Source organism: Coptis chinensis, chromosome 3 (genome assembly GCF_015680905.1).
Source record: "Coptis chinensis isolate HL-2020 chromosome 3, ASM1568090v1, whole genome shotgun sequence".
Lineage (NCBI taxonomy): Eukaryota > Viridiplantae > Streptophyta > Magnoliopsida > Ranunculales > Ranunculaceae > Coptis > Coptis chinensis.
The window spans coordinates 38052976-38125064 of record NC_141458.1 but is presented as its reverse complement, the minus strand read 5'-3'; the positions used below and the strand labels follow the sequence as shown (position 1 = coordinate 38125064).

The 72089-nt window shown below is 36.9% G+C and overlaps 6 protein-coding genes across 7 annotated transcripts; 3 read left to right on the top strand and 3 right to left on the bottom strand.

Annotated features, from left to right (window-relative positions):
* Positions 1-26435: 26435 nt before the first annotated feature.
* LOC147509506 (uncharacterized) lies at positions 26436-26744 on the bottom strand. The gene has a single exon (XM_086597840.1). The coding sequence runs from the start codon at positions 26742-26744 to the stop codon at positions 26436-26438; it is 309 nt and encodes a 102-aa protein (XP_086453966.1).
* Positions 26745-27218: 474 nt separating this feature from the next.
* LOC147509505 (uncharacterized) lies at positions 27219-28364 on the bottom strand. The gene is made up of 2 exons (XM_086597839.1): positions 27639-28364; positions 27219-27524 (listed from the first exon to the last, which is right to left on the bottom strand). The coding sequence occupies exons 1-2, from the start codon at positions 28362-28364 to the stop codon at positions 27219-27221; spliced, it is 1032 nt and encodes a 343-aa protein (XP_086453965.1).
* A 4392-nt stretch (positions 28365-32756) lies between these two features.
* Positions 32757-40764, top strand: LOC147509504 (RNA-binding KH domain-containing protein PEPPER-like). The gene is made up of 6 exons (XM_086601772.1): positions 32757-33213; positions 35567-35816; positions 37817-37965; positions 38052-38324; positions 40039-40233; positions 40361-40764. Exons 1-6 carry the CDS (start codon positions 32890-32892, stop codon positions 40535-40537), a joined length of 1368 nt encoding a protein of 455 aa, XP_086457898.1. The 5' UTR covers positions 32757-32889; the 3' UTR covers positions 40538-40764.
* A 994-nt stretch (positions 40765-41758) lies between these two features.
* Positions 41759-44330, bottom strand: LOC147509503 (3-ketoacyl-CoA synthase 10-like). Its single transcript, XM_086601771.1, has 3 exons — positions 43639-44330; positions 42580-43164; positions 41759-42462 (listed from the first exon to the last, which is right to left on the bottom strand). Exons 1-3 carry the CDS (start codon positions 44029-44031, stop codon positions 41923-41925), a joined length of 1518 nt encoding a protein of 505 aa, XP_086457897.1. The 5' UTR covers positions 44032-44330; the 3' UTR covers positions 41759-41922.
* A 9944-nt stretch (positions 44331-54274) lies between these two features.
* LOC147509502 (CemA-like proton extrusion protein-like protein) lies at positions 54275-61463 on the top strand. Of its 2 annotated transcripts, XM_086601769.1 has the most exons (7): positions 54275-55270; positions 57106-57191; positions 57573-57746; positions 58337-58451; positions 59247-59344; positions 59791-59926; positions 60950-61463. In XM_086601769.1, the coding sequence occupies exons 1-7, from the start codon at positions 54650-54652 to the stop codon at positions 61016-61018; spliced, it is 1299 nt and encodes a 432-aa protein (XP_086457895.1). In that variant the 5' UTR covers positions 54275-54649; the 3' UTR covers positions 61019-61463. The 2 variants fall into 2 exon arrangements, with proteins under 2 accessions (XP_086457895.1, XP_086457896.1); XM_086601770.1 differs by lacking the exon at positions 57573-57746 and having other exon boundaries at positions 54324-55270.
* A 4240-nt stretch (positions 61464-65703) lies between these two features.
* Positions 65704-66387, top strand: LOC147509501 (uncharacterized). The gene is made up of 2 exons (XM_086599232.1): positions 65704-66057; positions 66141-66387. Exons 1-2 carry the CDS (start codon positions 65712-65714, stop codon positions 66215-66217), a joined length of 423 nt encoding a protein of 140 aa, XP_086455358.1. The 5' UTR covers positions 65704-65711; the 3' UTR covers positions 66218-66387.
* Positions 66388-72089: the final 5702 nt, after the last annotated feature.

Genomic DNA, 72089 nt, shown 5'->3' with positions numbered 1-72089 from the left:
ACAAATAACAATACTAGAGCAAAGTGCTATAAATGTAAGCTGGATTCAATACTAATATCCTGTGCTACCCTCAAACATGTTATCTTAGTCCTACCATTTAAGTGCTAGAAACTTGACAAGAATTCAAAAGCCAAGACTTAGGTTCCAAAACAGTTTTTTTAAAAAAAATTATCAACTAGATTTCCCAAATTAAACCAGAATCAATAAACAAAATCGAAAGCCACATGCAAAAATCACCTCAAATACCAAAATGTAAAAAATCACCAAATTCAAAACTGACATAAATTTACTGATCCAGTGACTAATTCACACCAAGGGACCTCACAAAATAAGTTCAAGAGTTTCAAAATGCAATTCAAATCCCACCAACACAATAACAAAAAATCTAACTGTAGTATTAACATAAATATCCACCATTATCATCAAAGTTTGATTTTATTTTAATTTTTTTAATTTTTTTTCTGAACAAAAACCTATTTATATTTCACATTACCTATTGCCTATATGAATAGAAGACCCTTTGTTTTTCAGTTGTTTGTGCACCACCATCAATATCGTCCACTTTGTGAACACCGAGAAAAATCAGTTAGCTTTAGAATGAGAATTTCAATTAACCTTTGAAATGAGAGAAAAAGGAATAATGGCAGTGATGGTGGATTATACAAAAGTTGAAGCTTACATTAGCTTTGGCGGTGGTGGTAGGTTATGCAAAAGTTGAAATTTTGACGTGGGAGGAGGATACCCTGAATCCTAATCTGAAAATTAAGTGAGGGTGGGAATTAAACACGAGAATGAACCAACCAAAAGTCGAAGCTTTGGCGATTGTGGAGGATTCACCAAAATTAATGCTCTCAAATTTCAATCAAAAGAGACAAAGATGCGAGAGAGAAGCTTACCTTTTTTTACTGCTTGGAGGAATTAGAGGAAGAAGATTCGATGGCAGTAAAGATGGGTTTTCCAATTTTTAGGGTTTTCCCATTTTTAGTTTGAGTGGATAATGAAAAAACGGGGCCCTTGAAATAAATTTGTTTAAAAAGAATATCCCGCCCTCATGAAAAGTTCTTCAACGACCCATTGATCACCGCCGCAAGAAATGGAACAAATAAAACCTAAGTTCATATAAAACTTCTAACAACAATAGAGGCCGCGAATTGATTAGGATGTACGATGATGGCGTTAATGGGCATCCTAAAAATAAATTTCCTCAAAAAAATTATTTATTAGCTAACCAAAATATTTAACTACATGTAATTGCCGCGCAAGTGGCGTTGCAATAAGTAACTGGAAGTTAGACAAGTACTGATAGAACGGCAAACTATTAGCAACGTGTATTGGCGTCGCAATAGATAACTTTTACCAACGATTTTTGGGCGCGGCAAAAGAGTGCGCTGCAAAAGAACCCTTCTGTTGTAGTGGAGGCAAATTTTCCACATTCAAGGGGTCTAGTTGGCAGCCCTCTTCACCAACAGAGCCACTAGTCGGATCACTACTTGTATTAAGCACTTTAGTGGCAGCATCTTCAGTTGGCTGGACAACTGGAGCATCACTCAGGTCGGTTGGTAGATCATATCGTCTACTAGCATCTACAACAGTACTTTCTATAGTTACTGTTGCAGCCCCACTTTCAACAGACCTTTTGAGGGTTTTATACTTACGTTCTAGTTCCATGTAATCATCCACTATAACGTAGACATCACCACTCTCTACCAGATTGACCAGGTCATTATATTCATTCTGAGCTCGTTCAACAACGGCCTGTGATTGTTTGCTCTCAGCAATCCAATGCGCAACCTCTCCCAAGATAGATCGTTTCTCCTCCCAACTCAAGTGAGCAAACTTTTCTATAGCTCCGGTGTTCGTACACCCACGAATAGAAACCTCTGCAAAACAAAACAAAGTTATTAGAACGTTCAAAGTATCAACTACCCTACATACACTACGACCTATAACATAACGACCTACCATCCCATTTTATAGTACGATTCGTAAACTCCCAGTGAGAAGGACAGTAATTTCCCACAACCATTAAGGGCCTACCCCCCCAATCCTTCTTACTTACACCTACAATCACAGCAGAATTACCCTTCACCACCTACAAACTAAAATTTATAACAGACGACCTCTTCATAGAAAAATGCTCAAGTACATCCAATAAACAAATGTTATAACCCTTCTAATTCAACAAATCCAACACATGAAAAACTCTCCAACTATTCCCCATGGACTGACAAGAGGCTTTCCCATAAAAGTTCAAAACCTCCATAGTAAGACATGAGAACAATAACCTCATCCCAGCCTTCAATTTACCATAACAAACCACAACACCCCCATCTCGAGGAACGTAATCCAAGACAAACACATTCCTCTCTCCACTCAGGTCGTATATAGTCAGATTAGAGTCCACCCAACCAAACTCCTCCCTCAAAACAACAGTACAATCTACCGACCTAGGTACTGCCTCTTCAGCCATCATCTCTAATGAGGAAGACGATGACGCCTTATCTCCACTACGCACCCTAACACCACCATCTCCATTACTCACAATTGTCTCTCTCCACTGATCCAATGCAACTTCCCCACCCAAACTACCACTAGTAATCGACATGACAAAAGCAAAAAGGAAACAAAAGATCTAATTTTTTAGATCAAAAGAGATGCACTAATAAGAGCCCAAAACTGTAGTTTTAACTCTTTAACAATATTTCTTTTAGACTAATTATGTGATTAATAAGTAAGAGTTAGTACTGTTATCGTACTTTTGTGTATTTCAGGCATTGGAGTCGAATATGTGAAGAAAGACATTCCTTTTGCGAGATAAAAGAGCAAAGGTTGGTTGATAAGAAGTTCTATGATTAAAGGCCTAGATTCAAAGAGAAAAAACCTTTTTAAATCCCGATCAATGCTGAAAAGTCAAAGTCAATGCGGGCAGAAATAGCGCACAAAAGACAACAGAACTTCTGCAGGCCGTATCTTTGGACTCAAACCTTTGAATTGGACCTACCATATGTCAAAACGACCGGCTCGAACGAGATTTCTAATGGTCCAAGCCTTGACCCAATAAGATGACCAAAAGTGGACAAAAAGGCTGTTGAAATTATTTCCAACTAAAAACCCCTTTGTGGACTGAAGTAATGAGGTTTTAGGCTCGATTTTCCAGCCCAAAACATGGCTCCTAAGCCTATGCACGAAATTGTGGATCTAGCCTCTTCTACATAAAGAGGACTAAGACTTAGCTCTTAAGTTACTTAGTTACTTAGTTAGATAATTGATAAAATTAGTTTTACATTCCAATAATTAGTTTTTAGAACAAGGAATGAGTTTTTAGAATAAGATTTAGTTTATAATAAAGAATTAGCTTTACATTTCAACTTAGTTTTATAATTCAATACTTAGTTAGCTTTAGTTTGTCTTAATTTCATAATTAGTTAGTCATAAACTCAAGTTCTAAATTAGTTTTAATTTATTTTGAATCATTAGACTATTGTTCATTAGATTAATAAAGTAATTGTTATTCATTAAATAATGTCTTGTTCTTATTATTCTCGTTTTAGAAATGATAGTTTAATGACTCAAAGCTAAAACCTCCATTAGAGAGGTTTGAGGAAGCCTTGATGAAAACTTGATTGTATTAGCATAGAAATGATTGCAAGAATCTATTCCATTCTAGAAAGTAATTAGTTCACCATGAGAATGAGTTTGATTGCTTCACATGCTGATTGTTAGTTGGTAGAGATTACCATGAACAATTAGGGATTAGAAAGACCCAATTGTTATGTGAAAACATTACAATTCGGATTACAACAAATTCTATGCTAGTTTATTAAGTTGAATCAAGGTGGAATCAAATTCCCCTAATTCATTCTCATAGTGTCATCTTAGCATTGAATTGCCATAGTTGATTTATAACATCTTGATTAGTTAATTCACCATCATAGTTAATTTTCATCATTACTCTCATTGACTTTGATAGAATCGATAAACGTAGTTAACATTAATTCTAAAGAACTAGGAGTAGAATGAATTCTCTACTCCAAATATTTCCTTGATAATGAGAGTAGAAAACTTTGATATTAGCATCATAATAACAATTCTAGTTTTACTTATATTTGAGTTTAATTACTTATTCGTAGGTAAAACTATCGTATTTTTCTTTATCAAATGGTGCCGCTGCCATTTTAGTTCTGTTTAGAATTGTTTTCATTTGTATTGTTACTCCTCCCAAAGTCCCATTACACCCACCCACACTTGTTTGGTTCTAACTGTGATTGTTTGGTTTAGAAATTAATTTTTTTCGCAGAAAAAGCCAAAGCACAACACGTGCCCTATACAGGCAAATTCAGAGCGCACCCCGCGCTGAAGTGCTTGGACATCGAGTCAGGCAAGAGTGCACCCTGTGCCCTTCCAAGGCAAATTCAGAGTGCACCCTGCGCTGAAGTGCCTAGACATCGAGTCAGACAAGAGTGCACCCCGCGCCCTTTCCAAGGCAATTTCTGAGTGCACCGCGCGCCCTCTTTTAAACAGCCCGATTTTCACAGGTTAGTACAAACTTCCATTTCTTCAAGTTATTAAGTGTTTCTAACTTGTTAAATACACTGAGCTCGCGTATACAAGACGTTATTCATAAGCGAAGCAAGGAGGCATTCAAGTACTTCTTTCTTCCACTCCTCTCATCTCCTGTTAGAGGATTTATACTAGCATATCAGGATTGTTTTGACTGTTGTTGTGTTTATTTAATATTGGACTTAGCCTTGCATGAGATTAAGGTCAGGTAGAGAAAAAACGACTAACGTAATTTATCGTGAACGTTAACACACACACCTATCTAGTATACCACGCACTACACCTGAAATAATGGCTAAAGAAAGAGAGACTCCTCTCTCTGACTTTTACAAAGCTCTGAACGATATCTCAAAATCTTGCATCGTTCTTGTAGACCAAGTGGGGAATTTCCGAATCCCCCCGAATATATTTAATTTGTTACCAGTTTTTCATAGGTTAGACCATGAAAAACCTTATCAGTATATGCATAGGATTGAACAAGTTTTTACCACATTCCATCATCTTACAGTAAGTGCGGAACAAATTAATCTGAGGTTGTTTCCTTTCACCCTAGCGATATAAGGCGACATCTTGGTTAACTGTCCAAGCACCTAATTCTGTGGACTCATGGCCCAAACTTGTTCAATTGTTTATGGAACATTTTTACCCACCACTGAAGACAGATGAAATGCTTTCTAAGATTCATTTTTTCTGCCAGAATCCTCATGAATCCTTTTCAGAGGCCTGGAATCGTTTCATTGATTTTCTTATAGAGTGTCCACATCATAACCTTGCGAAAGACACGTTAGTTCATGCCTTTTTCAAGGGACTTTTACACCATCACAAAGAGGTCTTTGGTATAATGAATGGGGGTAGTTTCCTCAGTAAAGGAGCCTCAGAGGCTTATAGGTTTTTAGAAGATCAAACAAAGCGTAATAATAACTGGGGGATAGTGACGATATCCCCCGCTTCGCTAGTTCTTCTTCAACAGTTAAGGCTACTAGTATGTTTGAGGTTAAATCCGATCCTGAGCTTAAAACTCTAATGGAATCCCTCACTAAAAAGGTAGAAGCTATTTCTGTTCAACAAAAGCCTACCCCTGTCATGAATGTCAACTCTATTCCATGTAATTTCTATTTGAGTCCTGAGCATCCCGACTCCTATTGTCCTCTCGCCTATGAACAACAACCATCACAACCAGATAATGTTTGCTCTATTAATAGCTATTCTATTCCTAGCACTCTTTGGAGACAAAATCCCAACTTCAGTTGGAGAAATAATCAACAAGTTACATCTCCGGAGTATAATAATCAAAATGTTAGGCCAGCAAACAATTACAACCAAGCTCCACCACGACAAGGACAAGAACAAGGACAAGGGAATTATAATAATTATAACAATAATAATTATAATGCTAATAGAGGTATCATTCCGGTAAATAATAACTATCACAACCCACCCATTAATAATCAACGTGATATAGTTCCTATTACACAACCTGTAACAAACACTCCTCCACAACCGGATCGTTTTGACGCCTTTATGCAAACCCAACAACATATTTTACAGTCCATCCAATTTTCCTTACAGCAGTTAACACAAGAGAAAGTACAACCAAAAGGTGTGTTTTCAGGTCAAGCAATACCTAACCCTAAAACACCAAACACAGCCTTTGAGGTAAATGATAATACTAGTAATGAAAATGGAAACGTAGGTGAGCTAAATGCCATCACCACTCTCTGTTCTGACAGAGTGGTTGATAACGCCGTAACTATGTCTATAGTTACTCCACCAGTAATCCCTACGCCTGATATTTTATTAAATACCGAAGTAGTAACTGAAGATCCTACCCCAGTAGAGGTACCAGTTAAACCACAACCTAAGAAACAAAAAGCTAAGGTTAAACATCATGTTGATCCATATGTTAAATATAGAGAGAAACCACCGTTTCCCCAAAGATTAGCCATGTTAACCAAGGATACGAATTTTGATGAGATTAGAAAAGTTTTTAAAAATCTAACAATAAACTTATCTTTTCTTGAAGCGATTAAAAAGTTACCACAACATGCTAAGTTTCTAAAAGAGTTGTGCACTACTAGGCGTAAAACAAATATTCCTAAAGACGCCTTTTTCACTGAACAGTTTTCCACGTTATCTGAACATAATGGAATTGTCAAGTACAAGGACCCTGGGTGTCCTACTGTACAATGCACCTTAGAGGATACTCACACGGCAACTGCTCTATTAGATTTGGGGGCGAGTGTTAACTTACTCCCTTATTATCTCTACAAACAAATAGGTTTACAAGAGATGCAACCTACTAAAATGACGTTGCAATTAGCTGATCGGTCTATTAAGTATCCTAAGGGTGTTATTGAAAATGTGCTTGTTAAGGTTCAAGATTTCTACTATCCGGCTGATTTCATTATCCTTAACACAGAAGTCACTAACGACTCTGTTCCTATCATTTTAGGGTGTCCCTTCTTGGCTACTACCAACGCGCTCTTAAACTGTCGCGATGGTTCGATGTCCATATCTTTTGGTCATCTATCTGTTGAGGTAAATATTTTTAAAATGACGAAACAGTTTCCAGATATGACTTTGGATGGAGAGGTTAGCATGATCGAGAGCTTAGTTCAAGATTATTTCGACAACACGTTTCCTGATAATCAGATGCACTAATTTCTTTTCTTCGGAAGTTCCAACATTGATGCCATGACAGAAGAATAATTTTTTACCCACTATCCCAGTGATTCTTCTAACCCACCTATTGAAGAATGTCTTGCATATCTAAAACCCTCTGATGATATAGACCTGAGAGCTCTAGCTGAGCACCATTCACCCACCTCATATTACTCTGTCACGCATTCACCTTCCATCAAAGTTCCCTGCCCTCCACCTTTTCAAAGGAACCTTGAGTTTGCACTTGACCCTCTTGTTTCTCCTGTACTTCATAATTTTCTAAGTTCTCCTAGTACAAAATTACTACCTACAAAGCCACCAGATACTTTCATTTTCAGTTGTGTGATTATACCAACCCACTCCACCAATGCATGTTGTGATAAACCCACTCTCTAATTTCTTCCATTTCTTATTTCTACAATTCATCCATATCCACCATATCTTCCACAACCATCTATTTTCTCACAATCATTCACTTGCCCACCTTTTCGTTGGAAAATCAAGAAGACTTTGCATGCTAGGTTAGATTCTACATTCATCACTATTCTCTCTCATTCCGTTATGCCACATCATGGGAAATCATGGTGCTTGATGGTGTTTGGATGTGTTTTATCTAAAAATTATTTATGGCAAGATCCACAACTATTTTGGTTGTTGATATATGGAAAACTGCAAGGTATGTATATATATCTAGTTATTTGTTAAAGTCTCGAGTATCTGACTATAAACGACTCATTTTATTCTTCGGTGTACTCCATTTCACTCTTATATTTTGGTAAGTGCACCATTCAGGTAACCGGGCCCTCCCTATGGAGTGTGTGACTATAAGTACCGGATCCTAAGTCCATGTTTAACATAATTCACGTTTTCCACTCTTGCATGTTTTCTCAGTTTTTGAGTCCTGTTTTTCTATGGTGTGAATTATGTCTCTATTGCTTTATTGTTTTTCCTTATATTAATCTGTATTCATAAAAAATAAAAAAAAAATATTAAAACCATAAAAATAGTAATCTAGGAAGTCTCGGGAATCTGACTTTAAAAGACCCACGTTTAAAACAAATTTTCTAAACTCTATTCTATAAAATTTGTTTGGGGGTGGGGTGTTGGTCTTTCCATCCTTGATTGCTTAACTTTCTATTTTTGTTGCTTATACCATTTAATCGTATTTTGATTCGGGTTGACATTATCTATGAATTTAGATTTCATTTGTTCGCATATCTTACGTCATTTACGCACTTCGAGGTATTTTCCACCTTTTTATATGTCAACCATGGTTAGAATAGAGTGTTTTATGAATAATTGGATTGAAAATTCTCTGCTGATCATTTTCATAGCTCATTCACAAAAATCGGACTATTAACGAGTCGAGAATTTCAGGTTTAACTTTGAGCGCATAGGGACAAAATGGGTATTTACGAAATTGTTTGGGCTTGGGCCCAAGTCCACAATAAAACCCAAAAATGCATCGCATTCTTCATCTTCTTCACGCCATCAGCTTCCATTAACGAACCAAAACCCTAAATAAAAAAAAAAAAAAAAAAAAAAACACCACCACCGATTTTTCCTACTCCAATCAAGCCACCCACTACATATTCAACTCTTACACCAATTCATCTCCTACACCTCCATTAAACCGCCCAAAACATAAACATAAACCAAAATTTTCTCTAAAAATCACACCAATCAAACCCAACCAACCACTCAAACTAAATTTCGATTTCTTTGTTAAATACCTCTCATCCACCTTACCCTAACCCATTTTCGAAATCAAAAACAAAAAAATGGCCCAAAAACGCAAAATCCTCCCAGAACAAGTTTTCAAATCGGACCATTTTGTGCCGTTTTACAATGACGAGATGAAACATAAGGATTGACAAAGGTTGTGGTATACGGAGAATGATTTTTAGCATGAGAATTTGGTTTTGAATTTTTACAAGAAGCGGGAAATCGAGGGTAGGAAGATTTTTGTGAAGGTGAATGGTGCGAAGAGAGAAGTGTGTGCTTCGATGTTGACTCATGTTCTAAACATTGGTCCAAAACGCCACCTTGTAGCCACCGCGGCGAGGAATCCCAATTATGGGGGTGGAGGCGTTGATGAAAGAGACGTGTTGGAAGGGCGATCTGAATGCAAAATTGCATTGTGTCCGATAGTCATCTCTGAGAACCAACCAGCTAGCTATAGCTCAGTGGGTTGGTAAGAATATCATTGGGAAAGAGAAGTTTAGTGACATCAGTCTAAACTGTCTTCACATACTCTGGGTATTACAGCAAAAGAGGTATGATTTTTGTATCATTGACTTCTTGTTAACTATGATTAGAGGAGTTGGAGTAAGTACCGCACCCTTTCCTGTTTTGATCACTAAGATTATGTTGTCTTTTGGTGAGAAACCGAAAACTGAGTGGATTATGTTGAAGTTGCATGCAAATGCAATTGCTTATATGGAATGTATCCAGAATACGTGGAGATTGCATGGAGATAGGGTTGTGGAAAATGTTGATTCGATGATGAGGAGGAAGACACGGCATGTTTTGATGCCAATGCCTTGGAGAGGTGTAATTCTGATATAGAACGCATGGCGTTAATTCACCGTGGCCAGCGTTCTATTAACACCATTTGTGAGGACATCCGGACTAGGCAGACTACCATGCATCATAATTATGAGGAGTTCAAGACTACCATGGAGACCCTAGTCCAGCGTGATAAGGAGCGCTAGGAATCCATGAACACATATCTAGAGAGTCAGCGGAAGTTCCAAGTGGAAGTGCTACGACGCTTGCCACCCTATCAGAGTTCTACTTCTGACGAGTCTGAAAGGCATGAGCGTCGTCGACGCAGGACTAATGACTCGGAACCATCCTCGTCTCGTGGCTCGTAGTCTAGTTGTGGTGTTTAGGAAATTTCCCTATTTTCGTAGAATTTTATTTCGAGTTGTTTAGTTTATTAGTTAGATTTAGATTATGTAATCGTTTTCGAATATTTGATCATTCGTTGAATTTTTAATTTAATTTGGTTTTTGTCCAAGCATGCGATGAATTTTCCATGAATCCCACCTTCCCGAATTGTTTGGAGGTGGTATTATTATTTTTAGCATTGTTTGTATCTTATCCACCATTTTAGAAGTTAAATTTTGCAAACCGTGGAAATATGAGTTGTTGGGAATGTTGCCAATATTGGTGTGGCTAAGATTATATATTGTTGTGGTGATGGAATTTCAATGAATAGATTTAGGAAGTTGCTATTTTAAATTCAACCAAAAAGCTATTGGTTTATATTTGGAATATGCACCTAACTTGTTTCCATTTTGGTTTTATAAATTTATGTTTCCATCATCCTGCCTTAACAATTTTGGCAACTTGTGGATGTTGGTTTTAGAAACTAAATCTCTATAAATACTTGATTCACTCTACACTTACAACCCACACCTCTCAGCTTTCACTCTCACTTTTTCTCTTAGTTTTTCACTACAAAGCACTCAAGCTATACAGAGCGTGATAAAAGGGAAAATGATAGTTTTACCTATGAATGCAATTACGACAAGGTAAGTAAAACTAAAGTTTAAACTATTCTATATATAAAAGTTTTCTACTCTTAATGCTATTGCAATAAAGTTGGAATAGAAAGTTTGTTCCACTCCTAGTTATTTATAATTCAATGTTAACTACGATTATCAGTCTATCAAAGTCGATCAGAGTAACGATGTATATAATTATGCTAATAACGATGAGAAATAACGTAATCGAAATGTTCTAAATAATACGATGGCAATTAAAATACTAAGGTTCGAATCTAGATAAAAATTAGGGGAATTTGATTCCACCTTAACTCGACTTAATTTACTAACGAAGAATTGTTGTAATCCGAATTGCAATGCTTCCACATAACAATTGAGTGTTTCTAATCCCTTATTGTTTATGGTAATCTCTACCAACTAACAACTAGCATGTGAAGCAATCAAACCCATTCTCATGGTGAACTAATTACTTTTAGAATGGAATAGAATATTATGAACTATTCTACGCTAACAAGAATCAAGTTTTCATCAAGGCTTTTTCAAATCCCTCTAATGGAGGTTTTAGCCTTGAATCATTATACTATCATTGATAAATAAATAATAACAAGACATGATAAAAAGATTATAAATTTAATATATTAATCTAGTCAAGGATTCAAAACTGAATTCACAACTAAGTAATGATTAATAACCAACTAACTTTATTGATCTAATGAATAATAATCTAATGATTCGAAATGGATTACCACTGAAATTAAAACTAATCTAGAACTAAATTTATGAATACTAATTATCAATTTAAAACAACTAAATCTATGAATGCAAGATTGAATTTTAAATTAAAGATTGAAATATAAACTAAGTATTTTATTCTAAGATTCAAACTTGTTATAACAACTAATAGAATTGACAACTAATTAGATTAATCTATATAAACTAATTTAATGAATTAAATCTAAGTATTTGGATCATTCACTAATTCAAACTAACTAGAAACTAATTGAATGTAAAAAAAAACTAGATCTAAAACAAGTTCTTGGATAAAAATGGCTAACTAAAAACTAGATGCTTAAGAGCTAAGTCTTGTGCCTTCAAATAATACCGGAGCAGTCTTTTGAAGATTTGTTCAAAAGTAACACCTATGGAGGATGGTTCCGTGATAGAATCGTGCAGTCAAAATGGACACATCTACTGGTAAGTCCTGATGACTCGTATTCCCCTCAACTTACTGAATATTTCTATAATAATTCAAGGTTCTTTTGTCAACCAGATGGAGAACAAATGTTCTCTGTCATAGTTAATGATACGACTATGGATTTCAGCAAGTTCTTCGTTGCTTTTGTTGTGGGACTGCCTATGCCTGTTCCTACAAACTCATGGGGATATCTGACTAATAATACATACCTCTATAACTATGAGTATTTTCATGAGACTTATGGGGGAGGGGTTTTTCGTGTAATGGACCGAGGGTAGTATAACATAGCCCTTGGTAGCCTGTCCCTGAACGTAGGCCTTACCATATTCTTCATTATGATGAATATTTTAGGGGATTGACAATTTACTTTTGTGTATAGTACTGCTGGTGACGTTTCCTATATGACATTCCCAAGGTCTTAGTGGCTAGTCTAGCTATAGGCCATAGTATGAGGCATAAGTACCTTCTTATGCCTATTTTGGTTTGTCGTATCATGTGCTGTTTTTTCCTTAATTTCTGTACCCGCTACAAGGATTGGGTTGGGCTTGAAATTATAAGACCCACCAATTGCATTGTTCATTCGTTTCGGGTTATGACTTGGCCAGGATGGAGGGTACAACCTCAATGGGTTGCTCCTTACACCCGATCAGACCAAGTAACACTTAACAGGTTAGCACGGGTTGATAATACATGGAGAGAGGCTTGGCAAGTTATCATGGCGTGGCAGGACGCAAAAGAACCTCACTTCTATGTGGACGAGGATGATGACACCTAAATGCTGGATAGGAGGTAAGTTTTTATTTTTGTTTGTGTCTGCTTATGTCCCAAGCAATTTACTTCTTGTTAACCCCATAACGGGTGGAACTCATATAGAGTTTTGCCTGTTTTTATTTATCTATATTAGTATGTTTTAACTTTGTTTTGCAGATGTTCCAAAATTTCACACGTTTCCATGGTATTTCTCTACCCTTCTTATGTCTATACTTTGAGGACAAAGCATGCTTTTTTGTTTGGGGGTGGCATAGAAACACGCATAAATTAATGCACCTATTAGGATATAGATATGTACAATATGCACTTATTTTCTAGTAAAAAAATTAAAAAAATATATAAATAAAAAGTTTATGTTATGCACTTAGGAATATTGTTGTTGTTTCTTTCTTTATGTTCTTAATAATCTAGAAGTTTCACGTCAGCTTTTGCATCATAATAGTCTTTAGAAACTTAGGTTAATATGTTGGTAATAATCTTTGCATCCTTCTATAAATATATTGCATGAGTATCGATATTTGTATTGGCAGTAAGTTTCTGAAATCTAGGTTATAGTACTTATTCTACAAATCCTGTGAGAATATAGCCTAAAGCCTTATATGAGTGAAATATTTGAGAAATGACACAAGGAAGAAGTAAATTCCGAATAGAGAAATCACACGTCCACTTGCTACTACGCCATATCCTAAGGGAGAATTTAGGCCATCTTTAGATCGATATAGCCAGAAATTCAAACCTATATGAAATTATTTCCGCTAGTCGCCCCTCTGAACCTTTCTTTAGTCTTTCATAAACCGCAAATCCTTTACCCTTTTACAAAACAAAATAAAAATAAAAATCAGCCTACCCATTCTTTGAATGAGTCTGAGAATAGAGATGAAGAATCGAAAAGAGAAAGACCTGAGAAATCAAGAATTTATTAGTTGCTTCAGATAAGAAAAGAAAATTTCCATTTAAAAAAAAAAAAAAAAAAATAAAACTCCAAAAACAGAATCAAAGGATGCAAAAGCCAAAGAGAAGGAAAAAAATGGCAAAGGATGGAAACAAAGTGTAGAAGCAAAGTAAGAACAAGGTTTTCTCTAGTTACTTAATATGAAGACTCTATTATCTCAGACTGATTCTTTTTGAATATCCATTTCCTTCATTCTTAAACCATCACCTAATCCCCGCAACACCTAATAAAGACATCTAGCTCAATTAGGAATAGGTTAGTGTGATAGTAAGTGGCAAATATGTTTGATCGACCTCGGCTTCCTTGTGTGTCATTGAGATTGTAAGGTAAAGTGTGCCCACTGCACACTGGAGTAGCGAAACTTGAGCGAAAAAATCAGAGTGTTTTTGTCTTGACATTTATGTGAGGACCTCCTTAAGGACGCTATTTCAAAGTTTCAGAAACGGGCTTGTTAGTGCATTACATAACATTACTCATTGTATATATGTTTATTCGTAGATGATTGATTATTATGCATATATTAGCTTAGGTTTCGAATTGATTATTATGTATTCATTGCTAGTGAGATGTATATATATTTGAGACTAAGTAAGGAAACAATAGTTTTATTTCTTAGTCGTTGTAGTATAGATAAAATTTGTGAGTACCTTCACTGGAAAACTCTCACGAGGTTATAATTCATCCACTAGGGAATTTATAGTGGTTTAAGGCCTTATTGCATATGGTCAATGCAATTGCACTCGGTGAAACGAGATTAGTTAGAACTTCATTTTTGGTCACTTATTCTAATTTCTCATATTTGCTTGAGGACAAGCAAAATGCTGTTTGGGGGTGGTTTGATAAGAGCCCAAAACTGTAGTTTTAACCCTTTAACAATATTGCTTTTAAACCAATTATGTGATTAATAAGTAAGAGTTAGTACTGTTATCGTGTTTTTGTGTATTTCAGGCATTGGAGTTGAATATGTGAAGAAAGGCATTCTTTTTGCGAGATAAAGGAACAAAGGCTAGTTGCTAAGAAGTTCTATAATTAAAGTCTAGATTCAAGGAGAAAAAGCCTTTTTAAAACCCGGTCAAAGCTGAAAAGTCAAAGTCAACGTGCGTGGTAAATAATAACACAAAAAGTCAATGAACTTCAGGTTGTATCTTTGGACTCAGACCTTGGAATTGGACCTACCATATGTCAAAACGACCGTATCGGAACGCGATTTCTAATAGTTCAAGCCTTGACCCAATTAGAGGAGCAAAAGTGGACAAAAAGGCTGTTAAAGTCATTTCAAGTTGAAAACCCCTTTGTGGACTGAAGTAATGAGGTTTTGGGCTCGATTTTTTGGCCCAAAACATGGCTCCTAAGCCCATGCACGAAACTGTGGATCTAGCCTATTCTATATAAAGAGGACTAAGACTTAGCTCTTAAGTTACTTAGTTACTTAGTTAGATAATTGATAAAATTAGTTTTACATTCCAATAATTAGTTTTTAGAACAAGGAATGAGTTTTTAGAATCAGAATTAGTTTATAATAAAGAATTAGCTTTACATTTCAACTTAGTTTTATAATTCAATACTTAGTTAGCTTTTGTTTGTCTTAATTTCATAATTAGTTAGTCATAAACTCAAGTTCTAAATTAGTTTTAATTCATTTTGAATAATTAGACTATTGTTCATTAGATTAATAAAGTAATTGTTATTCATTAAATAATGTTTTGTTCTTATTGTTCTCATTTTAGAAATGATAGTTTAATGACTCAAGGCTAAAACCTCCATTAGAGGGGTTTGAGGAAGCCTTGATGAAAACTTAATTGTATTAGCGTAGAAATGATTGTAAGAATCTATTCCATTCTAGAAAGTAATTAGTTCACCATGAGAATGAGTTTGATTGCTTCACATGCTGATTGTTAGTTGGTAGAGATTACCATGAACAATTAGGGATTAGAAAGACCCAATTGTTATGTGAAAACATTGCAATTCGGATTACAACGAATTCTATGCTAGTTTATAAGTCGAATCAAGGTGGAATCAAATTCCCCTAATTCATTCTCATATTGTCATCTTAGCATTAAATTGTCGTAGTTGATTTATAACATCTTGATTAGTTAATTCACCATCGTAGTTAATTTCCATCATTACTCTCATTGACTTTGATAAAACCGATAAACGTAGTTAACGTTAATTCTAAAGAACTAGGAGTGGAACGAATTCTCTACTCCAAATATTGCCTTGATAACGAAAGTAGAAAACTTTGATATTAGCATCTTAATAACAATTCTAGTTTTACTTAATTACATTTGAGTTTAATTACTTATTCCTAGGTAAAACTATCGTTTTTTCCTTTATCACGCACCTGAAAACAAAAAGTTGGAAAGTTTTTGTTTTTCTCTGCTTTTTCTTCTTTTGTGTTGATAGAATGAGGAAATGAAAGATCGCCAGACACTAAACCCTTCAGCTGCACAAATCTCGAAAAGAAACAAAACGTTTTGCCTTCCCCATTAAACGCAATCATAGCCTTGCCCACAAACCTACCGCGAGTTGGGCCTATGGATCAGATCCAACAGTTCCCGCACATTTTTCAAAACCATTCAAACAAACCAGTTGTGTGACACGTGTTAAAAGCTTTATTTTATCTTTTCTTTTCACACCACACCTATCCAGAAAAATAAATAAAATAAAGGGGGTTGTGTAAGTACCCTCCGTTCTCAGAAGTTTACTACAACACACGTGTCTACACACCAGGTCGTATCTTCACATCTCGTACATCACCAGGTCATACCATGCCACCAAGATGTTACCATGACCCAAACTCAGGTCGTCCCAAATATCAAATACAACCATACATGGAAACAAATGATCTACCACAATCCTGAAGCTCAGTTAATGCACCAATCAAGGAGACATTTACTTTGTAACAAAAAAAGTAATGACGAATCATCAAGATAGCACAAAATATGGATCTACACTTGACAATGGCCTAAAGCAAATAAGGAAAGTCATCTCAAATATCTGTAAGTAGAGAGAGATGAACTATGTAAGATTTGATTCAAGTTCACCCAAGAAACTTGATAAGTAGGCAACTCTTATCCCAAGAAAAAGTGCAGTCATTCCCTATCAACCTCAACATCAGGTCGTAGATACAAATCCACACCTCTACAATAACTAAGGAATTGAAACAAAATACTGAATACAACTAAAAATTAGACAATGAAACGAAGTGTTCCCAGACTAAAGCTCTTAAAAACTTATAATGCAACAAAGCCTTTACTACATTTTCTCTTGAAAACAAAGATTACCGGTGTGAAAAGACTTTCCTTTTTCCCTTTTTTCATCATATTTCTCTAAGGGCTCTGTTGTGAATAGGACAATGCGAAAACAACGTTATCCACAACAAATAGATCAATCATACACAAAGATCGATCCTTCTTACTAGACAAGACTTCAACATCCTCCAAGTAATATCCCAACACTTCTTAATGTCAATAAACAAGCATATAAAGTAAAACAATTAATGTAAAAGGAGAACACACCACAAGACGAGATATATTGTGGTTCGGCAATTTGCCTACGTCCCTACTGCGAGTTCCAAGCTTTACTAGATGTCCAGAGTAACAGATTATAAGATCTCTCAATTCACTCACAAAGAATGAACACTCAACTCACTAAGAATTGCTCTCTTACAATCTCTCTCTTTCTTGGTTTTGGTTAGGTTAGGTTTTTACAGAAAAAACCTATATTTATACTATTTCTGAAAACTTTTGAAAATAGTCCAATTAGGTGCTTAAAAAGCGGTGGGAGCGGGCGCTTCTTTCGAAGGCATCGCCCTAAAGTACCGAAATCGCCTAATAGAGGCGGCACGCCTTTTCTCGGGCGCACCCCCTAAAATCTTGGAAGTCACCCATGAGAGGAGCGCATGTATGCCTTGTCCAGGCATCCTGAGATCCGAGCATGATGAACCTGGTTCTTCGCCAAATGAATAACACTCTGACTATCACAATACAAAGCAACACTGTTCTGCTTAATTCCCATATCATCCAGAAGACCTCAAAGCCATAGTGCCTCTTTCATTGCCTCTGCCACTGCCATATACTTTGCCTCAGTAGTAGATAGAGCAACTGTAGCCTGTAGCATATACCTCCAACTAACCGGTGCACCATGCATCATAAACACATAACCAATAGTCGATCGTCGTCTATATAGATCACCTGCATAATCTGAATCCACATACCCACTGACATAACAAGTGCCTCCACCATAAACTAATTCCATATCCAAGGTACCTTTCAAGTACCTCAATACTTATTTCATTGCTTCCCAATGATGCTTCCCAGGATTTGCCATATACCTGCTTACAACATTAACTGCCTGTGAAATGTCTGGGCGTGTGCACACCATAGCATACATCAAACTGCCCACGACACTTACATAAAGAACATGAGCCATATGATTTTATTCCTCCACCGAACTAGGAGAGAACTTAGCTGAAAGCTTAAATTGCCCAACTAAAGGTGTAGAAACCAACTTTGCATTCTCCATACTAAAACAAGAAATTACTTTCTGAAGGTATTTCTTCTGAGATACAACGATCCATCGCTTCTTTCTATCTCTGTCAATCTCCTTGCCCAATATCTTCTTGGCTCCACCTAAGTCTTTCATCTCAAACTCAGAGCTAAGTTGAGATTTCAACTTGTCTATCTCCACCATGCTTTTGGAAGCAATAAGCATGTCATCCACATAAAGCAGGAGATAGATGAAGTCATTACCCACGAAGCCTATTAAAGTAAACACAACAGTCATACTTACTTTGGGTGTACTCATGTTGCATCATGAAAGTGTCAAAGTGCTTGTACCATTGCCTTGGCAATTGCTTTAAACCATACAATGACCGATTCAACTTGCACACATGATCTTCTTTCTCAACAACAACAAAACCCTCAAGTTGTCTCATATAGATCTCTTCCTCCAAGTCCCCATGTAAGAAAGCAGTTTTCACATCAAGTTGCTCTAACTCCAAGTTAAAGTGAGCAACTAAATTCAATAACACATGAATGGAAGTATGTTTGACCACTGGGAAAAATACCTTATTATAGTCGACTCCTTCCTTCTGTGAAAAACCCTTTGCTACCACTCTTGCCTTGTACCCAATACTGTCAGACTCAGGAAGGACCTCTTTCTTTTTGAACACCCATTTACTGCTGATAGTCCTTTTGCCCTTTGGCAATAAAACTAGGTCCCATGTGTGATTTTTATCAAGAGACTCCATCTCTTCTTGCATAACAACCAACCAATCTCGGTAATGAACATTTATAATAGCTTCCTTGAAGCTATCTGGCTCATCATCTTTGATATTCAGTGCATATGCCACTAAATCCACCTGACCATAGTGTTTCATCGGCTTCTTGTGCTCATACTTGTGCACTTCTTTAACTTGTCTCTTTGGCCTAGGGTCATCCACTACAAGTTGTGGATGCTCATGCTCTTCTTCCTGTTGTTGTGTGGTTCCATGATCTGATACCTTATCATGAACCAACCAGTCATCTGCTGTATCAGACAACTCAAGCTCAGTAGCTTGAACTTTTATAGACTCACCATTTTGTCCAGCTCTTTTCGGCTTACTGAAAGATAACACGGAAGTCTCATCAAAGCTAACATCTCTGTTAACCAAGAACTTGTGGTCTTCTAGACACCACAATTTGTATCCCTTTACCCCATTTGCGAAGCCTAAGAATATGGCCTTCTTAGCTCTAGGATCTAGCTTGCTTTTCCGCACATGGTAGTAAGCAGTCGGTCCAAACACTCGCAAAATACTATAATCAGCTGGGTTATCTTACCACACCTCATAAGGTGTCTTGCAATCTATAGCTAGAACTGGGGACCTATTGTACAGGTAACACGCCATGGACACTACATCTTCCCAATACTCTTTGCCTAGTCTGGCATTAGACAACAAACATCGAGCTCTTTCAAGCAAGGTTCTATTCATCATCTCTGCCATTCCATTCTCACAGGCGGCCCTCGATTTGTCCGAAGTAATCCGGCAATTTCTTGTTAGCAAGAAAAACTCTTAGAAAGGCCTATAGGTATACTCTGTACCATTGTCAGACCTTAGTTTCTTAACCTTCCTATCTGTGCAATTCTCAACCCTTGCCTTCCACTTCTTAAATGTTTCAAACACTTCATCTTTCATTTTCATCATATACACCCACACATAGCGAGTATGATCATCAATGAATGAGACATAATAGTGGTTATCTTCTTTAGAAGCCACTCTGGAGGGTCCCCAAACATCCGTATGCACATAATCAAGGATGTCTATTGTCGTGTGCTTGTTGGAACTAAACTTGACTCTGCACTGCTTCCCATAGATGTAATGCTCACAAAACCCCATACATGGCTTCTTTAAGTCCTTTAAGAACCCTCGCTTGCACAACTCAGACAAACCCTTTTCACTCATATGCCCTAGTCGCATATGTCACATCTTAGTGCACTCAGAATCATCACTACATACATCCACTGCTACATCGCCTATCACCATACTACCCATCAAAGTATACAAGTTAAGGTTCCATGTCTTTGACCCTTCATAACAACTAAAGAGTCATTAACAATCTTTAGGACTCCACCTTCTCCCACAAACTTGTGGCCTTTGGAATCCAAGGTACCAAGAGAAGTAAGGTTTTTCTTTAGCTCAGGAACATGTCTCACATCAGTTAAAGTCCTCACTACACCATCATGCATCTTGACCCATATAGTTCCAATTCCTACCGTCTTGCAAGTAACGTCATTACCCATCAAAATGGAACCACCATCAATGCTCTCATAAGAAGTAAACCACTTTCTATTCAGCCACATATGGTAGGAACATCCGGAATCAAGAATCCACCTTTCTACCATATAATCTTGTGTGGGCACACATAGACTCAAATCGTCCCCTTCAGAGCCTGAAGCATAACTTGCCTCAACTTTAGACTTACCTTTCTTCTTAGCATTGTACTTGTTATCTTTCTTCGGGTGAGGACAATTACTTGCGTAATGTCCTTTTTCATCGTAATTGTAGTACTTCACATGTGTCAAAGGCTTCTTTGACTTGGACCTAGACTTTGCATTGCTTGTAGAAGCATTTTCATGCGACCTTCCTCTTGCCACTAGCCCCTGACATGCATCAATGCTATTCTCAACTCGTGTCTTATTCATCAACTCATAAGAAAGAAGCACACTTTGATCTTCATCAAGATCAACGTCTTCTCTATTCATAAAGGTAGTCATTAGATGCTCATAGCTTTCTAGCAAAGAGAATATTAAACATGCCGCTTGATCCTCATCATCCATCTTCATGCCAACATTCAAATAATCCGCTAGGTGTCGATGGAACTCACTAACGTGCTCTTGCATTGTTGAACCATCCACCATTATGTATCGATAAAGACGTTTCTTAAGGTACATCTTGTTCGTCATGCTCTTAGTCATATACATAGATTCTAGCTTGAGCCAAATACCAGCAGCGGTATTTTTTTCCCATCACACTGTACATGACCTCATTAGCAAGACACAACCGGATTGATGAACAAGCCTGTAGATTGAACTCTTCCCAATCATCATTACTCATATTCACAACCTTTGAGTTAATCCCCTTTAAAGTCTTGTGCAAACCTTGTTGGATGAGGATGTCCCTTACTTGGACTCTCCAAATCCCAAAGTTATTCTTCCCATTAAACTTCTCTACTTCAAACTTAGTAGTTGACATCTTGGGAGCCATTTTTCAAGTTACACACAATAACCTAAAAAATAATATCACTTTGGAATTTGATCGAACACCTTGTCTACACAAATTTTGAACACTATGGTTCTTCACCAAAACTCAAAATCCTAGGTTGTAAATCTCGCTCTGATACCAATTGTTGTGAATAGGACAATGCAAAAATAACGTTATCCATAACAAATAGATCAATCCTACACAAAGATCAATCCTTCTCACTAGACAAGACTTCAATACCCTCCAAGTAATATCCCAACACTTCCCAATGTCAATAAACAAGCATATAAAGTAAAACAATTAATGTAAAAGAAGAACATACCATAGGATGAGATATATCGTGGTTCAGCAATTTGCCTACGTCCACATTGTGAGTTCCAAGCTTTACTAGATGTCCAGAGTAACAGATTACAAGATCTCTCAATTCACTCACAAAGAATGAACACTCAACTCACTAAGAATTGCTCTTTTATAATCTCTCTTTTTCTTGGTTTTGGTTAGGTTAGGTTTTTACAAAAAAACCTATATTTATACTGTTTCTGAAAACTTTCGAAAACAGTCCAATTTGTGTTGAAAAATGGTGGAGTGCGGGCGCGCCCTTTCGGAGGGCGTGTGCCCCTAAAGTACTAGAAGTCGCCCAAGAGAAGAGCGCGGGTGCGCTCTTTCTGAGGGCATGCGCCCCTAAAGTACTGTAAGTCGCCCATGAGAGGAGCGCATGCGCACCTTGTCCAGGCATCCTGAGAGCGCAAGCGCGCCTAACACCAAAGAGAGAAAAAACTTATTTTTTCTCTACAGGCTCTTATGACTTTTGATGGTGTATGTATATCTCTCATCAATGAGTAGACACATTTGACACAGTTTGTATGCAAGTTACTACAATTACATCATTACCAATCACTCTCTCTGTTAATGTAGAAGTGATCCGAAGGTTATCAAAGTGGAATGCCTCGGAAGGCAGAAGCCACATCATTGCAAATCTGTCCTAGTGTATACTTGCTACTATGTCATATATGATTGTAACTTGTAAGTTAATTTCTTTAAATTTACACTACCAATGGAAAGGGTCCTCAACATAAACAGTCTCCACAAGAGGGCACTATGCATCAGGACAACAACATCACATACAAGGAAGACACATTTCAACACATATACCGCCAATACAAGTCATATAATATTATATGTTCAATAATTAATGAGTTGGAAAAACTAACGGGTAATAAGACTTGGAGAAGACGAAACATTTTTCTTAACAAATGAAGTGTGTCATTAAGGAAATGGGTAATATAATTATTATTTTTTATTACCCTTGGTGGGTATTGCGGAGGGAGATGATGCGATTGGTTAGAAAGTGGGAGGGTGGCACCTGAATTTTCGGACTGCATTATCATAATATCCTCAAAATATCAATGGATATTGAAAAATCACTGAAAATATCAACAATATTTACAGATCTCCTTAGATTAACTAGTATACTGCATAGTAGTGGGGCGTGAGCGGAGAGGGAGAGAGAAAGGGAGGAGGGCATGGAGAGTGGAGAGTGGAGACAGAGAAGAAAAATGAGGACAAACACACATAAACCAACTAAATCACATTTTGGCCACATACCCCCCCCCCCCCTCGGACTAGAATGTTCGCTCCGCTCACTTGAATATCAGCAAAGAGTGAGAAATGGGTAATTATTATTATTTATTACTTGGTGGGTATTGCGGTGGGAGCTGATGCGATTGGTTAGAGAGTGGGAGGCCGGGTGGCACTGTGGCATCTAAATTTTCAGACTGCCTTATCCTAATATCCTCAAAATATCGATGGATATTGAAAAATCACTGAAAATATTGACGGTATATATCTACAAAAAAAAAATTGAATAATTTTTTATAACAATGTTTAAAGTGTTTATAAATATGTACGTGTTTTGTTAACTAGAACCCTTCCTTATATAAATAATAATATATTTAGATCTAATTTTGAAATAACTTTAATTTTGTATGTAAGATAAATACAACTTACCCCGTGGTTGGCTTCATCAATAAAGACTTGATTTTCTAGTGTCTCCATCGTTAGCAGGGCCAACTATGGGGAAGACCAACTACCAAGTCATAGTCCACTAAAAAGGTCCCTTCTCAAAGTGACTTTTGTGTTTGGGCTGGGCTTGAAAGCAAAATTTTGGAGTAAAAAAGAGGTTGGTATAGTAGAGGGGGGAAGTGAGGTTAGAACCTACTGTCCACACTCTTTTTGTTATAAATATAAATGAGAATTTAACACATGTATTAAGAAAAGGGTAATTTCTCAATTAGACCATGATAATGTCAATTCCTTCTCAATTAGACCACAAATTGCTACTCGGCGCATTTTGTTAGCAACTAACTAGTGGGTAATGTCGGAAACTTTTGTCTTGAAGTTCTTGACAATGTTTGAATTGGGAACACATTGACATTATCATGGTCGAATCAGGAATTTACCCTTAAGAAAAACATTAAAAAAAAAAAAAACCTTGATAACAGTTTTTTATGCCCAATTTCTTTTTTATTGAGGCCCGTATATAAAAGTCCGCCTTGGGCCTCACAATCTCAGAGCCGGCTCTGATCGTCAGTAACTACAAGAAGAAATGCATATCCATTCTTAAGCTCATGCACAACTATTTAAGAATAAATTAATAATGTCACTGTAGTTATTATTTGCATGTATTAAAAAAACAAAACGTAGCACATACCATAAACAGTTAAGGGAAAAACACAATAACTCAAAGATGTGAAATAATTTTTTTTTTCCCCGGAATTAAGCTGGGGTTAGGCAGACCCCCACCTGTATTGATTAATTTTTCCTTACATATGTTTGCCCGCTCACATCATCATTTACAATACTTTGTAACATATGATCTAATGGCAGAACAAAATGTATAACATAATTACTACAATCCTGACCTATTAAAGCTAAATAATCCGCTGCTCTATTCACTTCTCTATAAACATGTGAGAATGAGATATATCTAAACTGCTATTTTTTTCCCTCTATTGCTTCAATGATATCCAAACAATACCACAGTGGCTTTTCTCCTTTGTTGATAATGTTGATAGCCCTTAATGAATCAGCTTCAACCTCCACTTCTTGGTATCCTTCCATTAGACATCTTTGTAGACAAATGTCTATTGCTTTAAGTTCTTGGAATAAGACTGATTCCAATCCTCCTTTGCTAGTGAAAGCTGCTAAAACCCTGCCCTCTCCATCTCTCAGCACACCACCATGGGATGGGCCCTTAGCACTGAGGGATCCATCAGTATTTGCTTTTATTCTACCCTCTCTAGGTGGTACCCAGCATCATCCTATTGTTCTCGCGATCTTGAGAGGTATATTAACTCTGAGACGATGCCATAAATTCCTGGATGCACCCCATTCTGGGATCGCAGGCTTTAACACTTGCAAATAATTCCTTACCTCTCTCTCCATCTTCTTAAATACTGCCCTTGCTGTTTTGGAGATTTTCTAAAATTTGCGCGCATTCCGTTCCTTCCATATACTGTCAACAGTTGCGCAGATAAAGATTTTATAAACTTCACCAACTGATTCGTCTCTACAGCTCCTAAGTATCGAAGTCCACTCCCTATTTGATGTTCTTGAATCGGTAGAGATGCCCAGCAACTGTTTCACTCTAGTGATTACTTCTCTAGAAAATGCACACTCAAAGAAGAAGTGTTCTGAGAATTCTCTGCTACTGTTGCACAGGCAGCATGCAAACGAGTTTAGGATTTTTCTTTGTACCAACCTATCCTGTGTAGGGATGCTGTTGGAAAATAATTGCCAGGTGGTGAAAGAGTGCCGAGGCAGTACCCATTTTCCCCATACTAGTTTGTGCCATCTTTTCTGCTCTCTTTTTTGAGTTAAAGCTTCGTATGCATTATGGGAAGTGAATAGTCCGCTTTGATGTGGCATCCATACAATCTTGTCCTTGATCATATTTCGATTGATGTCCACTGTCAGAATAGTCGTCTTCGAGGATTGGGACTGCAAATTGGTGACTATCGGATTCCAGTCACCATTTGATATAAGAATGGACACCTTAGTGTCCAGAGAAAAATTCCACTCTGCCAAGGCTTCTACATCGATCAACGACAATTTTGCACACCAGATGTCATGCCATAAAAGGGTATCCTCACCATTTGCTATGGTGTATCTTATAAGCTCTTTTGCAGTTTTCCTGGTATTCAAAACACTCCTCCAAGTCCACAAACAATCTCTTGGCACTTGCATAGACCAAAAGTAGTTTGCCTTGATGTGTTGTTGTTGCCATGTCCAGTCCACTCATATTGTATCTTCTCTGGTGACTAATTTAAAAATCAGCCCACAATACGCACCCAGATTCCATCTATACACATTCATTACTCCCAAACCACCCTCCTCTTTTGGTTGACAAACAGAGTTCCAACTTGCTTGATGATATCCCCTCTGTGCATTTGTACCACTCCATAAGAACTGGGCATATACTTTCCACTTGCTCGAGCACTGTCTTGGGTAAGATGAAGGTTCTAGCCCAGTAAGTGTGAAAGGATAGCAATATTGAGTTAATCAGCTGTAATCTACCTGCATGTGAGAGAAGCTTAGATTTCCAGTTGGTGATTTCAGCCGTCACCTTCTCCACTAATGGCTGACATTCCCTGATACCCAGCCTAGCAGAAATGAGAGGCAGTCCCAAATATCTAACTGGTGGTTTTATCAGTTCTATTCCCATAATCATTGCCAGTCCCTCACATCCTAATCATTAAGTCCTCCAGCTAATAAAGTTGTCTTGTGTTTGTTAATCTGTAGCCCCGTAGCCTTTCCAAATTCCTCCAGACATTCTTTAATAGCTTGCACCGATCCTGTTTCTCCTTTACAGAACATGAGTACATCATCCACAAAAGCCAAATGGGATAGTTGTACCTTCTTGCATTTTAGATGATAGAGGATGTCCTTATTCAATAGCTTCTATTTCATAACACAACTGAGGATTTCCATTACTAAAACAAACAAGTGCGGGGATAAGGGATCTCCTTGTCGTACACCTCTCCCTCATAAGAAAAATCCTTCTGGTGCTCCATTTATCATGAACAAATAAGAAGGAGTTGAAATGCACATATCAATCCAATTGCTCATAATGGCCGGAAACTGGAATTTCTTGAGTATGGCCTTTATGGAGTCCCAACTGATCATGTCATATGCCTTCCTAATATTCAGTTTAATGGTGCATTTGGGAGTACCATTCTTCTTGTCATACCCTCTGAGTAACTCATGAGATAGGAGTATGCTGTATTGGATAGATCTGCCAGGAAGGAAAGCCAATTGATCAGTCTGCACTAAATCATTGAGGACATGTAACATTCTGTTTGAGATGACTTTAGATATACATTTATAAATAGTGTTACATAACACAATAGGTCTAAAGTCCTCCACCCTTGAGGGATTGCTAACTTTTGGAAAGAGGCATAAAAAAGTAGCATTGACACCTCTAGGGAATTAATAGAATTTAAAAGCATTAAGAATAACAGATAAAAAGTCATGACCAACTGTATCCCAACATCTCTTGAAAAAAATAGGAGTAAAACCATCCAGTCCCAGTGCTTTATTCTCCTTCATATTAAACAGGGCGTGCTTGACCTCTTCAGGTGTGACTTCAGCATCAATAATGGCTTGCATACTATCAGGGATAACATCTGTGACTTGTAGCTGATTATAAAAATCCTCTCCACTTATCTCCCCAGCATCAGACCCCAGTAGCCCATTGTAATACTCAACAATTGTTTTATTGACCTCAACTTGTCCGGTGATTGTAACCCCCTGGGAGTTCTGGAGAGTCTATATCTCACTATTTGCTTTCTTTTCTTCCAGAGACTTGAAGAAAAAGGCAGTACATTTATCTCCTTCTAACATCCATTCATTTTCTTGTTGGCTTCTGATTTTGGATATCTCAATACTAGCTAGCTCATTGTATTGTTGTAGAGCTTCTTTTTCCTTTTGGCTCAAGAAAGGATCCATGGGCTTTGCTTGTATCTGCCTTTGTATATCATACAGTACCTCCCTCGCTTGCTGCACTCTGGCATGTAAGTCTGATAAATTTCTCCTTGCCCACGGCTTAATTCTTTCTTTGAGTGTCTTTAATTTCTGCATAAGAACATACATAGGATTGGAGAGAATTCTGTCCTGCCAGACCTCTTGCAGAATGTCATGAAACTTTTTATGGTCGAGCTAAAAAATTTTGAATCTGAAAGATGCTACCTTGCTATTCATATATGCCCAGTATATGATAATTGGTGAGTGATCAGAAACACTATGCAATAGGAATTCCACTTTCGAGGTTGGATACTCCACATTCCATGTACTATTTACTAAGCATCTGTCTATATTCGTCATGATTCTTCCTCTACCCTCTACTTTGTTGTTCCAGGTATAGAAAACCCTGTTGTAGTTCAAATTTGATAGACCAACATGTTGCAAACAATCTATTAACTCTTCTGCTTCGCGTGGATGCATAGGACTCCCGCCAACTCTCTCTACAGCCTTTGTGATGTTGTTAAAGTCACTTGCTACACACCAAGGAATTATGACCGAGCCTTGAATGTCCCGTAGATCCCTCCATAAATTCCACCTAAGAGTTTTTGCATTTCTAGCATATACCACTATCAAGATGAACTCTTCATTTGTTGGCTTGAATCGAACTTTACAGTGTATAAACTGATCAAATTCTTTCAGCTTACTAGCTTCAACCAAATACGGATCCCAACACACCCATATTCTACCAGACGGATCCTTTCCATAATTGTTTGTATGCTCCCATAAAGGACAACAGATGTTCCTAATGAAATCATACTTATTCTCCCTAACTTTAGTTTCAAGTAAACAAAACATGCTGAGTTTCTTGTCGACTCTCAAACTGTTTATTTCCCTAGCCTTCTCTACTTCATTTACACCTCTGACATTCCAAAATTTCATGGATGTAATCATTGATAATTCTTGTGTTTGGAACCTCTCGGTCGGCCCCTTGCCTTCTTGCCACTATGACTCTTTGCTGAAGATCCTTTCTGCTTTTCTGTGGTCCTACTATTTCCTCCTCCACACTGCTTCCCAAACCTAGTTACCATGCCTGATCTCACAGGTTCTGGAGTGATGGGAACAGGTTCCATGAAACTAGTATTCCTGACTCTATCATGGAAATATTCCACTTCTCTGTCAGATGTCTCATCCTTTGAGCTCTCTCTAGTTTCCAGGATACCCATCAACAAATGAAACCGGCCGGCTTCCATGTTAAATAGCATAAAATCATCATATTCTGTTATCGGATTTAAAGACCCAACACTATCATTCAATAGTACAATAGCTTGTGTCTCTGCCATTTCCTCTGTTGTTGCACTTTGATCTACCATGGCTGGTATTGTCCCCATCCACTGGAATTCTCAGTCTCAACTGCTCCCATAATAGTGCACTCTTGAGATGAATTCTCTTGTGAATTACTTAGCCCCGCTTCCGTCTCAATTCCACCTCTAGGCCTCCATTCTTTTTCTTGGTTCCTCCTTTTTACTCTCCTTTTTTGGCTCTTAGACATTCTCCTGCCATTTACCGGCACTTCCTGTTCCATTGGTTCCTTCCCTCTGTTACTGGTCGGGATTTCCACTGCGTTGCTTTGGGTAGTTGTTCCTGCATTCTTATTAACTTGTCTGCACTCAGCAACAATATGGCCAACAATCTTGCAATGATTACAAAACTTTGGGAGAGAACCATATTGAATATCCTGCCAGAACTCCACCCCAAGCTCCTGTACTTCGATCGATATTTTGTTCGGAAGTGGATTTGCTAAATCTATTTCAACCAAGACACTTGCATAGTAGCCATTATTCCTTTGCAATGAATTCATATCCACTCGAATTGGACACCCCAGTCCTCTGCCCAAACTCATTAGAATGTCTACCTCCCAGTATTCAAAAGGCAACCCTGGGAATTTGACCCACACAAATCTAGTAGTTTGTTTGTGAGTTTCGCAATTGAAGTTAGGCATCCATCTGCAGAATCTCACCATTTGTCCTTGAAGCTTCCATGGGCCACCAACAAAAATCTTATTGTGGTATGCCTCATTGTTGAACTTGAACAAGATATAGCCTTTTCCCAGCGGTGAGATCTTTACTACCTCAATTAAACCCCCACTCATTGCTGATTGCAGTTCTGAGTGCGTCTAAGTTGGTGATTTTATCCATTCTCGCTATCAAAGCATACTTGTAGGCATCAATTCCTCTCTCCACCAAAGCTAATGGAATTTTGATCGCTGGGTTGTCACCCTTTCTCTTCGGAACAGGTAGAGAGGCAACATCCACAGTTTGCTTTAGTCTCCCTCGAGCTTTATCAGCATACGATTCTTTATTTGCCTCCACCGTTCTATTATTGTTGTTATTTCCTTGCCTTGACTCCGCCTCACCACTTACTAGAAATCTCATCTGATGTCTACCCAACCCTAATCCAAATGGAATCTCATCCATTTTGTTCCTTGTAAGAGAGACAGAGAAAATGAAATCTTTTGTTTCTTGTTTCTGCAAACTCTCACTGTATGCAATAGAGGATTTCACCAACAGAATAAAGAAAATTATTTGTTTCCACTAGTAAACTCGCATTGTCGACAATGGAGGATTTTACTACTAATGGAAAAAAAAAATGAAAGAACAAGTTCCAAAGGAGAACCAGAGAATGATTTTACCTATAGAGGAAACAAAATAGTTCCTTTCCGAACTTACACTGTCAATCAGTGAAGGATTTTGTCGGAGAAAGGAAAAACGAACCAAAAGAAATAACAGCTAAGACAATTCCTTTCCGAGCTCGAACAAACAGCAATGGGTTTTTTGCCTGAAAAGGAAAAGAATAGCGAAGGGTTTTGGATAAGAATAGAGAACCAAAAGTTTTTTAACTAAACACAGCAAAAAAGGATTACTAGATCACTAGGACAGCTTAAGTTATGTCGCATCCGATCGCCCAAGCAATGGGTATGCAATACTTTTTTCCCCTATTTATCACTGTTCTTTTTTAGGGTCTCCCCCCAAATACACACAAAAAATAAAGATGTGGAATAATTGAAGTACACTGGCGGTGTCCATGGAAATCCTATAAAGTCAATATCCCTCTCCAATAAAATGCAAAAGCTTTCATTTTTATTTTATAGTCTACCTGATCCGTAGAAGTGGTGAGAACTAAATCAGAGTTGTTGAGCACTAGGGTATGCCCATGCCCACGCATGCGGCGCTACCAGATACTCAACACGTCTACCCCCCTCCCCACCACAACCATTTTCGTTTAAAATGAGCCCATGCTGTTTCTAAGCCTATAATGGTTCAACCCAACAACCCATAAAAGTTCATCCCATTGTTGATTTTTTTTTGTGGTGGATGAGGTGAGAAAAACTTTTTAACTCTCCCTTCATGATTTTTTAGTGGTTATGGTATGGTTAGGGGGTGTGCCGACCACGTCTCACCTTATGACGTGTAATTTGTCCCCCACTCATTTCTGTTTTATTAGATAGAAAATTGACAGTACACAACTCATTCATTTTTAAGCACAAGGTGTTTTCCCATTATAAATATTTATCGCTATAAAAAACCATGCGTAGCGAAAGTAGTCCAGCAAGTATTAATATGACATGCCCAATACAATACAACATGCCCAATAACATTAGAGCCTCAATACAATAGAATTGCACCAATAACATAAGAGGTGACCCAACTCAAGCATGACAAACAAGTTTTTAGTCCAAGTCCACATAAGGGCCCGGGCATGATATAATACTCTTCAATGCACGTTAAGTTAAATAGTACAACTCATTATATTTAAACAAAAAAATAACAAAAACTAACACAATATATAATATATAAATTAATCTAAATTGCTACACAAACAAATGTTAAACACTATTGCATTAAATCAAAACTGTAACATACCCGCGTATCAAAATTAAATTAAACAGACAAAATTTTGTCAATAATCGTCACACTACACAAGCTCAGAAGTTAATAGTTTTGCTCAATGAGACGATTTTACCATTATTACATAACAAAACTACCAAAATTACTCTTGATATGGTCAATTCTATGTGTGCTCTCCATGGCTTCTTATCGGCAGCTTCAATTTGTATATCAAAAAAATAATATGCAATATATTGCATTTACTGTTAAGATGTTAGTAACACAATGAGTTTCATTATTGGAAAAAGATCAAAAATTTGTATGACCTTTCAGTTTGTGTGATTTGTACGATCTTTTAGTTTGTAATTTGTATGATCTTAATAGTGTGTTATTGTTTAATGTTTTAGAGCTAAACTAAAAGAATTGAACTCTCATATCACAACAATGCCAAGGGTATTAATATCACTTTTTTCTTGTCATACATATTCTTAATTTTAGACCTTGATTTCTTTCCCATCAGACAACTTGCAAGTACACGTATACTCTCACTACGAGTACTACCACCACCACTTAAATGACATAATAATATCTTTATATAGATTTGGATTTCTTTTGTTGCTAATAAATCTTTATGAGTTAATGATACATACACTTATGTATTTTCAAGTGTTTTGTTAATACGAATAAAATTCAATAATATTACTTGATTTATTTATCATACTTTTAATTTACAAAGTATGTTGGTCCCGCATTTTTGTGAGCGCTCATGAAATCTTGTGTCTCACGTTTGTGGCACGTGTGTTATATATATATATATATATATATATATATATATATATATATATATATATATATAGGGAGAGATAGAACCACATTTATTATGTCCACATTGTCCCCACATTTGCGGCATACAAATGAATTACAGGCTTACAACCAGAGTTTTTGTTAATATGATTTTCCCACGTTGAAGATCATTATAACAAATATGTTTAGTTTTGTAAAACATAGTGTTCAATTTTAAACTTTTATCGAATGATCTATAATTTTTTATATTCATAACAACCTTTTGATAATGTTTCTTTGAACGAGCTGAATTTTTGTTGGCATGTTCTTCATAATGGGAAGATCATATATTATATATATCTTAAAAAAAATCAGCCATTTACTCAACTTTTAAGTCCGCATTTTTTTGAATGTATGCACAATGTGGTTGTATATGAGTGTTGTGAATTACCACTTTTATATTGCGACTTATTGAAGGAGGAAGTAATTTGAATTGGGATTGGTGAGTTTACAATATGTGGGTTGTTTAATAATAATAATATAATAATAATAATAAATAAATAAATATGATTATGGATGGAAAGAAGAATTTTCCAACATACTCATACTGGAGGCCCAATGAAACCCAGCCCAAGTTTCGGATACTACATCGAACCATACATGTAATAATCACGTTACGTACATAAACTGATAAACAAACACTTAGTTGGGCAACACACGCACGAACACACACACTTTGAGAAACAGAAGTAGAGTTTCTATCTCTCCCCTCAAAAACTCTTACTAGGTTTTTTTTTGTTTCTCTCTCAATGGCAACAACAACAACAGAAATAACAGAAAACGGTAACATAATGAACCAACAAGAAACAACCCCACCAATTAAAATCGAAGAATCATCCGAAGCAGTAATTCCAACAACAACAATTCAAACAACGCCAACTCCTTCTTCTTCTTCTTCTGCAGAGAAAAGATGGCCGGGGTGGCCGGGTGATAGTGTGTTTAGATTAGTTGTACCTGTTTTAAAAGTTGGGAGTATAATTGGAAGGAAAGGGGAGTTGATTAAGAAGATGTGTGAAGAGACTAGAGCTCGTATTCGTATTCTTGATGGTGTTCTCGGCACTCTTGATCGTGTGGTCAGTTTTTTATTTATTTCCTTTTTATTGAATTTTTAGAATTTGGGTTAAAGATTGTTCCTTTATTGTTTTTTTTTTTTTTTTTTGGTTTACATGATAGGAAAAAAGGACTTTGTTTAGAGTTTAGGTGAATTGGACAACTTATTCGTAATCAGTGAATATAATTTCTCACAGTATAATGAGCTTTGGGCGGGTAGTTTGTAGTTAGCTAATTAGAAGCTAATAATGCTGTGACATTGGAGCAAAATGTCCTTCTTAGAATGCACTCCTTTCACCTTATTGTACATTCGGTCCCCTGTTACTAAGATATTTGGAGTTTCAAATTGACTATTTTCTACAACATGTAACTGACTATTTTCTAGATGTTTCATTTTCTGAAACTGTTCGTACCTTCTATGTAAGACAGATGGGGAGTCATTCTGTCATACTCGCAATAGTTCTCCCTGTTTCTGGTTGGTTTTGGTGTTTTCTTTCCCAGCATTCATGCTGGTTTGGGTCTATTTGGTGAAGTACGCCCAAGCCTCCTGGTTCTAGAGAGGAGTAGGTTGTGGAGCCTTGTGTCATTTGCCATCATTTGGGGAGGAATGTGAGAGAATTCTGTGTTTGGAGGAGATTCTCATTTCACTAACAATATTCCTTCCGGTCGAAACGTTAGGAGGAATTGACGACATGTTTGAGGTATTATGTGTTCAGATAGGAAATTTTTATTGTCAGCCATTAGGGTTTAGACACGAGAGGTGGTTTGTGGTATATAAGCTTTGTTTCTTTCCTTAGGAATCTTGTCCTGCAACACTTTTTTGTTTCCTTATTTAGTATTGTTCTATCACTTCTATGTTGTCTGGTGCTAGACAGGGAGACTAGTTTCCCAAGTGTAATAGTATTGCGGTATCTGAAAACATTCCCTAGGTCGCCTTTGCAACGCAGTTGACCACTACCTGCAACTATTTTCCCTGAAGATCACCACCATGGGCCAGTCGGCGCCGTTGGCTATGACAATATAGGAATAGCTCATTTTTACCAATAAATAAGGGTCAAAGTCAAGTTCACAATCACTAGCAAGTTTGTCGTCAATATTTGAGGGAGACAGTTGTGTGTTTTATGTTTTTCTTATATATGTTGTATCGAGTAGTAGAAACTAAATGGAGACGCTCTATCTCTTAGTGATTAGGTATAGTTCGGTTCTACCTCCTAGTGATTTGTGAGGAGGATACCTTACAATCATGTGGCCACACTTAAGTATCTTAGTATGGGATACTGAATTTTCTCTCGACAATCAAATGGCAGATGAGACGAAATGGATACATCATACTCACTAAATTGGGTTAGCAGGGAATCAATTTGTATAAATTCGATTAATGTTGGGAACAACGGAATAATAATTGATAACAGAACGAAACATATAATTAGTATTTAACATTTTTCCAAATAGTATAAGTTGGTACTAGAATTGGTTATTCAAGTGGGATGGCACCCGCCGCAATAAAAGCACAAACTTTGGTATTAGAACTTGGTTAAACAAGTGAGTGTTTTGTATGTTGGTTCGCAAGGACTAAAAACATATTGGTTAGGACTTAGAGCCGGTTGATGTGTTAGGACTCAGATGATGATGTATTTGAACTTAGATGACATGATGGAACGGATCAACAAAATGAATGTGTTCGAAATAAGTGATTGCCACTGGGTTTGTACGTTAGATCAATGAATAAAGGAAGGTGTATACACTGGCGATTGTTGACAATAATCAGAAATTGACTATTTACTATGGAATACACAATGTCCATGTAAGAGATTTTCTCTGTTTTAGTGTTTCGTTAATATTTGTCTGGTGGAGCTTATGGAAAAGGGGAATGGGGTATCTCAATTGAGGTTCCTTTATACTTGCAGTCTGGGCTGAGTTTGTAATCTTTAGATGGGGCCATCAGGGGAATATTATTTTTGTTAGGCAAGTGCTATCCTGGGGATTGTTGTCTTTTTGGCTCTTTTTTTTTTTAATAGATTATCACGTCTTCCACATCTGATTTTTGGATTAAAGACTTCTTCGGAATAAAGGAAAAACTGAATCTAGGCCTTATGGTTGTTCATTTTGGTAATGCACAATTTATATTATTGAGCCTAAGGTATAAGAAGCTCTTTCTCAGTGTGGCTATTCTGGGTAGGATTGACCTCGGAGGTCAGGACTAGTCACGTTCAGGCTGGCCTGTTTACAACCCTTGACTTGATCCATTAGCTTTTCAAAAATCTTGCCATGGTGAAGGATTAGATGCGTTGTTACATTGTAGAAGAGTGATTAGTTATCCTTCCAATTGTTACAGTTTATTGATTGTTGGTGGTTCTCGTGCCTTGATTATTCCAGGTTTTGATATCTGGAAAGGAAGAGCCGGAGGCACAAATATCCCCAGCAATGAATGCTGTCTTGAGAGTATTCAAGCGTATCAATGGTCTGTCTGAAACTGAAGGTGAGGGTGCTGGTTCTTCAGCTGCTGCATGCTCAATTCGGTTATTGGTGGCTTCATCACAGGCCATTAACTTAATTGGAAAGCAGGGATCTCAGATTAAAGCTATACAAGAGAGCTCTGGTGCTTCTGTTAGAGTTCTTTCTGGAGGTATGCTTCATTATGATGTGTAAGCTGTTTTCTATAATCATAATTATACAGCTTGCTTAATGATAGCTCTGTATATATTCTTGAATATTACTTGACTATCGCTGTTGAATTATGCTTACCTACTTCTTGTTCACTGTGTGATCTTCTTTGATAAATATCGTCTCTCTCTGAATTTACTTCTCTGTGATGTCTAACTCAAACACGTTAATATATGTGCAGATTACTAATAACTCGTACATATTAGTACATTTCAGGTCTTGACTATGATTTGATGTTGAAAAAGAATGTAACTCTCGAACCCTGTCAAATTTAATAGTTGGGTTGAGTATCTGACAATTGCAGTGTGCAATATCAAACCTCAAGAAACAATTGCACAAAGTGTGCACTTGATTTTTACTTGTAAAATCCTAAGTAGAGTATGAATTCACACGAGCTAGCTCAAAATCCACTTAGATCTAGCAAAGAGTATGATTTGTGATAATTGATTTGGTACTTATAAGAACACATTATCCAAGTCTAATTGCAATATCTTTTAGATCTTGAATGTTGCACCGAATGTGATGTAGGAAACACAGGGCCAGTTTTGGCAAATACTTATTAGTATATTATTTGCTACACTTTTGGGGTTTACCTTAATAGAATCAGCAATATTCGTATTTTTCTTTATTTAATTTAATTAAGGTTAGAAGTCTTGTTTCTTGGTCATCAAGTTAGGCTTATCAATGTAAAGACGCCATTGTAGGTTGTTTAGGATCACTTAATTATTCAAACAAACAAATTATCAATTATCTGAATTCTCTATCCTTCTTGTTCTCAAACTCATCTTTTTCTTCAATCTAAAGTTCTCATGCGTCTAATTTCTTGATCTCCTTTGTTCTTTTCTTCTATCAAGGATCTCCACCTTTCTTCCGCATTAAAACGCTATAAACTATGGTTATTCTTCTTATATTACTTTTCTTATTATTTTTTTTTTTGGGTAGTTACTTAGTTAGAACCTAAGTTATGTTGGCACGTGTCGGATTCGGATTGTCTGACACGGTGAAATATAAAAATTGAGGTAAATTGCATAAATTATGTGTCCGACACGGACATGTGGATACGCATCCAACACGGATTAATTTTAAATTATGACGTGTCCATGTAACATAGTTAGAACCTTTTTCCCTAGTCCTTTACATTCCTTTTGTAGGTGGGAATCGAATTTAAGACCTTGGGCCCAACCACCCAAGTCTTGACCAATATGTCATGAGATATATCATGAGAAAAGAAGTCAGCATTGACAAGAACTTCTACACTGACATATATCTTTAAGGTTACACCAAATTTGTGTTTGTATTCCTTGTTGTGAGACCCACGCTAAGTCGACAATGGAGAATTCAACCATACCATATTCTCTCCTCGTGATAAAGATCATCGTCATGAAAAAGTGCAAAACAAATCTGACTGGAAACTCCCAACCCTTTAATATGTTTACTGAAAACTGAAATATCTAGACCTCAGATTTGAACGGTTACTTTCATCTGAACTTTCAAAGTGTTGGGAGTTCCAGATTGAATTCATTTTCTTTGAGCATAATTTTACCGACATGGAGAAAATAGTGTACAGTTGGATTTACCAAATGATCTTCATGGGATCCAAGTATCCAACTATAGGGATAGAATAAGGACATGATCAAGCCTCACAATGCACTCATACAACTCGAGTGGTGCTCTTGACAGTTCTTGTTGTAATTTTGATTTCCTTTAAGGTGTAAGGTTCGTGCATCATCAAAATAGTAACACAAAATTTGTGACTTCAGGGCAAGGTGTTATCTTGTGGGTTACCAGCTTGCCCTTAATAAAGTCTAAGCATCTTGTCTTAGTAGTTAGCAAACAAGAACCTCATTGACTGTGGTCCATGCATTGGTTGTATTTGTATACACGGCTTGGCTCTTTTAATAATTTTACCTCTTTTAAGCCCAAGTCCCCGTAGTCTTCTCTTAATACTTTCATTTGTGCCAGATGAGGTGCCACATTATGCTACTTCAGATGAGAGAGTTGTTGAGATACAGGGCGAATCTCTGAAGGTTCTGAAGGCTCTAGAAGCAGTAATAGGGCATCTACGGAAGTTTTTGGTTGATCATAGTATTATTCCATTGTTTGAAAAAGTGGTAATTTTGTCAAAGCCTCCTCTATTTAGCTCTCTGCATTTTGTGTGATTACAATATGCTAATGCTTGTTGTTTTGTTGATCACAGAATAATCCAACTGTTTCTCAAGAACGTCCAGCAGAAACTTGGGCTGATAAAGCACAGTCTTTGGTCCAAACTGCTTCTCAAGTTACTTCTCAAGCTGGGATTGCCAGTGATTATCCTCTGTCGATCAAGAGAGATTCTCTCTTTCTTGACCGTGATACTCAGCTGGAGTCACAAATGCACCACTCTAGTCTTTCATTATATGGACAAGACCCTGGATTCCCTGGGCTGCGGACCTCAGGACTTAGTCGTGCTTCTGCTGCCATTATTAGTCAGGTTTGTTCTTCTTGTTAAATATAATCCTTAGCACGAATTTACAACTCCCACGTCGGCTATGTATAATGTATTTCAGTTGATATTCTTTCCCATAGTATTTTGCAAGAGTTAGAAGCTTGTTGACAGTGATATACAATATGCATGTTGTTTCCTTAGAACTTCTGTCATTTTTCTTAAACATTTTTCTTTTCTATGGCCTTTTTGAGTCATTTATTTGGAAAGATATTATCCCGGGATGATAGTATATTCTTGTGTTTGATATATTAAAAGTAGGTAAATGTTTTTCTGAGGAAAACATTTATTCTTATACTCTTTTTAGAGAACGTTTTCTCATTCCTTCCCCGTAGGAAAAAGTTTTTGTGTGGAAGTGTGTTTATTTTCCCTTGTAAATTATGTGATTTCGAGACAATAAAGTAACAAATAAGTTTTCCTTGGAAAACTTTTTGGTGTCGATCATCGGGAATTATGAAATTTAGATTTTTTTCGGTGCAATCAAACACAAAACTTGTGTATTTTCTCAGGAGAATTTGTATTGGAAATACTTCCCTAAGAATATTTATATTTTCTTGAGAAAATTTTCCATGCAATCCATGGTTTTAAGACTCAATCGGTTCAAGTTGAAACCGGCTGAGTTGACCCAGAGTCAGTGTTGTCCGACTCAAAGAATCAATGTTAGTCTGTCTCAGCAAAGAACCTGTGAAAAGAGGGTGAGAATCAGTAAAATCGGTATTTAGATCTGGTTGAATCGGTCAACAGATCATGGAATTCCATCTTAACCTAGAATTGAATTTGAGAAATGGAAAGGAAAAAATATAATTTTGCAGATATGCAGTGAAGTAGAAACATAGAAATTACACACAATTGAAGTAGAAGCCGTGAAAGAATGTCAAGATTGAAGATATTCATCAAGTTTAGTGAAGAATGAAAAAGCGAGTTGGAGAAGAGTTGGGGTACGGTTTTATGTACGAGATGAAAGTATGAAACTCTATAGTAGAAAGAGTTTAAGGTGTTATAGGGTACCCACTGGTGCTAAAATTGAGTAGTCCACTAGATATCTTTTTACTTATGTGTAGCAATCTAGGCGACTTCCTTTAAACAATGAACTGCTCGGTTCTATTATTCTAATATGAACCACTGAGTGGAACTGGGATCGCTGTGATCCGATCCTCTCCAAAACCTCGATTCCTAAAACCTTGGTGCATCAAACAGCAAACAGGGTTTTTATTTATGTTGCATGGACTTTCAAACGACTGGTGCACCCGTATTGAGTTCCGACACGACACCTGTAAACTTTTGTTTTTCTTCATTTCAATATGTTTTGCGGTTTTATCATACATTATGACCTTCTCTCTATCCAATTTGGATCTTCTATCGGTACATAGTCTAACATATGATTTATGTATCCTTTTTGCATAACTCATTTGATATGTGTCAATCGTCATCAATACGCCATGGGACATGATAAGATATGAACATCTCATTTTCCTTCTTATCTATGATAAACCTGGTTTGTCAACTTTGACACCTCATGATGGAGTTGAACTCCTAGACCTGTACCATGCCCATGCAACACCTTATTTCTAATGTCGGCTGGTCAAAGTGATGGTCATCATGGTCTCTGCCATTTCCAAATTTTTACTCTGTTTCTTACTTCTGTGAACTCTATCTACTGAATATATTGCAACCTCTAAATATGCTACTTTCCTTGATTCAGATTACACAGACAATGCAAATACCACTAGCTTATGCTGAGGACATCATTGGGATTGGAGGAGCAAATATTGGATACATCCGGCGTACCAGTGGTGCTATTCTCACTGTTCAAGAAAGCAGAGGCTTGCCTGATGAGATTACTGTGGAGATTAAGGGCACTACATCACAGGTTCAGACAGCTCAGCAGCTAATTCAGGTAAGGGTCTATCTTTGCGATCAAGTTTTACATAAATGGGAATAGAAAGAGAAATCACATGTGAATTTTATTTTATTTTTATCTATTTATTTATTTATTTTTGTTTTGCTTTTTGGATTTTGTATAGGATTTTCTTGCTGGCCACAAAGATCCTGTTTCAAGCAGCTATGGCAAGATGGATACTGGCTTGAGGTCCTATTCTCAGTTAGGTAACACGTCCTACTCTTCATCATCCTTGGCAACACAAGGACTTGGGGGTTATGGATCTACTGGCCTGGGAGGGTACGGCAGCTTTAGGCTCTAAAGAGGCACTCTAGTATACAAGTTGATTTGTCTTTGGCTTTCCCCTTAAAATGTATTACTGTCTGGGACTAAAATGTTCTTCTTATAACCTTGTAAATTTCAAAAGATAGTTTGCTCCTAGGGTATTAGAAAAGGGAAATGTTTTGTGGTTAATATTTGATTGCTGCTTTATTCTGTTACTGGGCATTTTAGCGTTCATTTGAAATCACGTGCGCTTTTTTCTGTTCCTTTCTTTTTTCTCAATTGTGGAGCGTTCAGTTTAGTGGCATGTCTTTATTATTTTCTACCCAGTTTTCATTTTTTTTTTGCACACAAGTAAGGTATCTATCTTGTCAATGATGTTGTTGTGCTGACTCTAGTGAAATAATCAAATTTTGATGAATTCTGTCAGAGTTGCAGATGAGATTTGTGCCAGACTACGAGTATTTTTCCTTTTCTTTTCCCTTTTTTGGCAGTTTTGCCATCACTAGCATATTTATTACGACACCCTTGTTTTTTCGAAGCCTCCGAAGGGTTCACTTTTGTACATATAAACACCACCAGTTGAGAAGTCAATAAACGCTGCTTAATGACCTTTCTACACCAGGAGCTTGATTGGAGTTCCTGGGAACCTACTACTTTGGTTGAGCTCTATGGGAGGCCATTGGGTGACGTTTATATCAACTGCGGAAGCAACATGAGTTGGGTTGTGCTGTTGCATGTCTATTGATGCAACATTGTGTTTTCCAAGTCTGTGCAGTTATGACTCTCCCCATACCCTGCAAAGGCGGGAGCCGCACCAGGCTAGACCTTTTACGTTTTTGTCATCCCCCATAAGCTTGGTGCCTTGGTCTTACGTTAACTTGATTTTGCTCAATGTAGTGGACATCTTGGTAGTCTATCTTGATTCGTTTGGAGGGAGTGGTCAACAATCAACGTGTTCTTCCTGATGTGTATATACCACATAGTCATAGAAATTGGTAATGGAGATTGTAGATAGATTCTAAGGGTTGAAAATTGAATTATACAACTAAATATGAAATGATAGAGAAAAATTAAGAGCTATATATATAGTACGTGTGAAAGGCCGTGTCTTTACTTTTCTAACTCTTTGATATCAGAAACTGGGATTTGTTAGCACTTTTCTTGAATTAATGAGAAGTTCAATTTATGGCAGTCTGATATTCAGCAAGAAAGGCATTGGTGTTTACTAGAAGAGTCAAAGATGTAGAAGAGGAATGCCTTGGTCGAAAAAAAAAATCTACTGCTAAAAACTGGAACATCGACTGTAGTTTTTGGCGGAAAATTGACATACCGATGTATTGACACTATGACAGTATATATTAGTAAAGTTTGTAAATTCAGGACTGAAAGTTTAAAGGGGTACGGGAACCATAAGCTGTCTCATTAGTCCTCTGCCCATGGAGTCTTCTTTGGCTTTCCAATACTCTTAAGAGCCTTCCAGACGACACTGTTGCATTTGAACCCTGATCCAAAAGTGACCTGCCACACACGATCACCTTTTTTGATCCTATTATTTGCTTCCAAGTAGGCTAGCTCATACCAGACACTGCTGCTTGAAGTGTTCCCAAATCGATTGAGTGTCATCCTGGAGGCCTTCATGTACTCGTCAGTAAGCTCTAAGTTATTCTGTAGCTCATCAAGAACCTTCTTACTTGCAGCCAGTATGCAAACATGCTCAAATGCAAGCTTGTAGTTGGGGATGTAAGGCTTTGTCTTTTTTGAGAGCAGGGTCTTGAAGAAGAGAAATTGCTCTGAGAAGGGAAGTACAAGTGGACCAAGGGTGGTAATGTTGGCCTTCAGAGCATGACCACCAACATCGAACAAATCTTTGCTTACTGAAAGACCTTGTTTTCCTTCCACGTCCTCCTTTCTGTGGATGCAATTGAAATTGCGCTGATCCATCCCTTTGTGTGTCCGAACAAGCTGTATTCACCAGCAAGGTTATGTTAGTAATGCTGAGAGCATCAGATATATAATGAAATATTTCTCTTACCTTAGTAAATTTACAAGTTGTGTGTCTCCTAATTTGAAAAAAGGTACCTGTTTGAGCTCATACTTAGAACGCCATCTATCTAGGCGGCAATTAGAGAGGAACATGGCAGCAGCACCCATTCGGAAGAAGCAATTGGGAAGAAGCATGTCCTTGTCATTACCCGTGTACCATGTGAAGCTCACTACCTCAGTACTCACCACCAGTGCATATGAACCTGGGTGTGCATTAAGGAGGTCCCTAGCAAGATCAATAGCGACCGTTCCGGCAGAACAACCCATTCCCCCAAGGTTGAAACTATGAATATCATGTCGAAGTTTATAATGGTTAACTACCATGGCAGAGAGGGAGGGTGTGGTGTTCAGTATTCCACAATTTACTACTAGTATTTTAATGTCTTTGGCTCGCACGCCAGTGGCTGCAAGGAGATCATCTACAGCCCCAAACATCACCATTGCTGCTTCCTCCCTACCATCTTTTAGTGTGATTTTGTGCCCTGGCATGAACACTGATCTTGGTAGGTAAGTCTCCTCCCCTATGCCTGAATTCTTGAGGACATGGTACTGGAAGCTAAGTGCGGAGTCACTGAAATTCCCCGAGGCTTTTGCAAGCTCAATGAATTTTTCCTTAGAAACCTGCATTAGATTACTGAAACTGATTGATCTGTGCAGCGTAAACTAAGTTCTGCTCTGTACTGTACTATATTAGATTACTGTGCGCAAACACAGTAGAACCTATATGGAAGCAAACATAGTACGGGCTATGGTTTGGAAGTAAACGAGTTTTGCTAAACAAATAGAAGGTATATATATCTGTTCGTGTTTATTTCTTCTGGCCTGCATGCTTATGTTTAAACATTAGAGTTACTTATTATTTGATTCCAACCATAACAAGAACAAAAAGTTTCTGTTTTGAATGGCATGTCATCTGCTGTTCTACACCGAACACTGCAGATGGAAAGAACACAACGACAATTAACTCCGAAAATCTCAAATTCTAAATAAATGGCTGGCTACTATTTCAAAGAATTTCACTTGAGTTGCAAAGTTTTCTAATGAAACTGCTGTGTGGCTGAGAGAATAATAGTTGGAAAAGGAAAGGAGATATACCTTGAGGTCATTTGGTGGGAGATAGCAAGAGAAATCAACCAAATAAGTGGACCGAGGGGTTAAATCCAGATAGATATATACCAGGACAGTGATCAAGCCAATGAATGAAATAACAATTGTGGCGTCGTATTTAGACCGCAATTCTTCCCATGTCAACTTTCCAATCCCCGCTCCGATAATAAACACTGCTAATGGTGTCATCAGAATATAACCATGGTTTATGAGGTAAGTGTATCCAAGCTTAACATACTTCAATTTAACAGAACTAAGAAAATCTGGCATCCCTCGTCGAACTCTCACAGAAAAATTTAACGATCCTGCATATGGACCTGAACCATCAACGACACCTCGGTTCACAATTTCTGTTGAGAGGAGCTCCTGCTCACTTGCCATGGTAACTATGTATGTGATGGAAATGTGGTTTAGTTCTGCTAGTGTTTTGTATTTATGGAGCAGGCCTTAATTACTGAAACATACTTTGAGGATCGACTTGTGTATGTAAATGTAACTACCTTAGTCTTATTGGCTGAAGATGGGAATAAATATGATAAGTATGGTGTACAGAAAATTGATAAAGTAGCATGCGCTGCCGTAGCCTCTATAACTGAATGGAGGTTTTTTAAGCATGAAGGCGCGCAAGCAGCTGGTTTGTAGCACAGAAGTAACTAGACGTGTTGCTGTACAAAGTGTTTGTTACGTTTTTTTCGTCCAATGTGGTCATTTATGATTTGAGGTTGAGACTTATAATTTGCGACCATTAGAGGGGTGTTTGGTTGTGTCTCTTGAAAGTTCAAGAGGACACCAAAATTGGCACCATAGAGAGAATGAATAGTATGGACTTGGCACCTCGCTATTGTGAGTTTGTGACTAAAAATACATTTCATATGGAACTTTTTTGGTTTAACTTCAAGTACGTTTTCTATGTATTTCAGAGAGGTGAGAATATTTCTTAGACTGCAACATTCTGATTAAATCTAGGGTAATTTTGACTTAACCCCCCCACAGATGAGTAGCGGTTTGACTAAACTCCCCATTTTTAAAATCATTTGAGTTTGCTCCCCACTCCGTCAATTTTGTGTGTAACAGACGTTGATATTTTAGCTATTGACCATTTTATCCTTATGAAATATTACCTCCCACATTAACACGTTAAACCTAGCTTTGCGAAAACCCCCCAAACGTTGCCATTATTTAATTCTTGCACTCTTTCTCTCGTATTTTACATAATAGCCATTTTGCCCATGTTTTTAGTCAAACCGCTACTCATCTGTGGGGGGTTAAGTCAAAATTACCCATGTTTTTTTGACAATGTCATTATTATAACTTTTTGAGAAAAATTTCGAGAATTCTATAAAGTTAGTTATCTGATTTTTCATATGTTTTTTGATTGGGTCGGAACACTTTTACACAGGCCTCGAGGTTTTAATGAATTACAGAGAACCAACCTTCTGATATCGATGTTACCAGTCGATTGAAAGGATTAGCTAATTGAAATGAAAAATCATACAAGTTTATAATGAAAAAAATAGTACTCATAACTCATTAAGGGTGTGTTTGTTATGATGGAAAGGAAAGGAAACACTATGGAAAGGAAAGGAAAATAAGAGTGGTCCACCTTTTCCATAGTTTTTAAGGCGTTTGTTTACCCATGGAAAGGAAATGAGCTTTTCCATATGGAAACAAATGGAAAAGGTTTTGTGTCTTTAGCTAACCCCTGAAAATTTTGTGGAAAGGAAAGGAAAGGAAATAGATAAATAGGGACTTGCTACTAATACACTCCACTCAACAATACAATTATTCCTTTCCATAGCTTTTGCAAACAAACATGATTATTCCTTTCCCCAGTTTTTACTTTCCTTTCCCCAGTTTACCAAACACATACCATTTAAAATTATTTCCTTTCCATTCCATTCCATTCCATTCCATAGTGGACCACCCATTTTATTTCCTTTCCTTTCCATGAGTTAAAATTTAACAAACACACCCTAAGTAAACCGAAGTCACAGTTCATTTATGGGCTTCTGAGGGCTTCTGAAGTTTGATAATGTATCTTCGTCATCACATGTGACGTGCAATCGAGCATCGATCAAGAGGATTTTAGTGTTAATATCATACTAATTGATGTATTGACAACACGCAGAGCAAGAAACGACCAAAAAATTTTGGATTTTCAAAGAATGGCTCCTTTAACGTCGGTCATTTTGGAAGTATACTCGTGTATGTCACTCATGTTGTATGCGGATAAAAGAAACTTATAGAAGACAAGGACGAGAATAACAGTAATAACCAAAGGCGCCGGATTAGGTCGTCCTTAAGGAAAGATTTAAGCCCCTTCCAATGGTGCGAAAAGGCAACGATGGCGTCTTCCTCACGAGGATTCAATGGTTAACGGCCATCCTAACTTTGCACTAGAATAGACTACCCTCTAGAACGACAATATAACTCTCTCTCTCAAGCGGTGGGAAGAAGAGAATAAAGAAAGCAATGAAAGACTTATCTGTTTCTCCGATTAGGTGTATGGTGATATGAAGGGATAATATGCACAAGTTACGTTTTACGCTTTATTTGAAGAGTAAGTAAATTTTGCTTGCCGCGACTTTCGTCTTAGTCGATGTAGAAGCGGCGGAAATGCAACACGAAGTTCTATCTCTCTGCGTCCTCTCTCTCTCTACGTTACGTGATTGATCCTCTAAATGAACACACGGTGTTTTATATAGAGGTATGATCGAATCATAGATGGAGAAGGACACCTCTCTAATTCGGTTTCACAAAACCAAATCAAAGTAGAACTCCCAAGCTGATACAGAATCCAACTGTTCAAAAAGAAAAAGTTTAGGCTATTGATGATCCACTACCCACTAGTCTAACAGCCCAAGCCCACGACGACGCTAGCGACTCGGTCTTGGGTAATGTGGCTTTGGGTGAGTCCTCCCTCCCAACACAAAAAGCCTTTGTACCACCAAGGGCACGCCCTTATGCTAGAGGTTCACCTCAAATACCCCACTTGCTAGTGGTGGTTCATCAATGTGGGACTAAACAACACACAAGTATTTGAAATACACATAAAGATTCCAACAATCCCCACTATTTCAAAATACTTATAGTCCCCAATATTTTGGAATAGGATATTACAAAAGAAATGGGTTAACGAAATGCCGAGAGAGAATCGAAAAAACAATGCATAAGATCTTGGTGCTTTTTCGGGCTTGAACCGGTCATAGGGTAACATGTCTTATAATACGTGAAAGTGGTGGATTAAAAAATCTTTGAACCAACATTCCCTTGTAGTAAAATAGAGGACATGCACCCACATTGCTCCTTCATTATATGCGTTACTGCGATTGTTTCCTTTTTTTTGGCCGCTACACACGTGTTAAGTGAATGCTCTAGAGTATTTGCTCAATACCCATAAAGAACCGACCCAGTTCTACATTCAAGTAGGTGGATATCCATCAAGTGTACATAGCGGTTAAAATACACTATCTCATAAAAAATAATGGACTATGGATTCCATTAAAGAGTAAAATAACTCATCCTTTTTCTCATTGCTATTCAAGTTATACAAAGTATACAATAATGCTATCTAGTCATAGGGTGGGGCGTCTCAAATAAAGACAATAGCATACCGGGCGACTAGGTGACTTGTTTTTCCTTTGAACCTACTTCATGGGATCTCCAATCACATAGGTGGGGTTGCCCGTCGGTTATTAAGCCCTCTATCTAAGGCAAAAGTCCCATCCCCTCGACGTATCAACCACTTGTCTCTGTTAAGTGGCTTTGTCGGAGGATCGGCCAAATTTAACTCGACCTCACATAATCTAGAGCCACAACTCTCCAGATTCAAATTTCTTTGCTTTATAGGCAGTAGTCTCGCATCGAATATGCCTGCTTTTCCCATTATACAATTTGCTCTTTGCCTTTGCTATTGTACCGACAAATCCTGATCCGCATATGCATACCGAGGCGGTTTTGTACCAATAGGAAGATCTCGCCAAGAGGTTTCTAAGCCACTCGAAACACTTGCTTTATCTAAAAGCAATAAGCTCGGACTCCATGGTTGAACGAGCTATCAAGGTCTGCTTAGAAGATTTCCAAGCGACCGTGCACCTCCACCTAGGGGTGAAAATATAACCACTAGTGGACTTGATATCATGAGAATCGATATCCGGTTTGCATCACAATAACCCTCTATCACGGTGGAGTTTGTCTAAACCTTATGCCGTAATTCATTGTTCCTCTCCAAGTACTTGGCTAATCTCTAAACGCTCCAATGTTCCCGACTAGGACAATGAGTGTATCTGCTTAGCTGCTAACTGCATAAGCAATGTCGGTCTAGTGCAATTCATCAAGTACATGAGACTACCAATAATTTGGGCATATCTAGACTGAGAAGTACACCATGTTGAGCATTTTTCTGAAGTTCACTATTTGCCTCATAAAAGTGTCGACCGCGGGCTTACTATCATAAAAGTTAAACTTCTTCAAAAACTTCTCAACGTAATGCTCTTGTGAAAGCGTATAGCCATCATCGTTTTACGATGATTTTGATTCCAAGAATCACATCGACTTCTCCCAAATCCTTCATTTCAAATTGGGAGGATAAAAACATCTTGGTGTTTCTCACAACATCAAGGCTAGGACTCATGATTAACATGTCATCCACATATAGACGGATAATCACATATGAATTCACATCAAAAGATTTGAAGTAAATACATTTATCAGATCATTTATGTGATATCCATTAGACATCATAACAACATCAAACTTTTCATGCCATTGTTTTGGCTTTGTTTCAACCCATATAAAGACTTAACTAACTTGCATACCTTATGCTCATTCCCCTACTATATCGTGCCTTTCGAGTCGCATCATATATATTTCTTCATCAAGATCACCATTCAAAATGCAGTTTTACATCCATTTGATGAATAAATAAATTATGAATAGCAGCTAGAGCCATTAGAACTCTTATAGAAGAAATCCTAGTCTACAGGAGCATAAGTATCAAAATAGTCAATGCCTTTTTTCGGGAGAATCCCTTGACTACAAGTCTAGCCTTGTATTTCTCAATGGAACCATCTAGTTTCAATTTCTTTTGAAGATCCACTTGTAACGTTATAGGTTTAAGCCCGAGGTAGATCAACTATCTCCCATGTGTGATTAGCTATAATCGAATCTAGCTCACGAGTGTATAGCATCCTTCCGAGAAAGGTGCATCTCGAGAACCCGATTGCCTCATTATAACGTCCACAGATCATCATCAAGAAGAAATGTGTAAAAGTCATCACCAAAATTGGTGGATTTTACGTCTCTTTTTACTCTTCCTAATTTCTTGTTCAAAAAATTCGGGATCTGTTGATTGTTGTTCACTAGGAGCTACCAACCTCTCAATGCCAATTTTCAAAGGAAACAAATTCTCAAAAAATCAGCATTTTTACTCTCTATAATAGTGTTAGCATCGACAAGGTTATTATCGATTTTACTACTAAAATATATATGCAAAGACTATTATGAGCATAACCAATGAACATACAATCAACAGTTCTAGGTCCCAATTTTCTCTTTTTAGGTTCGTTCACAAGAACCTTAGCAAGACACCCCCACATTTTTAAGTATGTCAGGGTAGGTACATGACCTTTCCATAACTCATATGGTGTCTTATTCCCTGTTTTCTTGTTGGGTATCCTATTCTGTATATGGCAAGCAGATAGGATTGCTTCCCCCCACAAGTTCAGGGAAGCTCCAGAACTTACAAGCATAGCATTCATCATCTCTTTTAGTGTTCTGTTTTTCCGTTCGGCTACTCCATTAGACTCAGGAGAGTATGGTGGAGTAGTCTCATGAATAATGCCATTCTTGTCACAAAAGTCCTGGAAGGGGTTAGACTCATATTCTCCACCCCTATCAGACCGAAGTCTCTTAATCTTACAGTTAAGCTGGTTTTCAACTTCAGCTTTGTACTTGAGAAACATCTCACCCCCTCATGCTTGTGTCTAAGTAAATATACCATGGTGTACCTAGAGAAGTCATCTATGAATGTAATATAATAAAACTTCCCCCCTCTAGACATGGTACTTCTGAATTCACCCAAATCCGTATGAATAAGAGTTAGTAATTCAGTTTTATCTCTAGACACAGTTTCTACAGGGGTTTCTTTGGGCTTTAGTCTCGGACACATATCTCACATTTATCATTAGAAAAATCAGAAATATTAGACAATAAACCACATGCTTTCATCCTTTTCATATCTTGAACATTCACATGTCCTAGTCTACCATGCCATATATTAAAAGAGTCAAGCAAATAAATAGCGAATGCATTCATTCTTATTAATAATAATGTTGTCAAGTACATTCAACATGAAAAGACCAACTGTTATTTACAATAACCTTTACCAACAAAACCCTCATTCTTTGTCGGGAACAAACTTGTCACTCTCAAAAGTCACCTTGGCCCGACTTTTCCCAAGTAGGGACCGAAAATCAGATTCTCGGCGAATCTCGGGAACATGAAGAACATTACTAAGTGAAAGGGTTTTCCACGAAGTTAACCGGAAGAACCTTTGCTGTTCCTCAACGAGAACGGACCTAGAGTCACCCATATAGACCTTTTCATCTTTCACTAGTATGTAATCCTGAGAAGGAAACTGCAACATCACCACAGGGCGTGGCGGGTGGCACCAGAATCTAGTACCCAGGTTCCTCTTCCCCGGTGGCTATGAACACTTGTGACCGCGACAAAGAGCAACAATATCATCTCCCTCAACTAGATTAGCATTGGGAGGATCATCGGTGTCTTTCTTGTGTCTGCGACCGAAAAAGCCCTATGTCGGGTTTACCACAAACATAACAATTTCCATTGCCGTTACCACTCCGTTTTAAAGAAGTGCCTTTGACCTTGAAATTCTTATTTTTGTTGGACTTACGCTTTTAGAGGTTTTGTTAGATTTCTTTGGGGATTACCTTCAACGATATTGGCTTTAGAATGAAATTCCTTAGACAACACCTCATCCCGAAGTCTTGTTCTTTTCCTCTATGTGAATGTGAATGATCACATCCTCAAGAGTCATCTGCTTACGCTTATGCTTCATACTATTTTTATAGTGTTTCCAAGACTTCGGGAGTTTCTCAATCAAACATCCAAAACAAAGGATTCGGGTAAATTAATACCCTCGGTTTTCAAATCATTAATCGAGACATGAAAATCATGGATTTGAGACGTTACATCTCTATCCTCTCTCATATGGAACTTAAGAAAATTCCCAATAGCATATTTCTGAGTACCAGCATCCTCTATTATGTATTTCTTGTTCAAACTCTCCCATATATCATGTGCATTCTTATTTGAACAATAAATATCAAATATCTCATTGGACAAGGTACTCAAAATAGCATGACGACATACCTTATTCCCATTGAGCCAAGCGACTTGATTTCTTTTCGAAATCATTAGAACCCTCCATGGGTGCTGTATCAGTGAGATACTTTGCATAGTTGAGTACATCTAGGGCTGTGAATACCCTTTCTCTCCATCTCTTGAAGTGTGAACCGTTGAAGGATTCAATCTTTGACACATTAGGTAAATTGCGAGCATTGGTAGAGGTGCGGATCTCTCATAGAGCGAAGTTACTTCCATGACTCGAAATTAGTTTCTTTGATCAAGCGTGGTGTCAACGGTGTAGACATCTTAATCTTTCCTTAAGATTGTTGTATCAGATAAAAGAAACTTATAGAAGACAAGGAAGAATAACGGTAATAACCAAGGCGGATTAGAATCGTCCTTAAGGAAAGATTTAAGCCCTTCCAATGGTGCGAAAGGCAACGATGGCGTCTTCCTCCACGGGATTCAATGGTTAACAGCCATCTAACTTTGCACTAGAATAGACTACCCTCTAGAACGGCAATATAACTCTCTGGCGGTGGGGAAGAAGAGAATAAAGAAAGCAATGAAAGACTTATCTGTTTCTCCGATTAGGTGTATGGTGATATGAAGGGATAATATGCACAAGTTACGTTTTACGTTTTATTTGGTTACGTAGTAGCAATAATAGCTGCACGACTTACGTTTTTTAGTCGATGTAGAAATGGCAGTACAACGAAGTTCTATCTCTCTCTGCGTCCTCTCTCTCTCTCTGCGTTACGTGATTGATCCCCTCTAATGAACACAAATTTGTGTTTATATAGAGGTATGATCGAATCATAGATGGAGAAGGACACCTCTCTAATTCGGTTTCACAAAACCAAATCAAAGTAGAACTCTCGGTGATCTGAGAATCCAACCGTTTCGGAACTCCAAACGAAACTTGTTCAAAAAGAAAAAGTTTAGGCTATTGATGATCCACTACCCACTAGTCTAACAACCCGCGACCACGGCCGACTTCGGCTCGGGTCGGGCGGTGGAAATGTGGCTTTGGGTGAGTCCTCCCTCCTAACACAAAAAGCCTTTGTACCCTAAGGGCACGCCCTTATGCTAGAGGTTCACCTCAAATACCTCACTTGCTAGTGGTGGTTCATCAATGTGGGACTAAACAACACACAAGTATTTGAAATACACATGAAGATTCCAACAACTCATGCCGAGAAACATGGTGTTCAAGTGGTGAGCACTTCAAGATCTTGTCTTCCATCATATTTGTTACAGGGATGAAAAATGTGTTTAATGCTTTTACAACTTTACAAGATATTGTTCAAACCGCTCTAAATAACACCAACAAAGCAGAATGATTGGTGATTCAAGTATTTAAGAAACCTTCTAAAGAAAAGAAAAGGGTAATTTTGTGTTGCGATGTTAGCAATACAAATCAACCATCTCAGGTTCTATTATTACACTTAATCTTCTTCCTGACCTTATTCTTCTTCTTCTTCTGCTTCTGCTTCTTCTTCTTCTTCTTCGTTGACTGTTTACTTAAACATTTGGGGGTTTATGCAAATAGATTATCTCGGCACACCCACACAGATCTCGGTGCACACACACGGATCTCGGATCTAAATCAACGGTGACTTGTAACGGTTGCTGGGATTTGATCCCAGAACTGCCATCGGAAAGTCTTCCTAAAGTCAATCCCACAACAATCTCCAGAGAGAGAGAGAGAGAGAGAGAGAGAGATATTAGGGCAATATTTGGGTGGTTTTTCCAAATGGGTATTACGTTTTAATATGGCGGGAAACCCAACATAAGGGCAAAATGGCCATTATGTAAAATACAAGAGAGAGAGTGCAAGAATTAAATAATGGCAACGTTTGGGGTTTTTGCAAAGCTAGGTTTAACGTGTTAATGTGGGGGCAATATTTCATAAGGGTAAAATGGTCAATAGCTAAAATACCAACGTCTGTTACATACAAAATTGACGGAGTGGGGGGCAAACTCAAATGATTTTAAAAATGGGGGGTTTAGTCAAACCGCTACTCATCTGTGGGGGGTTAAGTCAAAATTACCCTTAAATCTATGTACATGACCTTTTTTTTAAAACCTATATTATGACTTGGATATCAAATTAATGCAGAAGTATCTTTTTCACCAAAAGTCTTCTGTTAGGTTCATTCAATGTACACGAGAAATTTATTTTGTTTGGATTATTTTTCTTTATTGTTTAATTTGTCTAAACTCTAAAGCTTCGGCAGTTACACTTTCTTTTTTGTTTGGTAATTAAGAAAAATGAATTTCCCCAATGGCAATGGCTCTTTCAGAACAAACACCTTGTACTTCCTTCAAGGCTTAAGACCTGCATAACAAACTGAGGCGGTTGTCAACTTGCCATCACTAGAAAAAACAATCAACAGGAATCGTGTCCTTAATACATGATGGTTCAGTAGCTCCAAATGTATTGGGTTCGTTCAACCATGTAGGATCACTTGCTAAACCTGAACCATGAGTGGGCGAGCAAAAATGCCGGCTGCCTTTAACTCCATTTGCACTTTAAATCTAGCAGTGCAAGTTTAACGTTGTGTAATATGATGCTGCGAGGTCATGCATTTCCTATGTTCGTTTCAACTTTCAACAAAATAATCATTTTACAAAGAAATTCATTTCATGGTGGCAGTGTCACACATCAAGTATGATCATTCCTCTGTTATAAATAGTATTTGTCCGGTTATCATTATGATAAAAACATTTATCCATCTTCTTGTGAATTGTTATGGGTTTTGTTTGAGACCTGCAAGTTGAGATAAGAAACAAAATATTTATATATACAACCTAACTCAAGTCTGTTGGGCAATAATGAAATATTGGAGGGAATTGAAGCATTAGTATACTCCATGGACTGTGTGTAGATTGATCTGGTGGTGATTCACCAAGTGATTAAGTTTCATGGAGACACATGAAGTTACAAGACGAAGTAAAACAAATTGTACAAAACTATGAGGAAGGTGGAATTGAAAAATAAATCATCCAAATTTTTCCATTTACATTATGTACTTTAGGCAGATCAATGTTGTTGATTTTCATTTTTAGTGTAAGAGTAAATCTATCAATCTCGACATACTTGGAATCGAATTCATCTAATAAAACGTCGATCTCGACATACTTGGAAGAAATTGAATTCATCTAATAAGAAGGATGGTATATAAATTTTAATTGAAGTTGGAACCCAACAGTCCTAAATATATGGACTCGGGTTGGTACCGCCCTACCCATTATAACATGCAGTACAAGAGAAGTGTAGAAGCAGAAGTTGAAAGTGTGGCTTTATCTGAAAAAATATTCTTGTTTAGACTGCTGTTATCCTCTCCCGCTTCTTCTTCTTCTTCTTTCCATAACTTAGGCCCACTCTCTTTACCACACCTCACTCATTAAGCCACTTACTCAAAACGCAGCAGCACAGAAGGTAACAACACCTCAAACTTGTACATTTTAAAAGTAGAGGCCTATAAAGGATGTTGGTTATACTTCATTATTTTGTCTTGGTAGTTGAAAATGAGGGGAGTAATGGTTTGTTTTCTTTATGAGGTGAAGTATTTATCAAAGGGTGTTATTGTTTGGAAAGGTTGAAAGATGTGGCATTCTGTTTATGTTCTTAATGAGCACTTCTTTAGTCTTATGCCAAAACTTTGTTACTACATATGATCCAAACTTGCCGCCAAAGAAACTCCCCTCTTGCAGAATTTCTACTTCTTTAGTTTCATTGGTTACTAAGAGGAGGAGATTTAGTGGGGTGATTGTGAATGCTAGTCATCGAAGGAAGAGAGCTTGGTGGAAGGAGTTCTTTTTGGATGAAGATGGTAATTGGTTTGGTTTGAAGGACGACAACATGGTGGAGGAGGAGGAGGAGGAGGATATTGAAAGCTCTAATGAAGATGGATTATCTGAGGAGGAAAGATTTGAAGCATGGAAAAGGAGAGCAGAAGCGATTTCGGAGCTGAGAGAGGCACAGGAGGATGTGAGGAATGCTGAGAATCGGAAATGGGAAGATTGGCTTGTGGAAGGACCATTAGAAGAAGTTGGGAGTTCTTCTTGGGGTCAAGACTGGGCTGATGGAATGGATGAATCAAGTGGTGATGTTCGGGCTGATCCGAGTGAAATGATGTTTGGAGAAGGATTGGTTGAAGAAATTAGGGCTTTAGTTCTTGGAAAGAAAGAAGGTGAATTCACATATGAAGAACGTGTTTTCAACTATGCCTCTTCGAATTCGGTAAGTATGCTGGTTTTAGTTTATCACCCATGTCATGGAAAGAACATTTTTCTTAATGTTACTTAACTTTATCCTTAGTTGCACTGCTTGTGTCGTATTTGATTTGCTTCAGCTTCTAAGTATCATTATCGTTGTTGATTATTTATCAAAATAAAATGCGTTGTTGTTATTATTATCAAATTAGTATCTATGTAAAAAAAAATTGGTAGTATTCATATAGATGTTTTTATGTTGAAATTACAGTCTTGCATAAGGCAGGAGGCACAGTAAGAGCAACTCTTGCACAGAATATTTGACTTTAAACGCAATAATAATTAATAGCTTTCCTGTACAAAATATTAACCATCTTGGTATAGTTGTATCTCGAGAAAGTATCTGTCTGGACTACTCTGGAGACTTCAATACTTTCCTTTCACTTTAATATGGCATTCTTCTTCCCTTCTAACAATTGATGAAAGAAAAAAGATTCTCAACTATTATCTATCTTTATGATAGAAACCCCAGCTGCACCCACATAATATCCCAACTTCGGACTCTGCCTTTGGCCAATCTGGGACTAATACGCTGGCCTGCTGGTCAAGCTGTGGGAGGTTGGACCTAGGGTCATGGACTCATGGGATCATATCCTACCTTCACCAGGAAAAGAAGGGGCGGGGGAGGGGGGCATCATGGACTGTTGGTGGACTAGAACTTGAGCCACATATCTTAACACAAGGATCTCATAACCCAACTTGAACTAGCCAACTAACTTTTAAAATGGCATTAAGTTACCTTTAGATTAGCTTCTGGACTAATATTTGGGTTTAGCATTTGTCTTTACATCAGGTACAAAGTTACTTGACATAATTGAGGCTTACATAAGCTTGATACTGTTTTATCAGTTGTTTATCCGGTCGGATATGTTTGGAGGATTCCCTGACCCCTTCTCGTTCCCCCCGCCCACACACACAATGAAGAAATTCCTCCACCAGTCATATGAAGTACCATGCTTTTGTAATACTTGTAAAGGAAACAAAAATCTTAAGATATAAGTTAATTTCTCATGTCAGATATAAGTTACCTTTTTATTACCATTTACTTGATTTCTCATGTCAGATATAAGTTACCTTCTAACTAGTTGTATATGTAGACTGATCCAAGTTGTTGATACAAACTACAAAGCAAAACAGTGTATGTAAACCTCCATCCTCAAAATGGTCATTGTGGATGTACTTCCATCTAGTCATAGCTTGTAGATTGTTTCCTAAGTTCTCTGACGTTTTATTGAAATCTTACTCCTATCGTGAAAGTTATTTTGCTTGTAATAGACTTTACCAATTTGCCACAAACATCATGATTGCTTATTGCTTTCAGTTATTTGACCCTGAACCTCACTTGTTCCCGTCAACAGCATAACAGTACTTCACCATTTTAGGTGTTATATATTCTTACATCGTTCACTTTGAGAGCTGGATCAGTTAAGTATTATGTATCCTAACTTTTTCGGTATACTTGTATACCGAAAAAGTAGTCTTTTTGAGACTTCACCACATTCCTTTTGTGTTAATTTTCTATTGCTTATATACTATCATCACTTTATTTTTAAAAAAAATGTAATAAAACAAAATAAAATAAAAACAAATTTGGTATTGTCTTTAAAATCTTCTTCACTTCAATACACTTTTCTTGTCAACAACGTTAAAAATCACTTGGCCATTTTAAGTATTATATATCCATATATCGTTCATATTGGGAGCTGGATCTTTTGCTTTTATATGTATCTCATTAGTCATTACTAAAATAACTAGATCCGGCAGTTTAAGATTTTAAGCCTCAAATTTGTTTTTCATTTACAGGCAAAGTTCTTGGCACTATTGGTGATTATACCATGGACGTTGGATTTTGTGGTTCACGACTATGTTCTCATGCCATTTTTAGACAGGTAATCTTTCATGTCTCATGTCTCATGTTGCACATTATTTGGTTCTCAAATTTGTATGCATATGCCAAGATATTAGAAATGTCCTTTTCTAGTTATATTCTTTCTTTTTGTTTAATGATGTATGTGGTTTTTTCTTTTTCTTTTTTGGAGTTTGTACTAGAGGATTGAGGTATTGAAGAGCTAGTTTGCAGTTTACCTCGCTCATGTCTTTCTTTCTTAAGTTAAAGTTATTCCAGCACCAATAAGTGCATGTTAGATTTAGCTAGAGGAGAGTATCAATTGCAAAGTTACCTTTCCTTGAAGGAATAACTTTGTATTCATTGTTGGCTTTGTGTACTATTCCCTTATCATTGCAAAAGTGACATCTGAATCATTAAGCAGGTATGTGAAGACTGTTCCACTTGCAGCAGAATTTTTTGACGTGAGAAGGAATCAAAAGCTTGAAATGGTAAATACCATAAAAGTCGAGAGAGCAAGATTTAGGTTTGAAGCAGAGATTGGTAAATCTCCACCCCTTTCGGATGAAGAGGTCTGGTTGGAGTTACGGCACAAAGCGTAAGATTTTCAGCAGTTGTAACTCCTTTTGTGTGTGTGTGTGGTTTGGGGAGTGGGGTCTCATTGTTACATTTTTTTAAATGTATATAATCAACTTGAAACATTTCCTTCCTTGGTGCCCTGCTAAGGGGGTAGTATTGGTTGAGGTGGGTATGTGTGATGGCAAAGGATGAGTGAGCTAACAGGTGCCGACCACAGTTGGGATGGCTTAGGTTCTGCACAGATGACTGGATACGGGATAGCCCCACTTTTGTATTTATTATACATTTAATCTCAATTACTGTATTCAAGTTTAATTTGTAAATAAAAAATAAAATAGGGCCTATCCGTATCCATCAAGAACAGAGGCCCACAAAAGAAATTAGATTATGGTTAGCACTGCACTAGGTATTAATGTATTTTACACTGCACTAAGTAGCCTTAGACTCTTAGATGCTGTATAAACATTTTTCATACATGCATTATACGCTTGACTTCCCTTTCTTCTCTGGGGTATGTTAAATGTTATTTTTTCAATAGACTGAATCTAGAATGGATGATTGTGTGGATCTCTTCTCATATTATCTTCCTTCATTGGTTTACTTTACCAGGTTGGAGTTGAGAGATGAATGGAGGTTAGAGAACAGGCGAGCATTTGCCAATATATTGTCAGACATGGTATTTGGCATCACAGTATTCATTCTTTTGTACTTCAACCAGACCAAAGTAAGTTCCATTTTACTTTTTCAGCTTTCTGTACTTTGTCTATTATAAGACACTTTCTTTCTCTATCTCCTTGCTGCATATATAAAGTAGAGAAGATAATATGTATCTTGTCAGTGTTTTCTGTCTTGATAAAGGAAAACTGAAAGAAAACAGAGTAAGAGACTGCATGTACTCAGCCTGCCCATCTTCCTCTGTGAACAGGCGCTATTGGTTTGGCTGTATTGTTCTGTGCTACCTCCGCTCCAGTTTGTAGTGTCTACCCCCATTCATATACTCTTTTGTAATAGCATTTTAATCTATAGATTTCTTTTAAGGAATACATCGAGTGTCTCTATGTTTTTTCTTTTTTTGAAACATTTAGAGGTTATGGTAGAGTGGAAGACCTCATCAACCTGTACATGTTACCTTTCATGTTCTTCTCTGCAATAGCATTTAATCTTTTGCCTAGAGGAGGCACAAAGGAGAGCATATAGTCGTTTTGTGACCTAGACAAAATATAGCACTGAGCCTGCTATACTCTTTTCTTTCTTTTAGCAGGCTTCCCATTTTTAATATTGACATTCGAACTCCAAGTTATTTCGAAGTGCTCTGGTGTTTGAGAGGAATAGATTTTGTTCTGATAGTGAACATTAGCACACTTTACTTGTATCAATTGCATGTGTACTCCATCGACATGTTACTTTCCGTTTAGTATGTATCCAATATGAAAAATTCTATTTATAAACAAAGGTCCTTCCAACTAACTGAACTTCAAATTTCCTTAGCTGCTGATTATTTTTCTTGTTGTTTGTGCAGGTAGCTTTACTGAAATTTACTGGGTATAAGATAATAAATAATGTTTCAGATACTGGGAAGGCATTCCTTATTATTCTTATCACAGACATTTTTTTGGGGTAATCTTTTCTTCCACAGAAACTACTATACTTACAAATTGATAAACTATATATGCATGGTAATTGAAATTGAGTCAATCCTACTGTGGATATATATGAGGATCATGATATCTGTTCCATCATATTCGGTTTGGTTCAAATGCTCTCTTTCCAGTTCACAATAAAATCTTCCTACAGCCAAACAACATGTTATTATACTCTCGAAAAGTGCTCCGCATGGCAATTTACTGGGTTTGGTTCAAGTTTGAACCACACCCTTTGATACAGGAAGCAAAGCACCTCTCCCTCCAACCTAAAAACCTGTACCTTCGCACTCAATAGCAATGATATTGTACGCCTGCCTGCGTAAAGCTTTATGGAATTAAGTGCTAGCAGCAGCCTTTAAAATATTTTCATAAGTAGCTTTATGAAAGATTAAAATACAAATATCCATTGTGTACTTGCAGGTATCATTCTGAATCTGGTTGGCAGACTCTGGTGGAGCTAATTGTTGAGCATTATGGGCTTGAAGTGGATCAAGCTGCAATGACCATATTTGTCTGCACTGTTCCTGTTGTAATGGATGCATGTGTAAAGCTTTGGGTATGTTCCTACAACTTAAATATTTTAGATATTGGAGATGTTTTTATTCATATATTGTTCCTTGGTTTTGATATATACGATTAAAAGGAGGATCATGATGCGTGATGCTGAACCCATCTAGTTGGGGTTTGATCACCTGGGCCACATATAAATCGAACATATTTGGACTTCGATAACTTGTCAAGTCGTTCTTGTTCTATCCTCAAGCCTTATTTACAAGAAAAATTCAGTACATTAGACTCATAGTTGAATCACCTACCTGATAGTATCCTGTACAAATTTGTTAGCGGATCTAATTATTGTGATTTATTGTATGGAAGAATATGTGAATAATTGAGTCAACCGACTACATTATCGTTACTAGTTCTTGGCATAAAAGTTCAACCAACCCAAAGAAACAAGTTAAAAGCAGACACACAAGATGCCAGCTCTCTATTTTTAATCTATCAAGGACAATTCATTTTGTTGATATCTCAAAAGGTACAATAATGTTCAAGAGATGGTCTCCTAGCAAGATACTGCGAGACCTTCATCGTGTACCCCTTTCCCAGATTACACCCACTTTATATTACAAGAGCATTTCTTTTTTCCCTCCAGATTACACCCGCTTTACATTACAAGAGTATTCAAGTACAGGTAAAATCTTGGTAGGTCACCCCCTTGCAGCAAGGGCTAACTCATGTCCCAATCATATGGCTCCTCCTTGATCCCCTCCACTAGCAGACGCTAACTCTAGTAAGATAATCACCCTATAGTTTGAGCTCAGGTAGTAAAAAGTACTAGTTGAGCTCAGGTTATTCAGCAGTGCAAAGTGCAGTCTGGCAGGAAGATGTGTTCCTTGTAGAAATAGTATGTTCTCTCCTTAGTACAAACATATTCAGGTATTATGTATCTAAGCGCTCAAGTGTGGTACTTTTCTGGGTCATCGTAGATTTGTTCTTTTGTAAATCCATGTATATTGTCATTATATGGCGCTTACTGTTTTCTTTGTTATTTTTTTCTTTTCTGTCTTTTGTGGTACAGTTATTCAAATACCTCCCTAGATTATCTCCAAGGGTCACCAATATCTTCCGGGAAATGACGCGCCACTAGAGGCCTCAAAACCACTATACCAGAGAAAAGCATCCTGACCAGACTTATTTCTTCCTTTGTCGTTAGGTCTTCAGTCTAATCCTTTTATGGGCTGGTTTGGACCTGCAAGTATTCAGAAAATATGAACAAAATCTCAGGCTTGCTGAAGGAGCTCAACCGCATTACAAGCATTCTGCCAGAATCATTTTTTGAATGCCCTTATTTTTCAGGTGTTACTGCAATTTTCAGAGAGAAGCAGGAATCTCATGTATTACTTCAATTCTTTTTTATTTTATCTTCCTTTAAAATGTGATTAGTTCCATTTATGTTTTGGGAAATGCAAAACTACAAACTTGATCTCAATATACATATTCAAATCTGTTATTAGATTAGATAAAAGAGCTTGTACTGAATTTGCTGACTTCCGGTCGATTTTATGAATCAGAAGATTAAATTACTTGTGGCATACAAATTATATAAGAAGGAACTGTGCTAAGATGTGCAAGTAAGCATTGTACAAAAGGCATGCATATATTAAAGTTTCATATTGTTGAAGCCTTTAGTCACTTGGTAGAAGTGATCGGTTTTGGCCAGAGGAGTTTCCTGTTAGTACAAAATGTGTGCAGGTCGCGTCATGTTGTACTTTTGCATTGGAGCTTGTAGGTTGGTACATGATTCGCATGGCTTTAGTTCTTGGTCCTCTAAGCTCTCTTTTGGTGCTGGAGGGATTAAGTTACCCAAATTGTACTAGGCGGATGGGGAAGGCGAGGAAAATAAGCAAAATCAAGATTTTCTCAATACAGTGGTATAAACTGAGGTTATATACTTACATTTACGAGTGGAATTGTTATGTATATATGTACTAGCTTTCGAATCCGTCCTACAAACGGGTGTTGTTATATTAACATGTTCTAAAAAATATTAGTAACTATGCATAGCTATGAGATATGGAAATTATATTAATCACTCATTCAAATTTCTTGCGCCACTCCCTGTAAAAAGAAAACATCAAACTTTGATAAAACCGATCGACTTATTTTTGTTGTTAGGTTTAATAATTGAAGTTTGATTGAAGTTTTGTTATAATGCCCAATGTGGCAAAGATGATATTGAAGCTACTTGAATAGCAAGACATTCTTAATCATAATAAAATAATTATAATAAACATTACTTAAAATGCAAACCTATACTTGGGATTGTCAAGACATTATATTCTCCATACATATAATACAACTATGTTTCGGGGCAAGTTCAATACATTTGCATCAAGTTTCCGATTTTACATTAATTATTCTTTGAGGCTAGATCAATGTAGTTGCATCTAGTTTTCGATTTCTCATTAATTATTCTTTAAGGTTAATTCAATGTAGTTGTATCAAGTTTCTATTTCCGTTAATTATTCTTTGAGGTTAGTTCAATATAATGCAATTGCACCAAGTTTACGATTTCCTGTTAGTTATTCATTAAGGTTAATTCAGTACAGTTGCATCTAGTTTTCAATGTTTCGTTAATTACTCTTTGAGATTAGTTCATTGCATTTGCATCCATGTTCTAATTTTCTGTTAATTACTCTTTGAGGTTAGTTCAATACATTTGCATCTAGTTTCTAATTTCCCATTAATTATTTTTCGAGATTAGTTAAATGCATTTGCATATAGCTTCCAATTTTCGGTTATTTATGCTTTGAGGGTAGTTCGATGCAGTTACATCCGGTTTTCGATTTATAGTTAATTATTCTTTGAGGTTATTTCAATACATTTGTATCCAGTTTCCGATTTTTCGTTAAATATTCTTCAAGGATATTGCATCCAATTTCTAATTTTCTAGTCTGTTAGTTAATCTATGATTTTAGTTTAATGCAGTTGCATCAAGTTTCCAATTTTCCGTTAATTATTCTTTGAGGTTAGTTCAATGTAGTTGCATCCAATTTCCGATTTCCTATTAATTGTTATTTTATGTTAGTTCAATACATTTGCATCATGTTTTCAATTTTCATTTAATTATTTTTTGAGGTTTGTTCAATGCAGTTGTATCAAATTTATGATTTCCCGTTAATTATTCATTGTGGTTAGTTCAGTGCAGTTGCATCCATTTTTCGATGTTTTGTTAATTAGTCTTTGAGATTAGTTCATTGCATTTGCATCCAGTTTCCGATTTCTCATTAATAACTCTTTGAGGTTAGTTCAATACATCTGTATCTAGTTTATGGTTTCTGATTATTTATGCTTTGAGGTTAGTTCGATGCAATTTCATTCGGTTTCTAATTCCCATCATCTATTCTTTGAGGTTATTTTAATGCATTTGCATTTAGTTTTTAATTTTCTATCAATTATTCTATTAATTATTTTTTGAGGTTAGTTCAATGCATTTGCATCCAATTTTCGATTCCCCATTAATTACTATTTGAGGTTTGTTTGATGCATTTGCATACCGTTTCTTATTTACCGTTAAATATTTTTCAAGAATTTGCATCCAATTTCTAATTTCTCGTTAGTTATTCTATGATGTTAGTTTAATGTAGTTGCATCTAGTTTCTGATTTCTAGTTAATTACTTTTTGAGTTTAATTTATTGCATTTGCATAAAGTTTCCGATTTCCCGTTAATTACTCTTTGAGCTCAGTTCAATATATTTGAATCCAGTTTGCGATTTTCTTTTAATTATCCAATATGGTGTATAATACCAACTTTCTACCTATCCATCTGTAAGTGTCCTTGCAAATATGACATAAAAATAAATTATGCTTGATTTACTATATGAGATTATCAAAGATTATCCAGTTCCTGATTTCCTGTTAATTATTCTTTAAATTATATCTGACTCACTATGTGGGATCTTTAAAGATTATCTACGAACAGGTCTTGTTATATTGATTATTCTGAAAAATATATACAACTATATATGCAAAACTATTATATACAAATATTGTATTGAACACTCATCCAAATTTCTTATAAGTTATAACATGAGAACCCCATGTACTCTCTATTAAAAAAAATAATAACTCGCCATTAATAAAACCCTCCAGCTTCATTTTGTTGTTTAATAATAGAAGTTTGATTGAAGTTTTGTGAGATTGTCTAATAAGACGAAGTTCATATTGAAGCTACTTGAATAACAAAATGTTTCAAATCATACGAAAAACGATAAGATAAACACCGTTTTAAATGCAAAACTATACTTATTGAGACATTCCTACAACATATAACACAGCTATATTTTGAGGTTAGTTTAATGCATTTGCATCCAATTTCTTATTTTCTGTTATTTATTTTTTGAGGTTAGTTCAATGTAATTGCATATAGTTTCTAATTTCTTGTTAATTATTCTTTGAGGTCAGTTCAATACGTTTTCATCCAGTTTCGGATTGTCCGTTAATTATTCTTTAAGATTAGTTTAATACATTTGCATCAAATTTTCGATTTCTCCTTTATTATTTGATAAGGTTGCATTTGCATTTAGTTTCTGATTTCCCGTTAATTATTGTTTGAGGTTAGTTCAATGAATTTATTTGCATCCAGTTTCCTAATTTTCGTTAATTATTTCTTGAGGTTAGTTCAATGCATTTGCATCCAATTTATTTTTTGAGATTAGTTCAATGTAGTTGCATCTAGTTTCCGATTTCCCGTTAATTATTTTTTAAGATTAGTTCTACGCATTTGCATAATGTTTCCAATTTATACTTATTATTTTAGATTAGTTTAATACAGTTGCATCTAGTTTCCGATTTTCCGTTAATTTAATCTCTGAGGGTTAGTTCAATGCATTTGCATTCAGTTTCCGATTTTTCAACAATTATTTTTTATATTAGTTCGATGTATTTGCATCCAAGTTTTGATTTCACATTAATTATTCTTTGATGGTAGTTTAATGCAGTTTTATCCATATTCCGATTGTCCATTAATTACTTTTTAAGATTAGTTTAATGTTTGTATGTGCATCCAATTTCTAATTTTCCGTTAAATATTATTTGAGGTTAGTTCGATGCTCGATGCATTTGCATCTAGTTTTATGTTTCTCGTTAATTGTTCTTTGATGTTAGTTTCATATATATATATATTATATATATAAACTGATATACAGTTTTGCTCTAGTCAGGACTTCCGGATAAAAAATCTTCCGGACTAAACAAATTCACGTGATTTTTTTTCTCTCTCTTTTCTTTCCACTTTTTTCTCCAACCCCACTCTTTCTCTCTCCTCTCTCTCTACTTTATTGATTTTCTTTGACTCCACACACTCTCTTTCTCTCTCCTCTCTTTCCTCTCTTTCCACTTTATCAAAAAATTTCACATACTTTTTTTCTCTCTCCTTTCTCTCCACTTTTTTCTCCAACCCCACCTTTTATCTCTCTCCTCTCTCTTTACTTTATTGATTTTCTTTGACCCCACACACTCTCTTTCTCTCTCCTCTCTCTCTCTCCACTTTATCAAACAATTTCACGTGCCTTTTTCATTCTCCTCAATTTTTTCTCTCACGCCTCTCTCTCTCTCTATCTTTTAATTTCTTTTTCCACACTTCCCAACTTCCGACCCCACCTTCACACTCTCACCTCAATATCACCACCACACTTTTTTTTTGGCTTACTTGAAAGTTAGACAAATTGTTTACTTGCCGGATGCTTATATACTGAGTAGATGGAGGAAAGACACAAAATTGGAAGAAATAATATCAAATAGTGGGAAAGAGGTGAAAGAAAATAGTAACAATGACTTTATGTTGTTGAGGCACACAAAATTATCTCATCTTACTTCAAAGGTACTTGATGACGCTGTAGCTTGTGAAGAGGCAAGTGAAGTATATGGAAAGCATTTGAAAGTGGTACATGAAAAGATTAAGGAAGTGCTGGCTATTAAAGGAGTTGGAATTTCTCCAATAGAGAAAACGCATCGACATGTGACTTTGAATGAGCCAAATCCTGTTAAAGCAAAAAGCAGTGGAAAACATAGATTACAAGGGGGAAAAGAGAAGGCACAGGTTCAAGCAAGTCAACTAAGGCGTTGTAATGGATGTGGACTTACTGGGCAATCACATGACAAAAGAAACTGTCCGAAGTTGATTGGTAATTTTCGATTGCTTACTATTTTTATTTAATACTTACTATTTTATTTTTATTTGTACTGAGCTTAATATTGGATGTTATAGGTTCAACTGGCACTCAAAGTCCAGCTGATGGTGGTGGTAACTCGTCAGCCTCTACAGAAGTTGAACGCTTGCCTTGAGTGGACCATATAGTGAACTGGTGGCGCTATCCATTTGTGAAATGGAGTTAGTAGTTTTTTTTTCTTCAGTAAATTAAATGGGGTTCGTAACTAGAATTAGCACTGTTCTTTAGTATATGAATTTAGGTGTTTCTATTTTATTTTTTAAAGCTAATGAATTTTTAAACTTCTAACTTTTAATGACCTTCAACTAGTTCTCGGTACAAGTTTGTTAAAGAATTTGATTCGAAGTTTCCAACCAAAGGACTATTCAATGTTTCCTTGAATTGTTCCAATTTGACATATAAGTTTACGGCGGCCTACAAATTGGTGTCATAAAAGTTCCACACCAAGAGTACAGTTGTAGTCCCACACCTTTTCCCCTCGGTCCCGAAATCCATACAATACGCCTAGCTTAGCAACTCGCAAAACCCGGAAGAGACAACTCAAGCAACATAACTTATAAAGTTATAAGGAGTTTATCCGGATACGCCGTCGGTTGGTACAATATACTGATCCCAAATCCTAAAAATCTGCCCTTTGAAGTACATTGAGATAAAACCCATCAATATGAAACAAGAAGCCATACCTTAGGCAAAACGAAAACATAGACAAGCAAAGCAAAACAGGACAAACTCTTCTAAATTGAGTGAATATTGTAATCTTGAGCGGGGTTCTATACTAATCTAATGAAGAGGCCATCCCAGTTAGACAAGAAGTGGGTGAGAATTGTTGGAGAAATTGGTTGAAACACCATAATAAACAAATGTGCTTCCGGTGTTTTTCGTCATATATCGGATGTTGAACGTAACTCAATACTAAACTCGAAGTTACTTGGAACTTATATCGGATGCCTTATAATTTTGTTGTATTACACGGATCTAATATCCGAATCGCAATATGGACATTTCAGTTAATTTTCGATGTGTGCCTTCAAGAATGGCATGCATTTCACCCCTTTTGTTATATTACCATTCATGTCAATTTTCATTTCCCTACGTAACTTTCAAGCCTTCAGGTCACACCAATGCACTTATGGAATAAATGATCATTTCTCCCAAAGTACATTCATAGTTCTCAAAATTACCGTAGTCACATTTCAGAATCCTATTATCTGTACCAAAACATACAAAAGCAACTTAACCGAAATCCCTTCTAGTGCTCTTATCTGCAAATGTCCAGCACATACCGCCAAACATAAAATATCCGAGGATCGGTTTCGAGGTCCGAAAGAAGTTGCCAATACACATTTTCAGAATTCAAAAGGTGAATTCATTGACCCCCACTGCTTGTGTGCCCTTTGTAACAAGTCCTTTTCTAGCATTCCTAGAAAGACATAGTTCATAAAAAGGAATTCTGAATAAACAAATAGCAAAAGTATCCAAAAACAAGAAGGTGGGTTTCAACATTCAAAGACTAAAAAATGCCAACATAAAATAAGAGCAACAGTGGGTGGAGAATTTGTGGAAAGTACTTATATAAATTATTATTAAATGCTTGAGCTAATTTTCATTGAAGAGGGATCCATATATCAAAAAGATCTGAAATATAAGATTTTACAAAATTGATTTCAGCATGTCCCAGGGATTTTGCTTCACTGAAAGGTCCTTCAAAATCAAATACTTCTACGGGAGGGTCGTCCATGGCGTCAAACTCAAATACCTCTGCATGCAGTAAAAGTATCAGTGAGTAGAACGGTATGCAAAATATTTCACTGAGAGATATGTGAGAGAGTGTGCCTAATGCCTGGTGAGAAGTGATACAAGGTCGGAAGTGATAAACTCATAAAAGTAGGAGAAATAGTGTGAAGGGAGAAAAAAGTAGAGAGAAATGAGAGAGAAAAAAAGTCACGTGATATATTTGATAAAGTGGAGAGAAAGGAGAGAGAAAAGGTGGGGTTGAAGAAAAAAGTTGGGAGAAAGGAGAGAGAAAAAAAAGTAAGGTGAAATTGTTTGATAAAGTGGAGAGAGAGAAAGAGAGTGTGTGGGGTCAAAGAAAATCAATAAAGTAAATAGAGAAGAGAGAGAAAAGGTGGGGTTGGAGAAAAAAGTGGAGAGAAAGGAGAAAAAAAAAAGTACGTGAAATTGTTTGATAAAGGGGAGAGAGAGGAGAGAGAGTGTGTGAGGTCAAAGAAAATCAATAAAATAGAGAGAGAGGAGAGAGAGAGTAGGGTTGGAGAAAAAATGAGAGAGAAAGGAGAGAGAAAAAAAATCACCGAAAGTCCCGACTATAGCAAAACTATATATATATATATATATATATATATATATATATATATATATATATATATATATATATATGGATAGAGGCACATTCTCGTAGCCATATTTTAGGTACAAAGTGAATCCAAACCATCAATCTGTGGCTAATCCAACGGACATAGTCTATTCTAAATTACCAAATCGAAATAAACGAAATTTCAGACAAAACACATTTTATAAACATAAAATGAAATAAACAAAAAAAATCGATCAAACCTTCTTTCTCCAAAATTAGATCGAGAATTTTTCTTCTCTCAAAATTCACGAGTGGGTTCTCTTTTTTTTTTTGTGTGCTTCTTTTGTTCGAGATAATTTCTCTATTTCTCATTGCCACATCGACTTATCTATTTAATGCCTTCGTTATTTAAATCATTGTAATTTTGCTTTTACTCATTTCAAATCTTCCTTTGAGCTTTCAGTGCATAGAACCTTCATTGGCTGCTGTGACCACTGCTGTAGCATCTGACTCTAGTCGTACATTTTTGCATATCAGATTTTCAGGCTAGTAGCTGTGTTATTACCCAGATTTTTGCATATCAGTAGCTGATCCCATTGTGAAGGAAGACTATCTGATCAGCTGCAGCTATACTCAGTCGATATAAGAGCTACCATAAGTCCATTATGACTAGCCTCCATCTCCAGCAGAAAAAAAAAAGCCTCCATCTCTAACAATGACTAAGCGGGCTTAAGAAGGCGGTATCGTTGGGAAATATGGTACCCGTTATGGTGCAAGTTTGCCAAAGCAGATTAAGAAGATGGAAGTTAGTCGTAGATGCAAAAGTACTTCTACGAAGTTTTATGCAAATATCTTTGTGAAGAGAAAGGTTGTTGGGATGCTATTAGAGAAAGGAGTACAATCCTGATATAGACTAGCTTGTTTTAATTAGTTTTGCTATGTTGTTTTGGGATGCTATTAGACTAGCTTGATTTAAGCCGATTACCAAACTTGATATAATCCTATTGAACTGCTGTTGGTGGGTATTAATTGTAAGAGTTGTTTTTTTGGATTATTTGACCTGTGGTCAGTCATTTTACTGGTGATAGAGTTTTATATTGTTTCCTATTATTCTGAATATAGATTTGAGTGCTTTAAGATTATTCAGGAGGCACATCATTTTATTTCTCCCAGTTTTTTGCCTAACATTTCGCCCAGTTCTTGTCCTTATGTGGCTCCATCTGCATGTACATGGACATAGCTTATGTGACTCCATCTGCATATATACAAAGAACACATAGCTTCACAAGTTTCATTAACATACAGCCTGACAGGGGCAAAGATTTCTGACAGAAAAAATGAACTTCACAGAAAAAATGAAAATTTCTGACAGGTTCCAAAATGAACTTCACAGAACAAAGTTCTGACAGGTTCCATTTAACATAAGGGCCCCCGTAACATAAACATGATTCTCGCACCGAAAAGAATACCACCGTGGAAGGATGACAAAACTCTTAATCTAGAGCGCAAAATACCACTGTGAAGCCACTCTTTATAAATGTAAAATTTCCTTTGGAGAAGACAACCCTATTTATAGCTTCCACAACTTCATATTCTAATCTTCTACGCCGAAAGAGGCTCGAAAAAAGCTTCCTTTTTGTTGTCGCCACTTCGCCCGAAATTTAACATCCGATTATAAAAGCTTTCTCCCTCTAACACCAACCGATCTCCGGTAACATTTCAATTCCGTAAAACAAGCTAGTTAAGGATTGTAACTTCAAAGATCCGCCTTTGAAGTTAAACTATTTGAACTTGATGCGATCTTTGAAACTCTCTCCGTAAAAACTAGATCCATCGCCAGATAAAGCCGTTCAGTTCATCAAGACACTCAACCAAGTTCTGAGCTCCACTAGGTGGACAAGAGTTATATCGAGGAAAGGTGGGGTAAAGTACGTAATCAGACCTATCATTAGGAGATGGTCTTGACCTTAACCCTTTCTTGCCTACTCACCGGATCGAAATGAGTTATAAACACGGTCAAATTTTCAGAAGCCTTCCTCGTCCGGGCATGATTTCCTTTGTTGATAAAACCGTAACTCACGTAATGGAGGGGCATATTTTCTAGCATAGTTTGCTTTATTGATGCCTTTCTTCACCTTCAAGGAACTGTATTCCACCCATCAGGATTATCTAATTGCATAAGGAATAATGTGTGCATTGAACTTTAAAGGGGAAAATGAGAAAACAAAGTTTCAGACTTTCATAGAAGAAGAACAAAGGTTGAGCAATAAATTTTCACGAGCCTGATCATACCATTGCAGCGAAGTCATATAGAAATCAACACTGCCAACATCACATCATGTTCAGTATTGATGTATCATATGATCTAAGCTATGTGGATATTCTTTTCTCTGGGTCCTCTATAAGCCAAACAGTAGACATGATTACAGTGTATGTGATAAACAGGTGATGGTAACTATAGAAGTATAGAAATATAATGATGCAGGTCGACTGAGTGATCAGAATGACTGCTTAGCCAATGCAAGTGTAAAGTTAACAAAAAATCAAAGAAATTAGAGAGACATAAGGTTCAAGAGTTACATTATTGGCAATTAAAGAGATACGTGGTTCTCTTGGAATACCACTGTGAATGATGACAGCTCTTAATCTAGCGCGCAAAATAGGATTTTTATATCTTGGCCTACCTAAGGCAGTTTAAGCTAAAACATCCAAATCAGATTCCAAAATTTGAAAATCTATCAAAACATATTCAAATTCTGATCTAACACACAATACTGCCATGCAAATCAACAAACAAACAAACAGTCATGGATTAAGCTAAAAATGTAAATTATACCCACCCACTCGATGTGGTGATGAGAAATAGAGAAATTACCTTGAATGAAAGAAGCACACAGTCGAAAGAGAGAACCCACTCGTGAATTTTGGAGAGGAGAGAAAAATTATCGATCTAATTTTGGAGAAGAAGGTTCGATCGATTTTTTGTTTATTTCGTGTTTTTTGTTTCGCAAAATTTGTTTTTTCTGAAATTTCGTTTATTTCGATTTGGTAATTTAGCATAGACTATGTTCGTTGGATTGGCCACAGATTGATGGTTTGGATTCACTGTGCCTAGAATGTGGCTACAGTGAATGTGCCTCTATCCCACCCATATATATATATATATATATATATATATATATATATATATATATATATATATATATCGGTTAGGCTAGGATGACATATTTAGCATGACATACATAGAGTGACATAACACCGCTCACGCCCTAAAAGCCCGAAATTTCACGAACCAACAAAACACAAAACAGATTTTGTGTTCTTCTACCTTCGCCAAACACAGTTCAAACTTAGAACTCCAAATTCAAACCAAACTCCAAAAACTCCACAATCTATATCCAAATTGATCACCCCACTCCGGCATCCCACTCCGACATCTCCCGTCATCGCAAGCTTGAAGAGGATATATTTTCTGGAAGACAATTTTGATGGTGGGGCAACGTGGGCATTTGAAGTTGGTTCCCAGTCCATGGGTTGTCCAATTATAGTAGAGGATCTTAATACTCCCCGCCAAATGCTTGTGGAGGTTATATTTTCTTTTGTTGGTTGAGAATCTTTGATTTTGCTGTCGTTGAATTCTTACATTACGATCCTTTTTATTTAGATGCTTTGTGAA

Excerpts from the sequence above, each read along its gene's own strand:
- LOC147509502 (XM_086601769.1), top strand. The coding sequence starts at position 54,650 with ATGTTCTTAATGAGCACTTCTTTAGTCTTATGCCAAAACTTTGTTACT. Across the intron at positions 58,452-59,246 it reads TGTACTTCAACCAGACCAAA|GTAGCTTTACTGAAATTTAC; the intron begins GTAAGTTCCATT and ends TTGTTTGTGCAG. Across the intron at positions 59,345-59,790 it reads ATCACAGACATTTTTTTGGG|GTATCATTCTGAATCTGGTT; the intron begins GTAATCTTTTCT and ends GTGTACTTGCAG.
- LOC147509505 (XM_086597839.1), bottom strand. The coding sequence starts at position 28,364 with ATGATTACATCCATGAAATTTTGGAATGTCAGAGGTGTAAATGAAGTA. Across the intron at positions 27,525-27,638 it reads GGGCATATATGAATAGCAAG|AAATTAAAGACACTCAAAGA; the intron begins GTAGCATCTTTC and ends GTTCTTATGCAG.
- LOC147509504 (XM_086601772.1), top strand. The coding sequence starts at position 32,890 with ATGGCAACAACAACAACAGAAATAACAGAAAACGGTAACATAATGAAC. Across the intron at positions 33,214-35,566 it reads TCGGCACTCTTGATCGTGTG|GTTTTGATATCTGGAAAGGA; the intron begins GTCAGTTTTTTA and ends TGATTATTCCAG. Across the intron at positions 37,966-38,051 it reads TTCCATTGTTTGAAAAAGTG|AATAATCCAACTGTTTCTCA; the intron begins GTAATTTTGTCA and ends TGTTGATCACAG.
- LOC147509506 (XM_086597840.1), bottom strand. The coding sequence starts at position 26,744 with ATGTTACATGTCCTCAATGATTTAGTGCAGACTGATCAATTGGCTTTC.
- LOC147509501 (XM_086599232.1), top strand. The coding sequence starts at position 65,712 with ATGTTGTTGAGGCACACAAAATTATCTCATCTTACTTCAAAGGTACTT. Across the intron at positions 66,058-66,140 it reads AAACTGTCCGAAGTTGATTG|GTTCAACTGGCACTCAAAGT; the intron begins GTAATTTTCGAT and ends TGGATGTTATAG.
- LOC147509503 (XM_086601771.1), bottom strand. The coding sequence starts at position 44,031 with ATGGCAAGTGAGCAGGAGCTCCTCTCAACAGAAATTGTGAACCGAGGT. Across the intron at positions 43,165-43,638 it reads TCCCACCAAATGACCTCAAG|GTTTCTAAGGAAAAATTCAT; the intron begins GTATATCTCCTT and ends AATCTAATGCAG. Across the intron at positions 42,463-42,579 it reads CTAAGTATGAGCTCAAACAG|CTTGTTCGGACACACAAAGG; the intron begins GTACCTTTTTTC and ends TGGTGAATACAG.